General features: G+C 39.4%; 4 protein-coding genes across 4 annotated transcripts in view; 1 reads left to right on the forward strand and 3 right to left on the reverse strand.

Annotated features, from left to right (window-relative positions):
- Positions 1-7847: 7847 nt before the first annotated feature.
- Positions 7848-11330, reverse strand: LOC117481963 (T-cell-specific guanine nucleotide triphosphate-binding protein 2-like). The gene is made up of 4 exons (XM_034129907.1): positions 11300-11330; positions 10387-10956; positions 9523-9699; positions 7848-8011 (listed from the first exon to the last, which is right to left on the reverse strand). Exons 2-4 carry the CDS (start codon positions 10940-10942, stop codon positions 7848-7850), a joined length of 897 nt encoding a protein of 298 aa, XP_033985798.1. The 5' UTR covers positions 10943-10956; positions 11300-11330.
- A 9323-nt stretch (positions 11331-20653) lies between these two features.
- LOC117481674 (extracellular signal-regulated kinase 7-like) lies at positions 20654-25222 on the forward strand. Its single transcript, XM_034129467.1, has 3 exons — positions 20654-20680; positions 23484-23754; positions 23996-25222. Exons 2-3 carry the CDS (start codon positions 23493-23495, stop codon positions 24196-24198), a joined length of 465 nt encoding a protein of 154 aa, XP_033985358.1. The 5' UTR covers positions 20654-20680; positions 23484-23492; the 3' UTR covers positions 24199-25222.
- Positions 25223-38584: 13362 nt separating this feature from the next.
- Positions 38585-49948, reverse strand: LOC117481964 (arachidonate 15-lipoxygenase B-like). Its single transcript, XM_034129910.1, has 12 exons — positions 49805-49948; positions 49214-49412; positions 46570-46672; positions 45807-45907; positions 44751-44917; positions 44438-44581; positions 41958-42161; positions 41779-41863; positions 41528-41699; positions 40890-41011; positions 40670-40770; positions 38585-38785 (listed from the first exon to the last, which is right to left on the reverse strand). The coding sequence occupies exons 1-12, from the start codon at positions 49946-49948 to the stop codon at positions 38585-38587; spliced, it is 1743 nt and encodes a 580-aa protein (XP_033985801.1).
- A 19434-nt stretch (positions 49949-69382) lies between these two features.
- LOC117481677 (vascular cell adhesion protein 1-like) overlaps positions 69383-72089 on the reverse strand; it is a 6381-nt gene continuing 3674 nt past the window's right edge. Inside the window, exons 4-5 of the mRNA XM_034129471.1 lie at positions 70473-70736; positions 69383-69776 (exon numbers count right to left, since the gene is read on the reverse strand). Of these exons, the coding sequence (XP_033985362.1) occupies positions 69652-69776; positions 70473-70736 (389 nt within the window). The 3' untranslated portion in view covers positions 69383-69651. The remainder of the gene's footprint in view (positions 69777-70472; positions 70737-72089) is intronic.

A 72089-nucleotide genomic window follows, 5' to 3' on the forward strand; every position in this document is an offset into this window, starting at 1 on the left:
AGAACTGGGGTAGTATCTATAGTAACGCAGTGTAGGCGGAGCCGTGACGTCATCTTCAATGAGAACCCCAGAAAAACAACACAGCCGTTAGCTGTTAGCACTTAGAGCTCACAGCTCCTCATATATGTTCAGAAACTAGACAAAAGTTAAACAAGTACAAACCACAGACTGCCTGTGTCATGGCGAATACAGTCGCTGCTTTATTTATGTCTGTATAGGCCCAGTGGCGGCCGGTCCATAGGGGCGCTAGGGGCGCCGCCCCACCTCTTCCCATATTGAAAAAAAAAAATAATAATAATAATTAAAATTAAAATAAAAAAAAAAAAATATGTTTAAAAAAAAATATATGTTTTTATTTTTATTTTTAATGAACAAGGTAAATATTATATAATTGGTATCAGTAAAATGTATAATCTACAATAAAATCTCGTTTAAAATTGTGTTACGATGTCTAAAGTTACTGATAAGTCACATGTTTCCTGCCTGGCCTTGCCCATGCACCTTCTCTCGTCTGGGCGCTAAGAGAGGAGCCTTCAACCAGTGCAGCAGCAGCCACCAGCAGCTGACTGTTGCTATCTGTAACGTGTAAACTATGCCGCGAAAATATAATTTCAGCCAATCAGCGTCGTCAAAGATGACGGTCACCGGGCGCCAATGTCAGCGCCCAGTGCAGTCTGTGAGTAGTTTGGACAGTGACTCGTATCCGGTTGACGCAGTAGTTGATGAGGATGGCTTCGTGTGCAGGTGGAGTCTCCGGACCTCGGTCCCCGCCTAATTCTGTTCAAGAGCTAATCTCCAATCCTTTCGAAAGGAGAAGTTTGGCAGATAAATTGTTGCTTAAAGACCTTGCACCGGACCAACCCGATTTGAATATATCGCAGCAATCTCGTGAAAAAGACAAAATGTATACACGAGGCTTCACAAGTAGCTGGTACACAAGAAAGGCTTGGCTAGCTGGATGCAAACAGGTAAATGCTGTCTTTTGTTTCCCATGCTTGGATATCACTTTATATGTAGAGAGGAGGTTTCCCATGGTTGTTAGAAGTTTATTAATAAGTGGGCATTTATCACAGAAGTGATTGTTCTGTCTCCACGTTTGTTGCATTGTCTGTGATGTATTTTCCAACGGTTATAGCTCCTGTTCTGTCCCAGCAACACTACACGGTTTGCAGCTCCACCACATTTTTGGTTTATCTTCGGTGTCGCTTAAAATCTGCTTCCCATCGGACTAAAACCTCCACGTAATCTGAAGACAGATACTTGAAGTTATTTAAACCTTTTGCAAACTTTATGTTCTTTCTTGCTCTAGCCTTGCCAGTTACATTGTACATAACACATATATTATCATTATGCTAACTGGTTGTTCGTGTTAGACGATGTAGCTTTTTCATTTCTGAGTTATTGCTATATGTAAATAAGCCTGTTTGTAAATAATCCTCAGAGAAACAAAGAAAAAACACAATTTATGACATTTTGTGCTGTGGTTATTTTTTTTAAATTGCATTTATTCACAGTTCAGTTTGAAATGCTGTAGTGACTTGTATTGAACCACTTAAATATTTATAATTAATGCTACTGAAAAGATGCTATTAATTTTATATCTCACATGCAGTTCACTGTAAAGCTACTTGGTGAAGGTGTTGGTTCATAAAACATGAACAGTTTTAAGAAAGAAAAAAACAGACCAGTTCTGAGAACACAAATTCCTGGTAAAGTAGTAGATGTTCAGGTTGATAAATAATATTTTCCACACTGAAGATTATGGAGGTATTGATCAGTCTTCTCATATTTTTAAGCCTCGATTTCTCCTTTCCCCCCCCCTCTAACATCACCAGAAGTCATCATTTAAGGGGTCATTTCTCGAAAAAAAATTCCGGGGGGAAACCCCCCGGACCCCCCGAGTAGGTCACTTACGGTACGTCAAGAGCCCCACCAAAAAAAAAGACCACCGGCCGCCACTGTATAGGCCGTTGTTGTGAGTGTGGACGGTCGGAGCATATACTGCGTTAGCTTAGCCAATCTCCATTTAGAAACACGCATTTTAAAAGGTTTTTCGCCTGCCGTCTGTCTGCAGACTTGTCAAAGCATTAATTCATGGTTTTTACTAACCGGTATCAGTATGTTGTTACTTCGGCATCATTTTGAAACGTGTATTACAATTAAATCACGGTCAAATATGTCCATCTTGTTGTAGTTGTAGCCCCCTTGCCAGCGATGCTCTCTGTAGTTTAGCATACTCAGCCCGACTCAGCCTCGTTGTCTCTGGCCCTAGACCCACGATTTTATGAGGCCAGAAAAACTGTGAATTAGGACCCGCCGGCCGGTACTAGGCCAAGTGGAAACGCAACCAAAGACGGGCCGCTGACGTCACAGCCCTCTTAAACCGTGCTCCGCGCTGTAGTGGAAATGCGCCATAAGGGTGTGTTGGTGTGACCGATCACCCTCTCAGATCTGAAACTAATTACATGCTTGGATGTTTATTCGGCCATTGACTGGCTGATTTTGGAGTGTACAGATGGAAAAGGAATGAAATTAGTAGCTTGTTCAATGCACTTTTTTCAAGGGACATTTTAATTTGCAGCGCCATTTTGAGCCCTTTTTTTTTTTAAATGAGAGGGGTGTGTTAGAAATTAAAATCAATGTTTTATAGCATAATTTAGTCTAAAACATACCGTCAGTTTAAAAGCTGTTTTATCCTGAAAAAAACGGAAGTTCTCGTAAAATCTCAATGCCAAGCTTTTATTCTGAAAATCTTTCATCTCCGGTTAGCATTTAGCATGTGGCTAATATTACGTTTTCTCAGGGTTGCCAACTCTCACGCATCTGGCGTGTGACACACGCTTTCACTCTCAACCTCACGCTCTCACGCTGCCCAAACTATTCTCACGCCAAAAACAAGAATACCGAAGACTAGAAACGGTTTTCAAAACTTTTGTCACGTAGTGATCGTCTTCTCAATAGAACATCTTTGATAATGTCTTCTGGCCAATCAGAATCACGATAACGGCGTGGTGTTGTTGCAGGAAGTCCCGACGGAGAATACTTTTGCGGTAGGACATCGCTATACATCGATACAACATTACGTGTTGATAGAAATCAACACGTAATGAAATAAGACCCCACGGTTTGATGATTGATAGGTGTGTGGGCTGTCTTTCATTTTGACACACAGAACAATGGGGGCTATCCACCCTTATCCACAATGTAAAGTAATTCACACAGCCTCGTCCCTCTTCTCTCTGTGAGGAGCAGCAGGTTCAGCTTTCAGAACAAAGTAACAAAAAACTAAAATGGCATTCATTTTTTTAAATATGTCGTGTGGTAATAGATTTATTTATTTTTCTTCTCAAGAGAGTACCAGAATGTGTATTTGATGTTAGTATTTAAAAAAATCTCCTGGGGGAGAATCCCCCCAGACCCCCCTGCAGGGGTTGGGTTTTCAGCATGTCAACTCTTTCACTTGTGGGGAAATTGCAGGATTGGCTCCAGGTCGCCCTTTTTATTTACTACAAGACAAATGTGCCTTTTTATTTCATACAGTTCAATTTGGATTGAGACAGGGAAATAATCTAAACCTCACGCGTGGCATTTCACTGTCGGGGGGAGCGTGTATGTAATTACATTGCAAATACTGACTTGAGCCCCACCACTGTATGGGTTAGCCCTACCATAGATTACCCAACAAAAATACTCTGGAGCCGCAACTGCCGACCCGTATTGCGCATGCGCAGATCTAAGATCCAGTAGAAATGATAAAAAAGTAAAAGTCTGCTGCTTATTGTTCTACTAGGCCAAAATAGAGTCAAAGAGTATATGAGAGTGAGAGTGTGTTAATTAATATATTTGGCAGTTTGGAGTAAGTCTGTAGATTTGTTTGTGTGTGTGTGTTTCATGTATAGGCCTCTCACGATAATTAATTTTGTGGATACATTTTCCCGGAAATTATTGCGATAAACGATAATATTGTCGGCACCGTTGTATCATATGACCATTTTAGACCACTGACATAATGATAATATATAATAATAATTAAAGTACATCCTTTCAAACTGCTAGTCACATCCTCATGTAAATGGCAATTTATCGAGGTCAGAAAAGTTATCGAGTTCATTTTTATTTATCGTACGATAAGTCAATTAATTGCTTATCGCGACAGGCACACAATAAAACAGTGGAAACAAACATGTTTGACTTTCATTAGTGAATGAAACTGTGTGCCCTTTATAATCTGTGTCCATTATTGTGTATTTGTATATATTGTATATATATCCTATATATATGCTAAGGTCTCGCTGCTGACACGATAGCAGTCATTTCATGCGCATATGTGTAATTAAACCGAATTAAACCCATGATATCAAAATCTCACTCCAGCCAGGTACCCAAAGTTGGCAACCCTGGTTTTCTAGATGTGAATGTAAAGTGAAAATGACACGGAGTGTTGCACACCAAAACCTACTGATCTTAACACTACACCAGTCGAGATATTATAATTGCTGAATATTAAATGAAGGTACAGTTTATTTTAATAAAGTTTTGTTGACAGAAGTAGGTAGATATGACGACTTCCGGTACTACAGTAAATGAGAACTGCCGTAAATGATAACTGCTAAAAAGCACTTCTGGTATTACTAAAGTGTCTATTTACAGCCGTTATAATGCATTAAATAAAAAGTCATGAAAGAGACAATGAGGAGAAGAGGTGTGTGGAGTTATGCAATGAATGTACAACGTCTGAATCCTCTGTTATGCGCGATAACGGACATTGAAGACCTCCCCCAGCAACGCGAACCGGCCCTTGAGGAGGAGCCAACGGAGGGGATATAACCAGCTGACGAGCGTTGTCTCCGGACTAGTCTTCACCTTCCCTTCACCCCGGCGAGGCAACAGCTGCTCTGTCTCTCCTCGTACCCTCTGCTTGTTGTATCACCGCGCCATTTAATTAAACTCAACTCATTTGAACCTTTCCGGAGACTCCATTAGTCTCTTGATTCTAAGCTTCTCTCCTGGACGCGAGAACAACGAATACTTCTAACAGTTGCAACGAAAGAGTGGTGCAAAAAAGCATGGTGTGAAGAAGAGAGAAAAAAGGGCAAGTGAGGTTTGGACTCCGCTGAATACACATTAACAGAGTTTTTAACCCCCAACAGTCTGGGTCACCTGTAAGAAGAAAAGTGTATTTCTGACAGCGCCACATTTCTGTCAAATCATGCACTTGGCGTTGACCTGCATGCCTAAAGAAGGGTGCACAAAGTGTGATGTGTTGACTTTATTAGAATATTGCTTGCAATATGATGATACACATCTGTTACACGACAATTTGTACTGCCTGAGAAAAATGCACCCAGTTTCAGATGTATTTTTGTGAGCAGTCAGTATTTTTATGGTTGGAAAGAAAAGATATCCTCCACCGAAAGATGTACAGAAGTGGAAAAAGCATTTTGTACACCAGTCTTGATGTTTGAGATAAGGTAATACAAATAATAATAAAAAATAATTAAAACATTGAGGAATGTTAAATGTTCCTGTAAATTGTACCGCTATTTATTTGCACAGCATTACGACAAATTGTTATATTAAAAATAGGGTTGCAATAAACCTTTGTCCCTTACAACTGATTGTGAGAATGATTTCTACATGCTAACAGTGTTTAGTTAAATATAAATGTGTCATGCTCCAAAGTTGTGCAATAATGTTGTTATTATTAGTCTATTCATTGCCCATTAACAGGAATTATTCTACAACCATTTAAAAGATTTTGAAATAATTGTATATTTTAATTTTACATTTTAAATGTATTGTTTTTCGGATCTTTTAAAGACCAAATGTTTACCGCTTGAACAATAAAAAAGGTTGATTTATTGATAATAAAACTCATTCTTACTTGATGTAAACTGATGTAATCTTTTCCACGTGAAAAACCCTGTGGAAATGAATCAAAAATGCTTTCAACATTAGTTCTTAAATCTTTATTAATAATAGTAATGCAGTTGTTATAAGAATAATGATGATAAACATTAAAGTGTACATTCCCTCTGAATGATGATGTGTTGTAATTCCTCACTGTCACCACTGAGGGGCAGCGACTCACTACATTACATTTAGCTGAAGCTTTTATCCAAAGCGACTTACAATAAGTGTAAAAACCAGTGGCGGCCGGTCCATAGGGGCGCTAGGGGCGCCGCCCCACCTCTTCCCATATTAAAAAATAAAAATAAAAAATATATTTTAAAAAACATATATTTTTTTTTTTTTTTTTAATTAACAAGGTAAATATTATATAATTGGTATCAGTAAAATGTATAATCTACAATAAAATATCATTTAAAATTGTGTTACGATGTCTAAAGTTACTGATAAGTCACATGTTTCCTGCCTGGCCTTGCCCGTGTACCTTCTCTCGTCTGGGCGCTAAGAGAGGAGCCCTCAACCAGTGCAGCAGCAGCCACTAGCAGCTGACTGTTGCTATATGTAACGTGTAAACTATGCCGCGAAAACATAATTTCAGCCAATCAGCGTCGTCAAATATGATGGTCACATGGCTCCTACGTGAGCGCCCGGTGCAGTCTGTGAGTTGTTTGGACTCGTATCCAAGGAGACAAAACAGGAAGCTGTCATACACTCTGGAAGCTACCATTTAGCAGCTAATGAAAACTCCGTTTTTGACATAAAAATGGAATTATGGATCATCAATCATTTTTCAAAGTGACAGACACATTGGATTCATTTATGGATTAACCTTCAGCTGCGTTTTTCTCGTTTTTTATCAGAATTGTTATTCTGCAAAAGGTGAGCATATCTCCATGTTTTGCTACCTAAAGCTACGTCGTGTGATGTCTGTATTTGCTTCCCCTGTCGCGAGTTCTAATCGCTCAGTGATGATACTTATATTTCTAGAATATGTGGAATCTCAGTTTGTAAGCTTGTTTGTGCATATCCGATAAGTATATCGATTGATTTATACCTAGAGTGCGTTAGCATTTTTTCGCTCAGGGCTCATTTAGACGCTTCTTGTGAGACTTGTGTTTTGTTTCGGTAAACATGGTTCATATCATCAGTTAGATGCGTTTCCTCTGAGTAGGACACATGAATAGTTTATTACATTTTAAGAAGCCCTGAGACACAGTTTCGTGAGAAAAAAAAACGGGGGAAAAAAGCCCCTTAACAGGTTAAATGGGAATTAAATCAGTGTTCCCAAAGCCCCAGTGTTCTGCAGTTTGTGTGGGCCAACTGTACTGTTGCACAGTTTATGCTGTAGAAACTATGTCCAGGACAAGGTGTTTGGAAGTTTTGGAAGATTCATAGCTAACCACACTGAAGTTATGGAGGTATTGATCAGTCTTCTCATATTTTTAAGCCTCAAATTGTCCTTCTCCCCCCCTCTAACATCACCAGAAGTCATGATTTAAGGGGTCTTTTCTCAAAAACATTTACCGGGGGGGACCCCGGACCCCTCTAGTATTGTTTGATCACCATTTCCACAGCCCCACCTAAAATATTTTCCACCAGCCGCCACTGGTAAAAACCATAAAGATTCAAACTCGGACCAACAAGAAAAGTGCAGATATATTCACTTCAAGCAAGCCATACCATTGTAAGTGCTGGTCACTAAGTTACAAGGCCTACATTTACTTTTTTTCAAAGTGCTTTTAAAAATAAAAGATCTACAGTCTGCTGATCATTCAGCCTGTACTGTATGATGCAATGTGCAGCTGAAAGTCTATGTTTTGCAGTTCATCTTTTATAAAAGAAAATTAAATGAATGAAATCTACTAAATAATAAAACATCTCTTTTGTACACTGAAGTTGTATGTGACATTGGAGGCATTGCCAATCCCTTTCCAATATCACACTGAGGTGTCCAAGTCCAGGGCCTTTCTGAATACCCTCTGAGCATCCTCAGCAAGCATGTTGAGGATAGTAGTGAGAGCTCTGTAGGTGCAGGCATAAGAGATGGCCGCTGCTGCTACAAATCCAAAAAATGGAATAAATCTGGACACTTCCTCTGCTGCTATTGAAGCAAGGTGAAACACAGACACCTTCAGCATGTTAAAGGTGGGGTAGGTAAGTTTGAGAAACCGGCTCAAGATCGCTAGAATTTGAAAATACACAACCGGAGAAAATCTGCCACTTCCTTATAGAGCCCCTCCTCCAACACACACGAACGCGCACATGACCAATGAGGGCACGAGATAAGTTTGTGCACAGATGGAAGGCTGACAGACAGGTAGGCCATCCAGTTATTTTAGCCGGGCTGGCTAAAATGATTGGTCGTACTTTTTACAGTATTACGGCTTCCACAGATGACATTTTTTTAATGGATTTTTTGTCAAAGCACTTAAGATATTCATTGCTATCGGGATGTTAAGAGCATTCCATGGAATATAACAAAAAGTGTATCTCGGGCCGGTTTCTCAAACTTACCTACCCCACCTTTAAGGACAACTTCACTGCTTATTTTCTCTAAAGCCAGAGGTGATTTCATCTCTGCTCTCAGATCATGCAAAGGCACACCTGCACTATCAGCAAGACTCTGCAGTGATTTGGGATCAAGACCAAAAGTATTTTTGTAGACTTTCAACCACATTATCAACCAGCATGGCTAGATCAACAGCTAAAGAGAGCCCAGGAAGCGGTGCAGCTGCTACGAGTGCAGATGCAGCAGCACGGAACTTTATTTTTGACTGGAGAGCCTCTTTCTTTTTGTTGATGATCTCAAGATTGACAATTGGCATGGCTAACAGCCAGTGGCGGCGCCAGGGTATGGCTGGGCTACAGCCATACCAAGAAATGGCTTAGCCCCACCTCAGCCCCACCATGAAAAATGATGTTAAAGTAAGCAAAATAAAGTCCGTCAACTCGCGCGGAGTAAATTGCACAGACAGCAGTTAGTAAGATTGATTTCAGTAGCCACTTGTCTGGAAATACCGAAGACTAGAAACCGTTTTGAAAACTTTTGTCACGTAGTGATCATCTTCTCAATAAAACATCTTTGATAATGTCTTCTGGCCAATCAGAATCACGATAACGGCGTGGTGTTGTTACAGGAAGTCCCGACGGAGAACACTTTTGCTGTAGTACATCTCTATACATCGATACAACATTACGTGTTGATTTAATAAGACCCCACGGTTTGATGATTGATAGGTGTGGGCTGTCTTTCATTTTGACACACAGAACAATGGGGGCTATCCACCCTTATCCACAATGTAAAGTAATTCACACAGCCTCTTTCCTCTTCTCTGTGAGGAGCAGCACTGCATTCATTTTTTTAAATGTGTAGTAATAGATGTATGTATTTTTCTTCTCAAGAGAGTACCAGAATGTGTATTTTGTGTTAGTATTTCAAAAAATCTCCTGGGGGAGAATCCCCCAGACCCCTCTGCAGGGGTTGGGTTTTCAGCATGTCAACTCTTTCACCTGTGGGGAAATTGCAGGATTGGCTCCAGGTCGCCCTTTTTGTTTACTACAAGACATTGCAAATACTGACTTGAGCCCCACCACTGTATGGGTTAGCCCTACCATAGATTCCCCAACTAAAATACTCTGGAGCCGCCACTGCTAACAGCAGAACATCTCTCTTGTGTGCAGGAAGCTCTCTCTCCAGGGTCTCCATTAACAGACGGAAGTCATACAGGTGGAGATCAAAGCTGGAGACCAGGAAGACTTGTGGAGACCGTATATCTTGATTTTCAAGACCTGCATCACAAAGAGAATAAACAAGTTAATTCCAGACAATGAAATTGGAACAGAGTAAAGGAAAGCCCCAGCAACCCTCTGCAGGTCAGACACAAAGACCGGCAGGTTGTTTCAGATCTGAGAGGATGATGGGTCACACCAACAGACCCTCAGTGAGCTCAGCCAGTATTCATATGACTCATTTTATGACCTGTTAACATTGATAGCTCTTCTTCTCAACTTATGCTGCACATGTGTAAAGTTATTGTTGTCCCCTTAAATTGAACCAGTGTCTACTTGTGACCCTTGTTGCGTAAGCCTTTACGTTTTACATAAATACAACTCTCTGTTCTCGCAGTACTCTCATATATCTGGAATGACATTCTGATAATTTTATAACCATTATTTTAATTCTCTGGGAATAGGATGTTTGCATGTTGAGGGGGAGACACACCGATGGCATGTCCCGCCTGCAAATCTGAAGGGCAAGAATGTGTGGATATAAACAGGAAATGATGTACTTTTATGTCTGTGACCATAGAAAGGTTGTTTTCATTTGAATATTCTTGTTTTTGCTTCAGTTAAGGCACATTTTCACTTTCTCCCGTTTCCAGTCTATTTTTCCTAAAGATACAGTATCTAGAAATGTAAACAACTACAATATTAAGCTTTTTTATGTTTTAGCTTTAGGTGAGAGCACATAATTACCTTTAATGCAGTCGTCTCTGATTTTTTTAAGGGTATCTTCAGCATTGAAATCTCTTTGACTTCTTGTTGCCTCACGCATGTTATTGTCAATCTTTGAGCGAACAAAGTAGAACTTCTTCCCCATCTTCTGAATCTCCAGAGCGAGTTTCACATCATTTTCTCTGAAGCGATCAGCTGAGATGATGATGAAGAAGTCAAATCTTTCAAAGCCAACAAGCTGCAGGTACTTGTCAGCTGGAAAATTGGGGGTGCCAATTCCAGGAAGATCCCACAGTGTAACATTGGGATATTGTGGATGGGGGTATGATTCGACCTTCATGGTGGTTTCTACACAACCAGTAGGGGCGGCATTCTCATCCATGTTGTCTATGCCTCTAAAGGCGTTAACGAAGGTGGATTTACCAGAGCCAGTCTCTCCTGTGACGGCGATGTGAAGTGGAATATTATCCTGCTCTTCCAAATAAGCATTGAGCTGTGCAGCGGCTGCCGCAGGCCCTTGATTTTGCAGAACTTCTTTAAATGTTTGTAATTGTTCATTAGGAAGTGGACCAGCCATAGCTTCCCTTTAATCTAAAAGGAAAAAAAGGAAAGTAATTTCACTATTGTAAATTGCTGAACTGAGCATTTATAATCAAACTCACAGAAACAATGAGTTTGATAATAATACAATTACAATATCCAAACTTTGCAAAAAAAGCACGTGTTTTCTAATAAACTGTGAAGTCTACAATGAAAGCTTAAGAACTGTCCTAAAACCCCAGAATAGCCATTGTAAACTCTTTATAGGCTACCTCCATACTAAAAAAAAAAGGAAAATCACGAAAGACATGCAAGGAGTGAGCAAAAGTCACACATATTGACTGAATATGAAACAGGTGCAACTTCAAAAAAAGATATTGATTATATCCCTTACCGTATGATGCACCTGCAACGTTGATACAAAGTTGAACTTCTTTGCTGCGCTGTTGTGTGGGTTCAGACTTTAAAGAGTTCCGCCCCTTAGAAACTCAAGGAAGTGGCCAATTAAACCTTTTCCTGCAGTGAGTGACAGAGAATCTAAACCAATCAGTGTTCATCATGTTTCCTTTCTTTTTCCATGTTCAGTTAAAGCAGCTGATTCACAAGAAATGCGTTGAGGAGGGGTCTGTTTACCGAGCACATTGTATTGTCATGAGATGTTAGTGACGTTAACAAAGGTTTCACTTTATGGAGACATGTATTACCTAGACATGTTGCTTGTTGGAAACAAATGCTGTCTAATAATATATCCTGCATTAAAGACACTGAACATATTTTAATCTATAATGAATATTCTTGTACTTTCTGTGAATGAGAAGAACAAACATATCATTTGTTCTATCAGAAAGTATTCTGTATTATGTTGAACATCTTAAAATGGAAAACTCAGCAAACTACAACTTCATAAAGACATTTTAATGTATTGTTGTTTTCTTTTGGACACTTCTAAGAATTACAGCAGTGTGGCACCACTTCTAAATAAGAAGGCATCAAGGGAGTGAGGGGGACAGGGTCGGGCTATATTTTGTGTTACGACATTTCAGTGACTTCATTAAACCAATGTGTGTGTGTGTGTGTGTGTGTGTGTGTGTGTGTGTGTGTGTGTGTGTGTGTGTGTGTGTGTGTGTGTGTGTGTGTGTGTGTGTGTGTGTGTGTGTGTGTGTGTGCGTGCGTGCGTGCGTGCGTGCGTGCGTGCGTGCGTGTGCGTGTGTGTGTGTATATATTTAAATGTATATATTTAATTTGACTCATAGCAAAATGCCAAATCATTATGAAGATCATAATAAGGAAGACTATAAAAAAAAACATTATGAATAAACCGGCAAAATGTGATCGCATTAAAAACTAACTGTATTTGACAATTTATTTTATCATTTATAAAGCATTTCATCCCAGTGGCCAGATGTCCTGGTGTTGTGAGGCAAAGGGAGTCTAAAACTAGGATGGTAGCTGTAGGTTTTGGTTGCCAAGGGTTATCTTTTCATGTTGTTTTTCAAGTTTGGTCTCTGCAAACGGTTACGAGGCTGTATTTACTGTAGGTTGGTCTTTTCAAATGATTACTAGATTAAATCGGTGTAACCTAGCAGCTGCTATCTTCAATAACAGGAAGCAGCAGCAATACTCATTTGTATCTCACTCAAGCGACATTCATACGGTTAATTCTATATTCAAAAGTTTCCTTCACTTTGAGCGCAGACAGAAATATATGGTTATAATGGGAGTGAATGAGACATTTTTCTTTTAATATTTGGTATTTTTGATCAGGACTGAAGTTGATTGAAAGATTTAACCCCAAAAAGTTTTTAAAAATATGAATCTGTTATAATAATTTTATAGCAGTTTTTGGAAGTGGACATTTTTGTCCCGAATGACTAATTAGGGTAGTCAATTTTAAATCTGACTCTGTGCAAAAACTAATAATGCAGCAAAATCAATTTTGCTGCTAACCTTTGACATATCACAGACTGTGATTAAAAAAGAGCCAGTCCCCAGATATGTATTATATGGAAAATAACTAATTTTCTCTGTTTTTATCATGAAAAACAACAGTGATGTCATGTTTTCAAAATGGCATTTAAAGGGTTAAAATCCTGAAAATGATGAAATATATATTTTTTTTTATTAGGGCTGAAGTTGCTTCTAAAACTAAACTAATAATAATATAATATAATAATAATTGAACCCAAAAAAGTGGTGAAACATTTGTTTAATATAATGTTTTTATCAAAGTGTTTTGCAGTGGACATTTTGTCCCGAATGACTAATTAGGGTAGTGCATTTGAATGATACCGGAGGGTTAAGTCCGGTAAGATTTGTATTTACGGATATTATGTGTTTAAATGAATTGTTTGAGCATGTATGCTGAAGTTGCACCTGCTTAATATTCGGTCAATATTTCTGAATATCTATATCTTTGCAGCCTAATATTATGTGATCTGAATTGTGCTGAACTAGCGTTATAATGTGATGTGTTTACTATGGCTATTCGAGGTATTATTACACCAGTTTTGAGTTTACACTGAGCCTACACACATTTCAAATGTGAATTAGAAGTGTTTTTAAATTAAATCTCCTAACTTTTAATATTATATAGTAATTTGATTGTCAAACTAATTGTTTTTTAAATGTTTGATTAGATGATAGCAAGGCAAGTTTATTTATAAAGCACCATTCAACACAAGGTAAATCACATTAAGAGCATTAAGAAATTGTGCAATGAGTGAATAAAACAAAACAAAACAAGCTAATGTAGAATAATACAGGTATACTGTATATACAATACATGAATACAAGTTATAAGTGCTGCAACCCCCCAATTAAATTAATGAAATTACTTTTATTTTATTGAGTGCTATGGATAATCAAGTTTTTAATGAACATATTGAACGAATTTAAAAAAGTGCTGCAAAAACATGGACCCACTGCAGCAGCTACAAAAATCCAGACTTATTTGGAAGAGCAAAAATATTCCACTTCACATCGCCATCACAGGAGAGTCTGGCTCTGGTAAATCCACCTTTGTTAACGCCTTTAGAGGCTTAGACAAGAAGGATAAGAGTGCTGCAGCCCCTACTGGTTGTGTAGAAACCACCATGGAAACAGTTTATAAATCTTTTTATTAGTTTTCTCACAGATAGCGAACAGACATTTTCAAGACATTACATGTAAAATACTGTGTTTTCCTAATATAGATGACAAACAAACACGAACCCCATTACCCCGCCTATTCACACAAACATACAAGGGGTGGGGGGGGACAAGGAAATAAAAACAAACATAAATAAAGGATGAATATTAAATAGTATTGCAAAGAAAAGGGAGGGGAGTGGGGGGTGCTCTGCTGAGAATTAAGTATTGGGTTCTTCGTCAATAGTAAGGATGTCAATGTGGTCCAGAAAAGGCTGCCAGGTTTTATGGAACGTCGTCAGGGAGCCCCTAAGGGAGAACCTAATCCTCTCAAGCCTGACGCAATACAGGATTTCATGAATCCATCTATTATGGGTGGGAGGGGAGAGGTGTGAATGCAATAACTCGTTGTGTGGTAATGGGTGCATTGGCCATCGAAGTAATTCCGAAAAGGGCAGTGAGGGGGCTAGGATCTACTGTCTCACCTAAAACCTCCCCAAGTGAATCAAATATTGCAGACCAGAACTCTGATAGTTTAGGGCACGACCAAAACATGTGCATGTAGTCAGCCGGAGATTGTTTACATCTATTACATGTGTCAGACCTGTCAGGATATATCCTGGCCAGTTTTGCGTTAGTGAAATGTACTCTGTGCAGAATCTTGCACTGCAGTAAGCTATGCCTTGCACATATAGAAGAGGCGTGTACCAGGTCTAATATACGTCCCTACTGATCATCTGACATGTTAATCCCGAGGTCCTGGTCCCATACAACTCTAAGGGAATTTAAGCAAGTAGGATTTATATTTAAAATGTTATCATATATAATGGAGGTGAGCTTCCTTGAATTGGTCTTAAGTGATAGGAAATAATCAATTATCGAATCAGGAGGCCGGCCTGGAAATTGGGGGTATTTATTTTCCACAAAGTGCCTGATCGGAAAGAATCGGAACAAATGAGAACTTGGAAGGTCAAATTTGTTGGCTAAATCTGCAAACGAAGAGAAAACACCACCAGCATAAAGGTCATTAATAGACCGCAGGCCTTTGTCTGACCAAGTCTGGAAGACAGGATCTGAGCACGACGGGAGGAAAAGGTGATTGCGATAGACCGGGGCTAGACCTGATGACGCTGTGATGATGCTTCCTAAACTGACCTCAAATCTTTAAAGTGTTACAATCTGATTATGAGGAACTTGTTTAATTGGAAAAGGCAATTGAGAACATACCACCGACCAAAGTGAGAGACCCGAAGAGGAAGCCTCCATCTGGGCCCATCGAGGGTGTTCGCCCTGTGCCAAATTAGTGTTCCAAAAAAGAAGCTTATTAATATTACATGCCCAATAATATTGGCGGAGATTAGGCAGCGCCAGGCCACCTTCAGACTTGGGGAGTTGAAGAACTACTCTTCTGATACGAGCCCTCTTGTTGCACCATAAAAAATAATTAATCTGCTGGTCAAGTGCTGAGAAAAAGGATTTATTTATAAATATTGGAATGTGTTGGAAGGAATATAAGAACCGAGGAAGCACCACCATTTTTATCAAATGAACACGTCCCATTAAAGAGAAAGGCAAGGAGGACCATCTAGCTAAGTCTGCTTTAAAGCGATCTACTAATGGGCTAAGGTTCTTGGCAAAAAGCTCTGTAAACGATTTAGTAATATGGATACCCAGGTATTTGAATCCCTCTGAGACCTTCTTAAAAGGAAAGAGAGCCTTGGGACGTTTTTCAGCAAGGGTGTTAACAGGGAAGTATTCGCTTTTCTGGAGCTTGAGTTTGTAGCCAGATAGCTTCTTAATTTGCTCTAAAATGCTTAGAATTATAGGAAGGGAGGACAATGGGCTGGAGATATACAGTAAAAGGTCATCTGCATACAAAGAGAGCTTATGCAAAAAAACAAATAATGACGGAGATAGAGGGCAACCCTGCCTATTTCCGCGAGAGAGCGAGAACAGACCAGACTTAAAGGAGAGGTGTCATGGCCATTTCCACTGATCATAATTCCATTGTTGAGGTATACTAAAATAGATTTATACTGTGCATTTTTCCAAACTCACATTGGTTTCTCATACAGCATCTCTGTAAACTACTTGTATTCACTGAATTTCACTCTGCCTTTAACGGCTCGTTGTAGCTCCCAAAGCTCCAGCCCCCACCCTCCCTGTGAGTAAAGAAGTATGGGCTTTGAAATGTACTTAAGTAAAAAGTACCCATAACTACCAGCTGTTTTAAAGAGTACCTGACCTCCCTTTATATTAATAGAACAATAATGTCATTGTTAGCTAATGAATGTTTCCATGCTGAACAATGGCAACATGATAACGTTTTCATTGGTCCCTCTTCTTTAGAGAAGACCAGGAAATTATGGATACACGGATCGTGTTCAAATCAATAGGCACGCAATGACTCTAAATAATAATGATCACGCCACCAAACACACATTCAAACTAAAGTAACGAACCTGTTTTGAAAATGTGAGAAGTAGAAAGTACAGGTAATTGTGTTCAAAATGTAAGAAGTCAAAGTAAAAAGTTGTCAAAAAAATAAGTAGTGGAGTAAAGTACTGATACCAGAAAAATGTACTTAAGTACAGTAACAAAGTATTTGTACTCCATTACTTCCCACCTCTGATTGTACTATACATAAATAGTGTAGCCTACTTACACTATACCTCACAGGATATATATTACTTTTAACTTCCAGCTACTGTACACAATTTTTGTTCAACTCTTGCTAAAGTGTGTCTCTTACTGACTCTATGTCTTTTGATTTTGTTATAGAGGAAACAGCAGCTAAAGGAAAAGTCTCTCGACCACCAATCTCTTCGCCTGCTTCAGCTCTTCCAACTGGATGGAAAATCTCTGCTGATGGTGCAGCTGGTGCCTCCAATCCCAAGGCCCCAATTGCCCCAAATTCTAGGGGTCATTTTGGCGGTATTATCAACAATGGTACAGGCGGTAATCCTGGAGGTACTGCTGGTGGTAATGGTAATATTGGCAGCAATGTTGGAAGCAATGTGGGCCAAAATGTTGCCGCTGGCGGTAATGTTGGCGGTAAAGTTGGAGGTAAGGTTGGAGGTAATAGTAATGTGACTATCAGTGGTAATGTTGGCAGCAATGTTGGCAGCAATGTGGACGGAAATGCTGGCGATATGTTTGACAGTATTTTTGACCGTATTTTTGGCGATGAAGTTGGCGGTAGTAGTAATGTGACTATCAGTGGTAATGCTGACAGTACTATTGGCAGTAATGTTCGCAGCAATGTAAGCATGAATTCTGACGGTGGTAAAGTTGGGGGAAATAGAAATATGATCATTGGCAACGGGGGCAGCATTGTCGGCAGTAATGTTGGCAGTAATGTTGGCAGTGGTGCTGGTGGTTTTGCTGGCGGTATTGTTGGTGGTAATAGTAATATAATTATCCTTGGAAATTCTGGCAGTACTGTTGGGAGTAATGTGGGCAGCAATGTCGGCCCCAAATATTGACAGTAGTGTCAGAATAGATCATAGATAATTACTGGTAATGTTGCCATGAATGGTGATGGCATTGTTGGCGTTACCAGTAATGTGATTATTATGGGTAATTCTAGCCGTAATGTCGGCAGCAAATAGTGACAGTTATGCAGTTATGTTGTATAAAATGAATCAGTCAGAACCACATTACCAACAGTTAACTATTACTACTTTTACTAGGAGGGCAGTCTGTAAATACTGGAAGATACTGTTCTCAAACTGATAAAGTAATTGCTTTGTCATCCATTGTTGTTTTGTATTAAGAGAGATATCATATTGACCATGATATACTGTATAAATTATGATTGAGCGATGTCGGCAGTAATACTGTCAGTATTGTGGTGCAGAAACGAGTCCTAAATCCCGGTTCCCTTGATATAATTGTAATCATGACATAACACTATTTGATTTAAGGTACAACCATAGACTGTATATATACAACCAAACAAGTCTCGCCTCGAACGCACTCAACTTGCTTTTTAAGGCATGGTCAAAATGACAAATTGCCAACTTTAATAACTTGAGTCACAATCCATGGTATGTGGTATGTCCCATGTTAGCCACTGTTTACTGTCTCCTGGAAACAGTCTGCGTTGTCATCAATTCAAGGAATTTAAATATAATGTATTGTTATTGAGCAACACAGGGCTGTATATTGCTATAGCAGCGGTTCTGCATTAGTATTTTTTCTTTAGCTTTAGTGCATTGAACTCTCAGAACTGCAAAGGAATTAGTTTATCCCTTGATGTAAAGAACACTGTATATTGTTTTTAAAAGTGTAAATATTATTTTTTGTATTATTACTGCCATCTCTATTAAAGGACCAGTTTAGCCAATCTTCAAACTTATTTTAAGAGTGCATCCTTGAAAACAATGGTTTGTTCATATACAGTAACTGTATCTGAGCAAACTGAGGATAACAGTGAGACGTGGTCGAAAGCTATATTTAAAGCTAGTAAGTGGACCTCAATTTGAGATTCTTTGTAAGAAATGTTTTTATTTCTTTGTTTTCTAGTTGTTACTAGCCATGCAGATACTTTTTGCATTAATGTCAAACTTGTCTTATTATATTCTCTTGTTTTAAAAGAAACCATTGACTGTAGTTATAAGGAAACAATAAAACATTTCTTTCTACATCCAATCTTAAGTGAGTGCATTTTTGTGTCTTTCTGCATTATTATGTATTTCCATGTATTGTTTGTTTGTAATCAAATTAGCAGTAAGTAAAAGGTTTATCAATTATACACGACAAGAGGTTCTTTGAACAGGATGTTTTTTTATCTTGGAATATTTGGGGAAATTATATTTAGGTTTGTGGGATAAGGTCCGTCTCCAAGTTTGGCAAATGTCTCATGTTTACTCGTAAAATGTTCACGACAAGCATCAATCTGGAAGAGAACACTCATTATTTCTTGCATTGTAAGATTATGAGATATAAGACTTTTTATTTTCTATATTTATTCATCCTTAAATCTAAATACTGCTCTATTGTTGTCTTTTCAGGAATTCAAATTTGTATTTTCTTTGACTTTTAAAGTGAAAGGAGCAGAGGTGGAACACATTCTCAAGTAAAAGTAGAAATACTACATTGTATAAATACTTTGTTACAAGTAACTTATTAAGTTATGACATCATAATATACTGAAAGGAGGCAGGTGAACAGATAGACATCAAAGGGGGCTTGAGCACCTGCCGTAGAATGTACTTTTTTAAAATTTACAAAACAATTAAATTGTCTAACATAAAGCAAAAAAAAAAAAAACCTGTGTCTAATACACATTATCTAAAGCTAATGTGTTGCTTTTATAATTGTGTGCCTAATTATGACATGATAGGTTAATTATATTGAACTACATACATTTTAATATTCCTTAAAACTGTCACAAAAGTAGATATTTCAGGAATACATTTTATAGTAATAGAAATCGCTGGTGTGCCCTTTTTTGAATTTGGTACGCACAGTCATTTGAGTACTTATTGTCCCATTTTAGAATCATATTTATTAAATCAAAGGATTATAATAATTCACCCATTAATGTGTTCATCACAGCTGTAAACAGTGGAGCTAATGTATTTATTTGATATAATGCTGCTGGATATCTTAACTTCATATCAAAGTTGATATATTAGATATATAATATGTTCTATTAAAGGTAGGGTAGGTAAGTTTGAGAAACCGGCTCGAGATCGCTAGAATTTGAAAATACACAACCGGAGAAAATCTGCCACTTCCTTACAGAGCCCCTCCTCCAACACACACGAACGCGCACATGACCAATGAGGGCACGAGATAAGTTTGTGCACAGATGGAAGGCTGACAGGCAGGTAGGCCATCCAGTTATTTTAGCCGGGCCGGCTAAAATGATTGGTCGTGCTTTTTACAGTACTACGGCTTCCACAGGTGAAATTTTTTTATGGATTTTTTGTCAAAGCACTTGAGATATTCATTGCTATCGGGATGTTAAGAGCATTCCATGGAATATAACAAAAAGTGTATCTCGAGCCGGTTTCTCAAACTTACCTACCCCACCTTTAACTTATAATGTGAATATGTAAATTACATGTCACTTGTTAGACGCTTTTATCCAAAGCGACTTACATACTCAATACTGTGGGCAATCTGGGGTGAAGTGTCTTGCCCAGGGACACACCAACATGCTGACTGCAGTGGGGTTTGAACCTGTGACCCCCTGATCTGGACACCAACGCTCAACCCACTGCACCACACGCCTCCTCAAAATACCTAATTTTGTTAAATAAATGTAGAGGAGTTGGCTATATTGGCTGCAAAAATGTAGTGGAGTAAAAGTATACAAGTAGCAATAAATGGAAATAGTTAAGTAAAGTAAAAGTACCCCAAAATCGTAGTTAAGTACTGTACTTGAGTAAATGTACATCAATACATTACACTACTGGAAATGAGCCAAATAAAATGCCTTGTGTTATATTTGATAGCTGGGGTAAGAACTCTACACTTCTGAGGAGAAATGTAAACAGTATTGTGTGTATTTATGTATTTGGATCTACACTTGACACTTCCAGCTTCTCTGATTCTCAGTCTGAACTTCCTGTTACTCAAACCGAAAGTAAAATATTTCGCGGCAGTGAGAGTACTAGTGAGCTCCTTTTTTCACACGGTAAGACATTTTGGGATTTACATTATTATTGCTCATTATTGCATTGTTCGGACTCTTGGTTTCCGGTGTGGTCTGTGGTGGTTAAGGTATTTCAGAATACAGATGAGTGGTTAAATTACAGCAGGAGTTTGTTAAACGGGATGTTGTAACACTTACTGTGTTACACAATGACGGCCTCTGAATGGATATTCATCGTGTTTGTTTTCAGATGTATCTAGGCTTTTTAAATCGTTTATCCTATTAAGTCATAAAGTTTTATATTATAAAGTTATAAAGTATTTCCGGTTATCGCTTTTTAAACCGTGCCCTTTACAGTATATATAGTTAATAAAGTGTACATAATGTACTTTTTCATATTTATAACATAATGCATTTTAAATGGTTTATCCTTTTGAGATATTGACAGTTAAGAACATTCATCATTTTTATAAAGTAAATCACTCAGCTGGTGAAAACTGTTGTAAAATGTACAAAAAATAACTCAGATGCATGTCGTCCGGCATTATAGGAAATGTAGTTTTTTTTCTTAACCCATACAGGGGACTACAAGTCAGGATTTGTACCAGACTCTGCTGCTTCAGTTTTGACTGTTAGAACTGTAAATCTTCTTTCTTGTTCATCATTAAATAGGTGATTGCAGAATAAAAAGACGTTTTAGCCCCCTCTCTTTCACATAGACATTTTTAAACCACATAGCCTATACGAACTTATTTAAATTAAATTAGGCAATAAAACAGAACAAACTTTACAAGTTAAGATAAATATACCGAGGCAGAAATGTCAATGAATCCCTTTTGTCGAGTCCCCCAATTTCATAATCAATATTACATGTATTCTGTCCTCAGTGTGTGTCTGAACACAAATCCACAGACTGCTAACAAGCTTCCAGGGAAGGTCAGAGGAGTAAAGTTGAACCCTCTTTACTGTTGTCTTCATTCTCGTGAAAGTACAATTTAGTAAAATAGCGATGCTTCTCAAAACAGAAATAGAGGAAAATACAAGGTAGCTGAACATGGATGTAAAAATGATAGCAGAAAACAATCTGCAGAATGCTGCACTACTCCTGAATGACCACCAGAGGGCACAACATCAGATATATATTTACATTATAATAGAGAGGCGAAGTCCCTCCCCTTCCGGTGGGACTCATGGGACCTTATTTCGGAAAAAGTTTGTATTGAAGTCAATGGAGAGAGAAAGATTATCTTTCGATCCCGTTTGAATTGTGCCACGAATTACACATATGATGTTTGTCAATCTTAAATAATAATTTCCATGTCAAAAAAGTCACAGTTTGTCGTAAAACTGTTGAAATATAAGACTATGAAAAATACGAAACTAGAAAGACTACAAATCCCAGAATCCCGGTCCCGCATGCTGGCTCTTACGGAACCGACTAACTCCCCTTTTGTTCTCTCAACATGCCCAGACTTGGAGTGATTTTCACCTCTTTTAATACTTTTCGCCTCATTCTGAAAGAAAGAAGTGAAATGTGCCAACGTGACGGCCGTCTTGGTGTGTGGTGCGAGACAGGAGATGTAGTTCATTGAGCGGTTTCACACAAAAAAAAGTGTTACTTCACAGTTTCACGACACATTTACATTTTTTTGACTTGTAAAATTATCTTTTAAATTGACAAACATCATATGTGTAATTCGTGGCACAATTCAAACGGGATCGAAAGATAATCTTTCTCTCTCCATTGACTTCAATGCATAACTTTTCCGAAATAAGGTCCCATGGAGCTCAACCGGAAGGGGAGGGACTTCGCCTCTCTATAGAACAGGCCAACCTTGCTGGAGTGCCCTTAAAGGTCCCATGTCATGGCCATTTCTACTGATCATAATTCCATTGTTGAGGTCTACTAGCAAAGATTTATATTGTGTAATTTTCCAAACTCACATTGGTTTCTCATACAGCATCTCTGTAAAGTATGTGTATTCACTCTCTGTCCTAAACGCCTTGTTGGAGCTCCTGCCCCCCCCCCTCCCTGTGAGCCCACTGTGCTCTGATTGGTCAGCTCGTTCTGATGAGTCAACCACCGTTACAGCGGAACATCAGTGATTATGTGTTACAATGGCGTTTGTTAGCAACCAGAAAATGCCACCAGTAAGGACAAACAGATGGGAATGCTGCGTGGGGTCTGGGTGCCGTGTTGGCGGGACGTTGCGGGGCTCGCTGCTGCGAGGAGTGGACAGTGTGAGCTGGGTTCATTTCCTGCTTGCTGCGTGGGGTGTGAGACAGCGAGACATCGCGAATGGACGCGGGAAGGGGGGGGGGGGGGGGGTGATGAGGGGGCTACAGGCTCCACTAGCAATAGTATAGAATACACTTAGTAATATGAAAATCATGGCTTTTGTGTACTTGTAATTGTCGATGACTATCTAATATGTTCCCTTTGTGAATGTTTACCCAACTTAATACACATTCTGCAACCAAAAAGTTCATTATTAAACCTGATTTATATCAGTATTTGTTGGTTGTTTATATTTTAAGTTGCAGTCATAGTCCAGAACATAAGCCCCAGTAAAATTAAGACGTGTGGGAGTGGTGTAATATTCTCATGGTGTAGGTCAGACACTCACAGAGAGAGGAATACCAGACATTATCTGCACTTCCAAGCTCCCTTTGTCTTGCATTTGCTGCTACACACTAATACAGAGAAACAGAAAATAAATTGCACCATACAGACCTATACCTAATTGCACAGAAATGTACAGATTTATTACAGAAGTTGAAGTAGAAATTATTTATTCTTTGAATACTAATCTGCAAAATGATTCCCTTCTTTCTACTTTCACAGTGAGCAGACATGGTGGATGTGCTGCTGCTTGGGACTCTGGAAGACTTGGGCAAAGATGACTTTCGGGATTTTAAGTGGTACCTCAATCAAAAGAACTTGGATGGCTGCAAACCAATTGCTGTTTGCAAACTGGAGGACGCAAGCAGGACGAAAACTGTGACAGAGATGACCAGCAGCTACGGTGAAGAAATGGCCATGAAGGTGGCTGTTGAGATTCTGAAGAAGATGAAGAACATGAAGGCTGCAGCGGAGTTGACGAAGAAATATGCAGGTGCAGTGGATGTGTCTTAAATGCACTTATAATATAAGCAAAATAAGTGACTTCACGGTTTTCTGGTACTGGATTTGTGTATTTTGTAAATTGTAATTTGTGTATTTATATACTTTTATCTTTCTCTTTGGCTCTTTACTTATGCTCTAACAATGTTAATTCCCCCTCTGTGGGACAAATAAAGGTATTCTGATTCAGATTCTTAAATATGATTCTGTGCATCTGTATGTTTTATCTGCAGAGATGATCAGAGCTGCATCCTCCTCCTCCTCCTCCTCCTCTGCTGCTGCTGCTTCACCTCCAGCTGCTTCACCTCCAGCTGCTTCACCTCCAGCTGCTTCACCTCCAGCTGCCAACACGATGTCGGCTCAAAACGAGAGTGTGATCGTCGCTCCGACAGTCACAGGCTCATCTCACACGTTCAACATAACCATCAATAAATGAGCACAATAAGACAGCACAATAAGAAATACGGGAATACATATATATATATATTTTGATATTGAGTGACTTTTACTATAGTCCATGAAACCATTACATGTTCCTGGTCAAATTGACATCTTTACCCGTTAGAGTCCTCCAACAGTGAAAGCCAATTTTCTTTAAGTCTCAATATTTAACATTAATGAGCAGTACACACATGATTAATTACACAATTACAATACATGCTTTGATATATAACCCTGTGTTATAGTTTTAAGCAGATATAAGGAACTTTTTGATGTCTAATAATGCTCACCCTATGAACACACATTTTCTAATAATACAACAGTTTTTTATGGTGACTGAGAGATACACACGGGCCAAAAAAAGTCCATTAGGAGACAAGCGCTGAAGTTTAAAAAAAAATAAGAAAACACAAATGTGCCAAAATTAAGAAACATCTTCACCAACTTGAAGAAACATGCGCAGGGTTTACTAAAAGTGTTGCACAAATTAAACTCTGCAAAGCTGCAAGAAGCTCAAAACACAACAGAAATGGGGACACTAAAAAGTGACGCACACAGCTGGGACCGGAGCGCTTGTTGACATTCTGGGATTATAAAGGGGACACACTTGAAAACTCACCTAAAATGTATGTTTTTTCAGCTTATTTAAACAATGTGATCGCATGATTCTTTCTGATATTATGGCAGATCTGCTGTAAGCTAGCTAGCTAACGTAGCTAACCTAGTCATTTTCAAATATACTAACAAAACACTAACAATTATGAAACAACGTCAACAAGCGCAACAAGTGTCCCCTGCTTTCTATTGTGCTTTGAGATTGAGTTAGAAAGCAATAATTCAATGTCAACATAATGCTTTTCATTCCTTTGTTTGTTGTTGTAAAGACCAGAGCAAATCCAAGACTCATGATGACCAAAGATGTGACAATGACATGACACAATATCTGACATTTGAGACAAAGTATCCATTTAAAAATATGCTATAACAAACTTTATTCCAAATAAACAACAACAACAACACATGCAGTGTTTTCATTTCTTGGTTTGCAATACAGTTGAGAGAGGGCTCAGAATAATAGATGTGTAAAGTTATAAACAGTTCAATTTAAAGACGACTTTTATACACAGCAGTGAGGCAATAAGAGTGAATACATTGTTAAAGCTCAACAATGTGTTTTGATTAAAACATCTTAAGAATTATAATTTTAAAGTGGTAGTTTTACTATATTTCTACATATTTAAAGTGTTGATACTAAAATGTAAGCAGCTTCATCCTAACTGCAGGTGCTTGTTATCTCCTCCTGTCGTCAGCAGGTGGCGCTGTGGTCTCACATTAATGTGCTGCTGTCTAAAAAACAGCAGCACATTTTTTCTACATCCAATCTTAAGTGAGTGCATTTTTGTGTCTTTCTGCATTATTATGTATTTTCATGTATTGTTTGTTTGTAATTAAATTAGCAGTAAGAAAAAGGTTTATCAATTATACACGACAAGAGGTTCTTTGAACAGGATGTTTTTTTATCTTGGATTATTTGGGAACATTATATTTTGGTTTGTGGGATAAGGTCCGTCTCCAAGTTTGGCAAATGTCTCATGTTTACTCGTAAAATGTTCACTCCAAGCATCAATCTGGAAGAGAACACTCCTTATTTCTTGCATGCTTATCCATGTCATAGTTAATAAATTAAGTTTAAGGGAACATAATTGTAAGATTATGAGATATAAGACTATTTATTTTCTATATTTACTCATCCTTAAATTAAAATACTGCTCTATTGTTGTTTTTTCAGGAATTACAATTTGTATTTTCTTTTACTTTTAAAGTGAAAGGAGCAGAGGTGGAACACATTCTCAGATTTCTCACTTAAGTAAAAGTAGAAATACTACATTGTATAAATACTTTGTTACAAGTAGCTTATTAAGTATTGGCATCATAATATACTGAAAGGAGGCAGGTGAACAGATAGACATCAAAGGGGGCTTGAGCACCTGCCGTAGAATGTACTTTTTTTAAATGTACAAAATAATTAAATTGTCTAACATAAAGCAAAAAAATACATAATACATACAACAATAATACATTATCTAAAGCTAATGTGTTGCTTTTATAATTGTGTGCCTAATTATGACATGACATGTTAATTATATTGAACCACACACATTTTAATATCCCTTAAAACTGTCAGAAAAGTAGATATTCCAGGAATACATTTTTATAGTAACAAAAGTCACTGGTGTGCCTTTTATTGAATTTGGTACGCACAATAATTTGAGTACTTATTGTCCCATTTTAGAATCTTATTTATTAAATCAATGGATTATAATAATTCACCCATTAATGTGTTCATCACAGCTGTAAACAGTGGAGCTAATGTATTTACTTGATATACTGCTGCTGGATATCTTAACTTCGTATCAAAGTTTATATATTATATATTGTAGAGCCGATGAAAGGGAGTCAGAGGCGGTGTGTTCAATATGGAACTCCACACTTTATTATCCATTAGACAGAAGACAAGGTAAGTAACATCTGCTTGTTGCTAATCAAGCTAGCATGAATGACACCAACCCCGGTACCCTCACTAACGGGTCCGGGTTGCAACACAATCATCTCAACGGTGAATTATGTCCCATAACGTGTCACCACACAAGCCCCCCCAGAAATCACCCATAAACAAAGTCAGCGTGGCGGGGAGGAACGACAGGTCGACCCCCACGACTCCTGAGCACGGAGCATTCCTGAGCATTCAGTGACAGGGATCAAGGCCGGGGGCCGCCCCCATTGCGGAGGTTGTGCTAGCACCACAGGCTGGCCCAAATCCAAGTGGGCCGCCTTCACCCGGTCCACCGAGACGTGCTCGGCCTTACCACCCAGGTCGACCACTAGGTGTTTGTCCCCGTGTTCCAAAACCCGGAAAGGTCCATCGTAAGGAGGCCGTAGAGGACCCCTGTGCGCATTGTGTCGGATGAAGACGTGCTCTGCCGAGCGGAGATCCGCGGGAACCCGGGACACCTGCGTACCATGTTGAGCAGTGGGAATCGGAGCAAAAGTCTCAGCGGCGTCCTGCAGGCAAACCCGGTGCGCCGACGCCGACCAGGGAGCCGACGCGTCAGGGAGGAAATCCCCTGGAACCCTCAGCGGCTGACCGTAGACCATCTCAGCCGTGGAACACTGCAGATCTTCCTTAGGCGCGGTCCGCAGGCCCAGCATTACCCAAGGCAGCTTGTCGACCCAATTGCCGTCCTTCAGGCCGGCTCTGAGTGCTGCTTTCATGGAGCGATGGAAATGTTCACAGAGGCCGTTAGCCTGAGGGTGATAAGCGGTTGTCCTGTGAAGCTTAACCCCCAAACCACACGCCACGGCGTTCCAAAGCTCAGACGTGAACTGCGAACCCCAGTCAGAGGAAATGTCCGACGGGGTGCCAAACGTTGGCACGAGAGGAACCGCCTCCGGCCAACGAGTCGCCCTGTCCATGTGAGGATCTGCAGTACTTCCTCCTTCTTTTCCCCTTCTGTGTTTGTTTTGTCTGTTTGTCTGTTTGTCTGTCTTCCTGGCTGGGTGTGGCTGACCTACATTCTGATTCCCGCCAACTCACCTCCGCTGCTGTTGTTCATCTCACTGATTGCCACTACTCACCTGCACCTGCTTAAAACCCTGGTTCCCATCCTCAGACTTCGCCAGTTCTTCCTTTATTCTTCAGTGGTAAACTATCGTCCAGGCCTACTAGTATTTTTCCTAGTGATTTTTTGATGCTCCTTGTGAAAGGATATTCTTTCCTAATCCTGCTTATTTTTCCTGTTCCAGATCCACATATACCTGCCGCTCTGCCTGCCACGTCCAGCCTCCCCTCCTGGTCAGTCCAGCTCCACGACTCCCTTCTATGTGCTCTTCGTCAACTCCTTGCCAGTGTCGTGGGCAAAATAAAGCCCTTTTTGACACTTCACCACTGTCTCAGTTTTAGTGCTTGCATAGCGGGTTCTCATCTCCAGTCACTTCTCGGGAAGCCTAACAGTCCACCATGGTGAGGAGGTAGGAAAAACCCTGAGAGCAGGGCAATGGACCCACTAGGTTGATGTTGACGTGGTCAAACCTTCTCTCCGGCACCAGGAAACGTTCCAAAGGGGCTTTCGTGTGGCGGTGCACCTTAGCGCGCTGACAAGCCACACACTCACCAGCCCAAGTCCTTACGTCCTTTTTTAGCCCCCGCCAGACGAACTTCGCGGCCACCAAGCGCACCGAAGGCTTACCGCCGGGGTGAGACAGGTTGTGCACCGCCTCAAAAACGGAGCGTCTCCAACTGGCGGGAACAACTGGCCGCGGCAGGCCTGTGGAGACGTCGCACAGGAGAGTAACGCCCGCGTCACCGAAAACCACGTCTTCCAAGCGCAGCCCCAAGCTATCCTCCTTCAGGGCCTGTAGGCCGGGGTCCGTGACCTGGTCCGTCGCCATGCGGGTATAGTCCAGGCCCAACTGAACTGCCCCGATGACGACCCTGGAGAGGCAATCAGCGACCAGGTTCGATTTGCCAGCCACGTGCTTAATGTCTGTGGTGAACTCTGAGATGTAAGACAGCTGCCGCTGCTGACGTGCAGACCAAGGCTCCGCCACTTTTGACATGGCAAACGTGAGCGGCTTGTGGTCGACAAAAGCCGTAAATTCACGGCCTTTCAGCAAAAAACGGAAGTGCCGCACGGCCAGCCAGAGTCCAAGGAGCTCTCGGTCAAAGGCGCTGTACCTGCGTTCCCTGGGCGTCAGCTGACGGCTGAAAAAGGCGAGTGGCTGCCAAGCGCCCTCCACCCACTGCTCGTGCACCGCACCAACGGCGTAGTCCGATGCGTCTGTGGTAATGGAGATGGGAGCCGTGGACGATGGGTGCGCCAACAGGGCCGCCTGAGCCAACGCGGTCTTGACCTCCGTAAAAGCAACCTCAGCTTCCGCCGTCCAGTCGATCGCCTGGATGGGGGCCTTACCCTTCAAAGCCTCATACAGCAGCCGCATAATGTGGGCGGCCCGGGCGATGAAACGGTGGTAGAAAGTCGCTATTTCGCCCACCTGTTTTTGTTCGTGGACGGGACGGCCATTTTTGAGCTTTTTCTGGTGCCTGAGAGGAGATTCGACCATGTCTGGTCGGCCTCGTGTGGACCCTCTCGCTGTTATCACCACCTCGACGGCGGTTTCGGACGTCACACGCGGCTGCTTCGGCCCGTGGGTGACGCGCTTCTGGACCCCGTCTCGCCTCTTCCCTCGCCTCAGCAGTTCCGGACGTCGCCCATGCCTTCATCGGCCCGTGGGTGGCGCGCTACGGGACCCTGCCTGGCCTCACCTCTAACCGCGGCTCACGGTTCGCCTCGACGGCGCCCCGTCTGGCCTCTCCCCTGTCCACGTCTCCCTCCTCCCGGGGACACGGCTCCTTCCTCCCGAGGACTTCGTGCCCGCCGCCGCTGTGCCTTCGCCTGCGGCCGGGCAGCGCTCCTCCCTGCTGGGGACCTCCGGGTGTTTCACGCCTGTCCCCACGACGCGACCCTCTCCTGCGGCTCCCTGACGACGGCCCGTTCCATGGCCCGCCCTCCTCGGCCCCTGTGGTGCTTCCTCCCGGACGCGGGGATTGTGTCCATGGTTGAATTCTGGGGGGGCTTGTGTAGTGACCACTATTTAACTAGGGTACATAATTCACGCATGGAACTACAGGTTGGGGGTATTGTTTCCGCCCGGACATATATGTTGACGGTACCTCCGGGGTACCTACAGTGTGTGTGTCCCTTTCACTTTCTCTTGTCTCCTGTGCCTTCGACCCGACAGCATGTCGATTTCTGCTCCCCAATAAAGAGAGATTTGCACCTCCGATGCACCGCCTCCGTCTCCCTTCTCTCGGCACTACAATGTTGTATTAATTTATAATGTGAATATGTAAAGTAACTCATTTTGTTAAATACATGTAGAGGAGTTAAAAGTACAATAGTGTACAGTGGAGTAAAAGTATACAAGTAGCAATAAATGGAAATAGTTAAGTAAAGTAAAAGTACCCCAAAATCGTAGTTAAGTACTGCACATGAGTACATGTACTTCAATACATTACACTACTGGAAATGAGCCAAATAAAATGCCTCGTGTTATATTTGATAGCTGGGGTAAGAACTCTACACTTCTGAGGAGAAATGTAAACAGTATTGTGTGTATTTATGTATTTGGATCTATATATGGGTGATTTCAGGAGAATGACACTTCCAGTTTCTCTGATTCTCAGTATAAACTTCCTGTTACTCAAACCGAAAGTAAAATATTTCGCGGCAGTGAGAGTAGGCTACTAGGGAGCTCCTTTTTTCACACGGTAAGACATTTTGGGAATTACATTTATTATTGCTCATTATTGCATTGTTCGGACTCTTGGTTTCCAGTGTGGTCTGTGGTGGTTAAGGTATTTCAGAATACAGATGAGTGGTTATGTTACAGTAGGAGATTGTTAAACGGGATGTTGTAACATTTAGGCTACTGTGTTACACAATGACGGCCTGTCTTCTCTCTGAATGGATATTCATCGTGTTTGTTTTCAGATTGATCTAGGCTTTTTAAATCGTTTATCCTATTCAGTCAGTTATAAAGTATTTCCTTTTATCGCTTTTTAAACCGTACCCTTTATAACTATTTATAGTTAATAAAGTGTACATAATGTAGTACTTATTCATATTAAAACAATGCATTTTAAATGGGTTATCCTTCGAGATATTGACAGTTAAGAACATTCATAATTTTTATAAAGTAAATCACTCAGCTGGTGAAAATGGTTGTAAAATGTACAAAAAATAACCCAGATGCATGTCGTCCGGCATTTTGGGAAATGTAGTTGTTTTATTTAAAAAACATTTGGCTTAACCCATACAGGGGACTAAAAGTCAGGATTTTTACCAGACTCTGCTGCTTCAGTTTTGACTGTTAGAACTGTAAATCATCTTTATTTGTCATTATTTAATACAGGATTGCAGAATAAAATGACGTTTTAGCCCCCTCTCTTTCACATAGACATTTTTAAACCACATAGCCTATACGAACATATTTCAATTAAAATAGGCCATAAAATGTACAAACAAACTTTACAAGTTAAGATAAATATACAGACGCACAAATGTCAATTTATCACTTTTGTCGAGTCCCCCAACGTCATAATCAATATTACATGTATTCTGTCCTCAGTGTGTGTCTGAACACAAATCGACAGACAGCTAACAAGCTTCCAGGGAAGGTCAGAGGAGGAAAGTTGAACCCTCTTTACTGTTGTCTTCATTCTCGTGAAAGTACAATTTTGTAAAAAAGTGATGCTTCTCAAACAGAAATAGAGGAAAATACAAGGTAGCTGAACATGGATGTAAAAATGATAGCAGAAAACAATCTGCAGAATGCTGCACTACGCCTGAATGACCACCAGAGGGCACAACAAAGACAGCTATATATTTACATTATAATAGAACATGACAACCTTGCTGGAGTGCCCTTAAGACCCCTTTCCTTATGAACCAAAATATGTCGATTGTCGATGGCTATCTAATATGATCCCTTTGTGAATGTTTACCTAACTTAATACACATTCTGCAACCAAAAAGTTCATTATTAATGCTCAAACCTGATTTATATCAGTATTTGTTGGTTGTTTATATTTTAAATTGCAGTCATAGTCCAGAACATAAGCTCCGGTAAAACTAAGACGTGTGGGAGTGGTGTAATATTATCATGGTGTAGGTCAGGGTACACTTTATTATCCTGTATAGGGGAATAAGGTGGTCAAAGTGCAAAGGTACACAAACATAAAAGCCATAAAAGCACATTTAGATTACAAATGTACTGTTTAGAGCCACCTTTCACCCTCCTAACACACCCGTAAATGCACACACTCACACAGAGAGCAATACCAGACATTATCACTTTGCTCACAGTCACACACACACACACACACACACACGCACACGCGCACACACACACACACACACACACACACACACGCACGCGCGCGCGCGCACACGCGCACACAAACACGATGCACTTCCAAGCTTTTGCTGCTACACACTAATACAGAGAAACAGAAAAATTAATTGCACCATACAAGGATTACAAATCAACATTATAGTCAACTAATGAAATAAATTACAGAACTCGTATTTCACATAGCCTTGATGAATATACTAGCAATCCTGTGTTTTGGTGTTCCCACCATTTATTTGCTGCTTATTACATCTAGCTTTTCTTATTTCTCTTTGCAGAATCAAATACCTAATTGCACAGGTATTTACAGATTTATTACAGAAGTTGAAGTAGAAATGATTTATTCTTTGAATACTAATCTGCAAAATGATTCCCTTCTTTCTACTTTCACAGTGAGCAGACATGGTGGGTAAGCTGCTGCTTGGGACTCTGGAAGACTTGGTCAGAGATGACTTTGGGAAATTTAAGTGGTACCTCTGTCAAGAGAACTTGGATGGCGTCAAACCAATTGCTGTGAGCAAACTGGAGGACACAAGCAGGATAGAAACTGTGTCACAGATGATCAGTACCTACGGTGAAGAAATGGCTGTGAAGGTGGCTGTTAAGATTCTGAAGCAGATAAGCAACATGAACGCTGCAGAGAAGTTGACAAAGAAATATGCAGGTGCAGTGGATGTGTCTTAAATGCACTTACTGTATAATATAAGAAAAATCAGTGACTTCACGGTTTTTTAAATACTGTTACTGGTACTGGATTTGTGTATTTTGTAAATTGTAATTTGTGTATTTTTATACTTTTATCTTACTCCCTGGCTCTTTACTTATGCTCTAACAATGTTAATTCCCCCTCTGTGGGACAATTAAAGGTATTCTGATTCTGATTTTTAAACATGATTCTCTGCATCTGTATGTTTTATCTGCAGAGATTAACGGAGTTGCACCTTCCTCCTCCTCCTCCTCAGCCTCCTCCTCCTCTGCTGCTTCACCTCCAGCTGATTCACCTCCAGCTGCCAACAAGATGTCGGCTCAGAACGGGAGTGTGATCGTCGCTCCGACAGTCGCAGGCTCACTTCACACATTGAACTTAACCATCAATAAATGAGCACAATAAGAAATACGGGAATACATATTATATTTAGTTGATACTGAGTGACTTCTACTATGAAAGCATTACATGTACCTATTAGACTCCTCCAACAGTGTCTCCATATTTAACATTAATAAGCGGTACACACATGATTAATTACACAATTACAATACATTATTTAGTGGGAATGCTGATACAGCATTCCAACAATATGTTATTCAAATTCTTTATTTAGTGGGAATGCTGATACAGCATTCCCACTATCTGTTATGCTACGCACAAAATTCTTTATTATTCCGCCGGGTTATTTTGCACCTCTTCTTCTCCCACATTCCACATCGCAGAAACTCCGTTCAAACATCAAAACGTTCAGCTTGGTCGGGAATCGATGGCTATTACTTTTCTTATTCATAACTTTCATAATTCCAGAGATACATCCCATAATTCATCCCATTTTTAACATGGAAGTCAATGGAGAAACTCTTCAGACTTGAACAATCTTCATGCAACTTCAACTGCTAACTGCTCCTTCATACTTTCACTCAGAAACTTCATTCCAACTTTAAAATGTTACACATATTTCTGACATTATTCGTGTAACACAACTTTTAAATCTGATTCGTACTTTTAGAGATATTAAACATTGTTCAGACCTTGATAAAGAGGCCTTCTTCAGATTTTAGAGTGCGTGATGTCACAGCTAGAGTGGAAGACAGATTTAATTTTGCCTTCATATTTTCTTTTAAACCTGCCATAATTCCCAAACCCTACATTCCTGAGACATAATTTTTAATGAGAAACGTAGGAAAAGATCTCGCAGCAAAATAATTAAACAAAATGCCTCTTGAGGGCATGAAGTGACAAAAACCTTCAACATGTCTCCATTAAACCCCATTGAAAGTTCAGCCTCATCTTTCCCCACCACAGCAGCCGCACACCTTTAGTTAATCTGCCAAAAAGGCCACATTATGAACCCGAAAGTACACAAAAAGTACACTTCAGATGCTCAAGTTCCTTGACATGCTTCACGCTTTGAAATTTCACCGATATCTGTTACGGTTCTTCAACAAAACGTTCACATGTAAGAGGTTTATCTCTCATTCAGAACAATGAAAATGCTCTCCTCTCACTGATTACTGCACATCACCATGGAAACCTTTGATCTCTGGACACTCGTTAGCTCAAATATAAACACCTGTGTCATGGAACACGATGATGTCATAACTCCGACCAACTGACATGCTCAGAGCAGCAGACTTCAGATAATGGTTAACACAGCTCTACATCAAATCAGATGTTACGTAATGTGGTGTTGCTATGGCAATGCATCCCTCGCCATAAAACAGCAGCAGACTTCAGATAATGGTTAACGGTCCAGCCCTCAACAGCTCTACGTCAATTATGGGGTGTCATCATATGCCGTTTCCATGGAAACGCATCCCTCTCCATAGAACACGATCGTCCCCCAAACTTCGCTTGTATATCACCGGTCCATGCCTCAACAGCTCTACGCCAAATCTGAGATCTCACCATAGGCTGTTGCCATGGAAACGCATCCCTCGCCAGAAAACACGATGTTGTCGTAACGCCTATGAAAAGGGTCAAAACAGCACACAACTTCGGATAATGGTTAACGGTCCAGCCTTCAACAGCTCTACGTCAATTCTGGGGTGTCATCATATGCCGTTTCCATGGAAACGCATCCCTCGCCATAAAAGACGATGTCGCTATAACTCCTATGAAAATGTTCAAAAAGTGCTCTAACTTCACATGTGTGCTAACAGTCCAGCCGTGAAGACATCTACGGGACAGTTTTGAGATTTCTTCAAATGTCGTTGCCATGGCAACACAATGCTCACCATGAAACACGGTTTTCTCATAACTTCAGTGAAAATGCTCCAAACTGCCCAAAACAGGTTTGGTAACGATGCAGCCATCAACGCATCTAAACGTATTATGGGATGTCATCAAATGCCGTTGGCATGGCGACAGATCATTCACCATCAAGTTAGTTCAAAAGTTTGCACTTCAAATATTCTGCTGCTTTTCCAAGCCTTTTTACTTTCTTTTCTTCTCTCATCACACATTCAAGCCCCCAGTGTCATTTCAATCGAAATTCTTCACTTTCTTCTTACACATTACATTTCAGCATAGCAATTCAGCGTCAGTGATTTTAATTTTAATTTAATAATAAAGGCCGGACCTGTAATATCAACATGTCAACATAACTATCCACTGTCCAGAAATAGTTAAATACAATTAATAACTAATAACATTTCCTTAATCCTATTTAATCTGTAGCTTTGACTTGCATAAAGAGTCACTTAAAGAAGTAGGGTAATTTGCTCAATAGGGTAACTAAAAGGACTATCAGAAGGAATTAATAATCATTACAAAAAAAAAGTATATTCACATATTTAATATCATTATTAATCATATACATAAGTATAAGTAATTCAACCAAGTTGCCTCTCTCGGAGAACCAAAAATCCACCACATAACTTTTATATTCAGATGACCCACACCATGTTTTATTACATTTTCCATATCACATAGTTTAAACAAACAATTTGGAATGGTCCCATTTCGTCCATGAAAGATGGATATCATAAGAAACTCTTCACTAACTGTTTTTTTTATAAATACAGATATGTTACACAGCATGTAGTGAATATGGCAAAACAAAATTCCCTCTACAAATATTTATTTTTTCATTATTATCATAAGTAATAAGGAATAGTTTATTTAAGTCTTACAATTGTAATGCAAAATAATATTTTTCCAGGAGCTATTTATTTTGTTAAGATACCCTGTGTATTGATTAATGAGCTAATAAGAAGAAATAACATATCGATTATGATTTAACCCTTAGATGCACGAGTGACTGGACCCTACACTCTTCCATAAGTGGGTCTAAAAGGACCCGTATTAGAATAATATGTGTTTTTATGCCATTTTTGTCATTTTGGTTAAGAAAAATCTCTTGTATAATATTTAGTATTATATTTTGGTTCACACTAGAAATATTTTATATTTAATTTTTCACTATCTATAATTTTAGAAATTTCTTTTACATTTTGAAAAAAAACGTTTTCCCATAGGATTCCATAGAAAATGCATGCGGGTCAGGTTTGACCCACTTATGGAAGCTTGGGGTACTAATACAAAAACTACAATTTCTTAAAATGTAAATTAAAAATGTGAATGGCATGATATCCAAAACATGTTTTTTGAGGAATAGCTGGAATATGAAATTATACATTTTTTTTCGCTTTTTATAGTCAAAATCAGCAAATTTGCCGAGCTCCGCTACGGGAGCGATGACAAGTGAGGCAGGGACGTGCTCTGCCTCTCGTAAGCCCACAGTAACTTGCTGGAGCACGGGCACTAATTTAGCGCGGCCACTTATTTTGTGAGCGCGCTCAAGCCATTTACTGTGAGGTGAGGTGAGGCACAGATGAGATCTGCCTCACCTCAGAATGCGTCACCCCACAGAAACTGTCTGGAAAGCGGGCCCTAAGCGCATGCCTGTCACCATCTCACTGTAGGTCACCAATGTAATGTTTGTAGATCCCTTTATTACATTTATCCTCGCCATCCATAGTCTCTAAATAACTTATTTCACGTATATATGATATGTAGGCTCGCTGGTCTCAACGGCAATGAAAATGCACCAGGGGAGACAGCCATAACCTCTGCCGCACTGAAGGGGGCGCACGTGAGCCCACAGGTTCTTGTTGCTACTGTTATTCTACGCAGAGACGGTAGACGTAACAACAAACTAGACTTTTGAAACTACAGGAAGATAAGGAGGACTTTTACAAACAGTAATAGAGATTGTTGTCCAGAAGGATAGCATGGACTTCATCTTCAAGTCAAGGTAAGACCACATTTTTAATGAAAATGGGATCTTACTAAGAAAGAACAATCCAATATTTAGATTTTGGGTATCCTTTTGTTGAACGGTCTGTTTAAAATTAATCACAGCATCAGACTAAAAAAGCTTTTGAAAATAACCGAATATTTCGATTAAGGTCAAAATATAATATTTGTAAATCTGACTCAGTGAGTCTGTGCCTCACCAGCCATGAACCTCACCGCACGTCACTGTATCAAACATAAAACAACATTTGGCTATATACAGTGGCGACTGGTCATTAGGGGCACAGCCCCACCTAGTGTCAGCAGAAAGTATTACAAATAATGATTACAAAAATGCAAAAAAATAAATAAAAAAATATATAAAATATATTTTAAGATCATGTTTAATCATCTGATTCGTCTGTACATTGCTGTTTTAGTCTGTGTTCTTCTAATTAGTGTGTCTACAGTCACAGTGTGTGCCTATTGAGCTGTTTAGAGCCATGTGGGACAAAACCTGATTATGCCCCTCCCTCTCGCTGTGAAGTCAACGGTGACTGTAAAAACTACACTGCGCATGCTCAGAGTATTTTGTAATGAAATGTGTGTGGCAAAAAAATAATGACCAGAGGGGCATGGAGCTACCATCCCCACCATACGTCATCTCAAATCATTCAGAGCTGATTGGCTGTAAGTACGTGTGCCGCGAAAAGTGTGGTGTGTGAAGAGGAGACGAGAGAGCTGCAGTGACGCGTCCTAAAACCAGGAAGTAAGCTGCGCATGGCTTCCCTCGACAAAAAAGCAATGAGATTTCTCCAGAGGATTTTAGAAAATAGCTGGAAATAAGATCTGTGGGAAACGTACCTGTTAGATAAATGCACGTTTTGATCAGCCGGATAACATCCACATGTCTACCCTACTTTTATAATTTTTTTATCATAAATCTATGGATTAGATTTATGATAGACTTTTGAAACTACAAGAACATAAGGAGGACTTTTACAAAAAAGTTATAGACATTTTTGTCCAGAAGGATAGGCAAATGGACTTCATCTTCAAGTCAAGGTAAGACCGCAATTTGATTGAAAATGGGATCTTACTAAGAGAGAACAATTCAATATTTAAATGATAAAATTACATTTTTTGGGTATCCTTTTGTTGAACTGTCTGTTTAAAATTAATCGAAGCATCAGACAAAAAAAGCTTTTGAAAATAATATTATATTTTGGTTTAGGTCAAAATATAATATTTGTAAACCTGAAGAGTCAGTGCCAGTGCCTCACCAGCCATGAACCTCACTGCACGTCACTGCAGAAGCTTATATATAGACATCTACGTTTTTTGTGCCCCACCACTTTTGTACATATAAAAACGCCACTGGCTATATATATAATATATATATAATGCTAATAATATTAATTGATTTGATACAGCATCTGAACATCTTGAGGTGATATGTAATTTATTTCACAGAACTTTTTTTGGCACTTACGGTGTCAGAGACCGAGTTGCTGAGTAGCCACAAGGTGGCCATTGTGTTAGCTGTCACACCCTTGTTAGGCAATGTCTGCAGCAGTGTTTCCTCACTTGTTGTCCCCTTTGTGGTTGGTGGAGGAAGTTGCATTGTGGAGGGACTGTTGGGCATCCAGCCACCATAGTCATACTGCAACAAATTAATATTTGTGTGCCATTACATTTAGAACAAAACATGTGCAGACATTAACCTGTTTAGCCCTGAGCCTGTTTTTCAGGTCTCAGGCTCGAAAATGACATTCCCAGAACAAATGACCATATCTTCTCTTCTAAAATGGTTAAATTAATAATCCTTTTTCTCAAAGTAATGATAAACCTGTGAGTTGGATGTAGAAAATTCAGAACAATATAGATGTTTTTTATTTTAAAGAAAATTCAGATTGAACATAGTAAAAAACTGTAAATTATAGTGTCCGTCCAAAAATTATTTTTTACTTATAGTGAAAACTACCCTTGGATGATGGTAAGGTAAACTCCACCTCTGAGGTGATTTGGGTGGAAATGGGGGTTTTACCGTTTCTCTGGAACCCATTGGTCGATTTTGGTGATTGACATCTCTTTCTGACCGTTAGAGCCAATAGAATCGAAGGGGAATCTCCCCTCTCACACACATGGTACAAAGAAAAGGTGGGGGCTTCGCGCATGCAGTTTTGCATCAGAGCGAACCTATACTCTAGCTCTGACATCTGGAAACGGAAAAGCAGGTTTATTGCTCATGGATTATCAGAAATCATTTCAAAGGGACACAGACACATTGGATTAACCTATGGATTAACTTCAGCAGCGTTTTTATCGTTTTAATGCCATTGAAGACCACTTTTGACCAGACTACGACACAGGTAAACCATGTTAGCGTTTTTAGCTACCTAGCGCCACATGTTTTGATGTCTGTTTTTGTTTATAAAGTCGCGAGTTCGTATCATTGAGTGATAATGTATGTACCCATCGATTCTGTGTCACCTCACGATGTGAAACGATGTGTTGGATGTGCAGAAAAGATAAATAATAAGGTTTTGTGATTGAATTTCGGTGCAGTAATCTGTTAGCATTTTTCGCTCATTGCTAATTCAGAGGCTCAGCGTTAGCATTGTGGGTTTTAAAAAAAAAAGGATCAGTTAGATGAGTTTCTTCCCGTTACATGGATATAAAACATTCATAGTTTATTAAATGAACATGCCCTCAGACACTGTTTCCTGCAAGATGTTGCGGGAGTGCCCCGGTACCGGGGTCTCTCGGGCTTAACAGGTTAATGGTCTAGAGAGGATGAGGAGAGGAGAGGACCAAGTTTTCTGTAGTGCCTCCTTGAAGTTCAATGTTTTTCTTAAGATTCACTATTAAGAAAGAAAAAAAGAAGAAGACAGAGCCACATGCAGGATAGGAGAGGTGGCAGAGTGAAGAAGCCAGGGAGCAGTTACCCAGGAGGTGAACTGGCTCCAGCTAGCAGTCCGCACTCCTCATTTTCTTTTGGTCTGATCGGGACGTGAACCTGTGACCCTTCGGTTCCCAGGCCAAGTCCCTAGAGACTGAGCCAATGCTGCTCTTATTATATGGTATATAATAGTATATTATATAGTATATTACATAGTATATTATATATCCCTCAGCCCCGTGTCCTGGATTTTTAGTGTCAGCTCTTTCTGCTACTACATCCACAAACTCACAGTACCTGCCCGTTTTGCAATAAAACCTTTTTCAAGTAAAACACCTCCATTCTGTTCTCATTGTTTTGCACTGTGGGTTCAATCCAGTTTGCTCTTGTGAGTTTAACAACAATTTCACAGTTTGTTGATTTTGGCTTAAAGCCTCAATGTGCCTATGTAAAGCCTTGCTGACTTGCTAACATAGCTTTCAAATATTATTTATTTTAAAGACTTGCTTACAATCCTCTGAGTCTAATGTAATTTGTTTTAACAGAATTCATCCATCGTTCTCCAGGACAGAAAAATACTAATAAAACCTTATTTACGCATTCCACACACATACATAATAATTGTGGTATATTAGGAGGCTTCACCTGTCCAGTGTTCACGGCTGAGTGCTGTCCTGAGCAGGTGAAGATCACCATGGTGACAAACTTCACCAACTCTTCCACGGTGGTGAAGCTCTGTGGGATCCCTGAGAACCAGAGGGAATTACATGCTTTACTAAGACGGCTTTTTTTAAATAATCATATTACAATGGTACATAAATGTGCACAGTTATTATCTAAAACATTTAGCTTTTCTTTAGCCCACCTGTTGATGATTGGGAAAGAAATCCATATTTAAAGATTTCGGAAATCCAATCCTGCAGTTGTTCGTCCTTCCAAACCTGGGCATCACTCCCGTAGTTGAAGCTGAGCATTCCCTGCACAAACCTGAAATGTAAAACACATTTCTAGCTGGTGTATTATACACACTGCACTAGTATGACACTCTGTAGAGACATCTTTCAATGGCCCATTCCTTTAGAAGAGTCAGGTCTGTGCTTTTGAACATTTTGGTGAAATATTTGAAAAAGAGGATCCTAACTTTGAGGAACATGCCAATTTAGCTTTTTTGCTGAGTTAGCCCAGCTTAACCTGGCTTCCATGATGCATACCACCAATGGGTGTCACTTTGTTATGAAAATAGTAGGACTAGTGCTCTTTAATGGGGCAATAACTGCATTAAAACAGATCTATAGCCTTTGTGCGTGCCAGCAGATTTATCTTTTCTTCATTGACATAATTGGTTTTATGTGATTCAGTTGTTTGTTTGGTTCCAACAAACCTAACCCTAAGCATCATTTGACTGTTTCTCGCATGGCAACCACATTTGCCTACAATATACATTATTTGCATTCCTAGCACATGATTATTATTACAGAATAGAAACTGCCTACACTATTATACCTTTGGATGATATCCCAGAGCTTGAGTCCATCATCCCTGTAGTAGAAGTTGGGCACAGCCTCCAGGCCACACTCAGTGATGTCCTCTGGTATGCAGAGGGAGCTGTAGGTCAATGAGGACAGTGATCGCTTCAGGATGGTCTTCAAAACCTTTCCACCAGAAGATACAAACTAGGGAACAGTCAATATTTCGGGATATAGTTAGAGACAAATACTGTACATGATATTAAAAAAATTGGTCTTTCCGTAGCTGTGAGAAAGCTCCTTTCTCAGATATGAGTGTTTTTCGAGCTAGGAAGTTGATATGCAGAGTGTAACGAGTGTGAGGTTCGAGCAGCTGGAAAGAGAGAACTCTGTTAGTGACACTATTACATTCTAACAAAGTTGAAACAATACAGCTACAGTGAATCAAGTATTCTTCTTCCAGGTACCTTATGCAGTAGATGTGTCCTTGACACATTGCGCATCAGTGACACTGTGAAGACTTCAGCCAGCAGATGTGTGCGCAGCAGGTGAAAATTCAGTTGATGCACGTTGAAATCTGCACTTCTCACAAAAACCTTGGCCATCAACCAGTCGTACTCAGAATCAGTAGGCAGGAAGATGGGGTTGACTCCTGCTGGAGTCTGCTTCAGCTGCAGGAGAAGGAAGGGTGATGTGGTTCGTTCAATCCATTGATACATTTTCTGTAATCTTTGTTTCTTTGGCTATATATAACTTTTCTCTACTTTTCAGTCAATCTGTTAAACGCTGAAATATGGAAGTTAGAGCAGAGGGACTGCCTTCTCAGACTGTGACTTGATTCACTGCTTAGGTAATCAATACTCCTATAGAGAGGCGAAGTCCCTCCCCTTCCAGTGGGACTCATGGGACCTTATTTCGGAAAAAGTCAATGGAGAGAGAAAGATTATCTTTCGATCCCGTTTGAATTGTGCCACAAATTACACATATGATGTTTGTCAATCTTAAATAATAATTTCCATGTCAAAAAAGTCACAGTTTGTCGTAAAACTGTTGAAATATAAGACTATGAAAAATACGCAACTAGAAAGACTACAAATCCCAGAATCCCGGTCCCGCATGCTGGCTCTTACGGAACCGACTAACTCCCCTTGTGTGTATGTACAGCTCTCAACATGCCCAGACTTGTAGTGATTTTCACCTCTTTTAATACTTTTCGCCTCATTCTGAAAGAAAGAGGTGAAATGTGCCAACGTGACGGCCGTCTTGGTGTGTGGTGCGAGACGGGAGATGTAGTTCATTGAGCGGTTTCACACAAAAAAAGTGTTACTTCACAGTTTTACGACACATTTTTATTTTTTTAACTTGTAAAATTATCTTTTAAATTGACAAACATCATGTGTGTAATTCGTGGCACAATTCAAACGGGATCGAAAGATAATCTTTCTCTCTCCATTGACTTCAATACATCATTTTTCCGAAATAAGATCCCATGGAGCTCAACCGGAAGGGGAGGGCCTTCGCCTCTCAATCTTTAGCAAGTAGTTTCATGGCAACTTTTTGCTATGTTGCTCAGGAGGAAGAGCGCCGTCCACCAATTGTCGGGTCAATGGTTTCAATAGTGTCCTAGGAAAAGAAGCTGATCCCTGAATTGTTCCCGATAGAATGGCCAATTGGGGTGTATATTAGTCTCCCCTAATTCCCAGAGACTGGAAAAGTGCTATATATATACAGAGTTGTAATAATATTACTTTTGTCGGTAACGGAGTAGTTACTTTTATAATTCAGTAATCACACTACAGTTACTAACATTGCCCCGACACGCGTTACTTCGTTACTTTTATAAAATCAGTCTTAATCACACTGACAGACAAGAGGGGTTTCCGCCGCAGGTTTATATGTACGTAATCTGCGCGATTTGCACGTCCACATCTCCACTTGCAGTGCTGCATAAACATGGCAGAGTCAGCGATAACTTTCGAGGGGTGGAGGTATGCCCATTATTTTGAGTTCGTCCGAAGAATAGACAGGAATGTGACGGTGAGGTGCAAACTGTGTCCAGCCCAGAAGCTGTTATACACTGCTGGAAACACCACGTCAAACCTCAACAAACACCTGCAAAGAACACATGCTAAGGTGAAGCTAATAGCTAAGGACCGGACCCCCGAACCCAGAGTGAGGATGTTGTGAGTCGCCGCCGCCGACTCCGAAGCGGCACAAATTAGAATTTGGAGGACCGGTAACCAAAGCAGAGATGGACAGGCTTGTAGCATCCTTCATAGTAGAGGTAATGTTGCCCATTTGCACAGTGGAATCACCATCGCATCGTTCAGAGATATACTGCGCAAAATACAGATAGCAGGAGACAGAGGACAGCCATAGTCAGAGCTATCTGGATCAGTCTTATGCGACAATGGAAACTGAACTAAAGAGAACATTTGAAACTTTAGCAGTCTGCGTGATCTGCCTGTAGGGAGGGGCGGGCCGGCCCTGCGAGTAAAGTAACGAGTAAAGTAACCAGTAAAGTAACGAGTTACTTTATGTAGAGAGTAACGAAGTAGTGTAATATATTACTTTTTTTTTAAAGTAATATGTAATATGTAATATATTACTTTTTTTTAGTAACGACCCCATCTCTGTATATATAGATGTACTGCATTTATATAGAACCTTTAAGGGGACATTTTTCATTTTCGTTGAAGCCCATGTCAGACCAAAGGATTACATTTAGAGCAGCAGCCCCACGTTCCTTTGTCTTTTATACATCAATGCTTTTGTGTCTTGTAAAAAAAAAGTTGATCCAACTCAACTATTCCTGCCTGGCTCTGGCTCAGGCAGGAATAAATAAACGTATAGGCCGACTTCTTCTGCAGTTTGAATGATAGTTGAATCAATGATAGTTAATCAATGCATAAATATTTTATGTTACCTACTTGAGTGCAAATCTCACCTGAATAGCAAGTGGCATCAGCTTGTCATCAGGTGTTTTGTGGAGCAGGACGAGGGGAGCCGCAATATACTGCTGCTTCCTACTGATGATGTTTGCTTTCAGTCCATCCAGAAGCTTGTAGTCACACAGGAATATGTTGCCTTTCTGTTTTAGAGAGGATGAGAAACTAATGTATTAGATTAATTAGAATCACATCAACACAGTATAGATATTACACATATTAAATGAACATGTTATTGTGACAGACAATTCTTAATTCACCATGTCATTAGGCAAAACAAGTTTCTACTACTGAGAGTATCAAGACAATCACCTTCATTTCCTCTGCTAAGCTACACGGACCACTGGGGAAGACCATCTCATCAGTGACAGGAAAGTTGTTGGGCAGAGCTGAACAACGTCGGATCAACATGGGGTTGACACCATTTAGGTACTGGTAGCCAAAGAAAGCATCCTCTTTCCAATGTTTCTGGACACAGTCTAGACAAAAAAGTGGCAGTTTCACTTTATTGAGTTTCATACTAGAAATGTTAACTCTTCTTCTGTTAACACCTTTACTGTACCCTGCGTGGGAAACTTTAAAATAGGAAACCATGTGTCACACAGAATGCAGACACACACATATTATTGGACACTGTTTGTATTTGTCTGGGTCTTGATTGTGTGATCACAGTTTCTAGTTCTTCCTACCCAAATGGAAAAAGCATAATATCAGTGTCTCATTTGCTTCTGTAAAATATATGATCAGTGTTCAATGTAAGAAAATAATCCTCTCAACTGATCGCAAAACAAGGCCATTATACCAGAGGCCATTTTGAAAGAGAGAGCTTGAGGTTGACTCCTGCCCACCTTTACATTTACTTTAGTAAAATAGCTACATGTTATGCATGATTGTGCCTTGTCCTCCATGCTACTCTCTTTTGTGGGGTCGCTAAAACTTGAGAGGCTAAAACTTGCTTTTTGCTGTGACACGTTCCATACATAGTCCGTGATGTGGTTAGAGTTCATGATGTTTTATAAAAACACAAAACAAACAATATCCAAGTCTGGACCATACGCTCAACAGAAAGTGTCGGCGCAATTTACCCTCTACTCTTTGTCACACACAAAACCAGGATCCCACAGGTGTGGTTGATTACCAATTAACTACACACCAATGTGATACATTTCGCAAGTGTTAACCAATAAGAATTAAACGTCATGTAAAAGGAAATGAAGATAATAATATAAATAATAAGCAATGGCAAAACAAGCATTTTGGCTCCTACAATAATAAAATGTTATATATTAGTTAGTACTATTGTTAATATTATTATTGTTATCATGCATACAGGGTCAAGTATACCATTGAACTGCTATAATAGTACACCTGATAAGTGGTTCTTGGTGTGTAATATTCCCTTGATATCATCAATATCAGTCCAGTTCTCTTCGGAACAAGCAATTCCCTTCAGGAGCAGCTCAGTCAGCCTAGAACAAAGAAAAGCATACAATATTATTATTTATTTATTATCTGCAGGCAGGCAGGCAGGTAGGCAGGTAGGCAGGTAGGCAGGTAGGTAGGTAGGTAGGTAGGTAGGTAGGTAGGTAGGTAGGTAGGTAGGTAGGTAGGTAGGTAGGTAAAACAGGGAGACTGTAAATCCACACAGTATTGGTGAAAGGAAACACAACTGAATCATCTAGGTAGGTAGGTAGGTAGGTAGGTAGGTAGGTAGGTAGGTAGGTAGGTAGGTAGGTAGGTAGGTAGGTAGGTAGGTAGGTAGGTAGGTAAAACAGGGAGACTGTAAATCCACACAGTATTGGTGAAAGGAAACACAACTGAATCATCTAGGTAGGTAGGTAGGTAGGTAGGTAGGTAGGTAGGTAGGTAGGTAGGTAGGTAGGTAGGTAGGTAGGTAGGTAGGTAGGTAGGTAGGTAGGTAGGTAGGTAGGTAGGTAGGTAGATAAACAGGGAGACTGTAAATCCACACAGTATTGGTGAAAGGACACACAACTGAATCATCTAGTTCCCTGCTCCACAAAGCAAAAAAGGCAACATCATTACAAGAATGTCTGTAATGTTTTACTCTGACAATAAGCAATGCTTATTTGACATGAATCTAGAGTACACATATGTGTTTTGAAGACGTCACCCAGTGATGAGATTCAAGTAAAACTCGAAGGACTTGGTCCAGGAAAAGTTGACCTCCAAGGGCAGAGAATGAAGCGTTCCTGCCTTCATGCAATGGGGTATTCCTTCTCCACATGAATGCCAGCTGTGAACAATTGAAAATAGCAAAGTGGTGAGGCCATTATCATCTTGTAAAACTATTACTTTAATGCTTAACCAGGGGGAAACTGCACCTACAAGTAGGCCATTTTATTTGTAATCATAAACCCTGGTGCAACTATAGGCTACTATATAAGTATAGAGTACTTTTCCCACAATAGTTCATCAGAACTACGATATATTTGCGTTTACACCAAAAAGCCCCAGGAACTAAAGTAGTTCAAATTAGTTCATCTGACCCTGGTCCCCCAATGTTCTGTAATTTGCTTCACTAACTCATGGCACTAATCGTGTGTTTCAGGCGAGGTGTTTCTCTCTGGACTAGAAACTAGTTTTCCCCTCCGGGATAAAACGATAATATAACGTTAGCAATTAGCATGCTAGCTGGACATAATGCTACCTACATTGTAGTTGCTATAATTTCAAGTCATTTGCAACATTCATTCTACATGTTAATGGTAAAAGCTTAAACAGTTGATTACCTGCATGCCACAAAGACTGATGTTCTAATATGTTTGCACATTTAAGTAGAAATGTAATTGAAATTCTATTTATTTTTCCTTTTTTTTATTGATTGTTATAATTGTACTCAGCCATGTTATGTTAGATGTCAATCCACTTACACTGTAACTACTCTGGCCTTGAAAGAAGGTTACACATCTAACTGATGTCCACTAATCCCTATAAAACAAAGTTCAAGCATACATTAAGCACAAAACAATAAATAAGGGCACTTTGATATTTATTTTGGTTCAAACCCCACTGCAGTCAGCATGTCGTTGTGTCCCTGGGCAAGACACTTCACCCCAAATTGCCTACACCTGGGACAGTTAATTTTGTATTATTGTGATTATATATATATATGCCACTGTTATTAATACTGACACTTCACTTTGCACTAAGGTGTGTCTGTCGCTGACCCTACCTATTGTTATTATATATATATATATATATATATATATATATATATATATATATATGTATGTTTTGATACTACTGACACTTTATTTGATATTGAAAATGTTGACTTCTATTTACATGCATACGACACACCTGGGACAGCGTGATGCTGTTATTGTCTGATATTGTCTTGAGTGTGCAATAAAAGAGAACCTATGGCGATTAAACGGAGCCTGTATCTTACATTTTTCATTACATTGTAACTAAGCTTGCTTATTTCTCCTCTGACACTTTATCTTTACAGTGACCTGTGTAGCATGATACATCACATGTAAGTGATTATTCTGATACCATCATGTTTCATCGGTTATAAACTGGCAAAGCTTTATTTATTGTGGCTTTCAAAAAGATAATTTCATTGTATTTCAAAATGGCGTCCAACACAAGCACTATTTATTTATAGAAAGAGAAATGGTTAAGTTTGTTATTACCAGTGTTGTGAGTTCAATATTTTTAATTAATTATAGTAAGGGAACATCTTAGGAGTTAGTGTAGTGAGTTTCAGAGAAGTGTAATAATTATTTGACCTAAAACTAAATGTTTTTATAAACATGACATGGGGATTTGCTAACTTTTGATTTCCCCCATTTTACACGACACATACTGTATGGGCCAAAACTAACACGTAGGGTTCATGGCAGACGGATGCAGTTGCTCTCAGGAGGATATATAATAAAGGTGTGTTAGCTGCTGAGCCTATTTAGTGTGCATACGACACACCTGGCACAGTTTATTCATTTCACACGTAGCGTAGCGCGTGCATGTCGTCGTCCAATCCTTTTGTCAATCCTTCTTAACCGCCTTCGCTTCCGAATCAGCATTGCTATTGCATTTGACTGGTCGACGATCTGTATTTGTGTTTGGTTAAATAACTCAGACGAAGCTCATGTCTGAGGTCGGAAGGTAAACAGACGCCTCATTTACAGCAAGTGGGCGCGGGAGGTTTTTCTTCTTCTTTTTCTCTCAGTTTTTTGGCGGATTGCAACTTTAAGGTGCATACCGCCACCTACTGTACTCGCCGTGAAGTTGTTTGCGGCCTGCCAGTAAACCCAAAGCAGAAGAAGAAGAAGTGACGTCAGCGGTTCATTTGCCTAATCCACCCCCAGGAACTCATTTTGGTGTGAACGCGATCTAGCTCTCGTGAACTAAAGTTCTCATGAACTATTGTGGGAAAAGTACTTGGTGTGAACGCGCCTATTGTCACATTGTGATTCATATGTCATTACATATAAGGAATATATTTCCCCAAAAGTGGAGGAGATTCTGATACATGTTATCTTAGGATTTAATACAATTAAAATGTGAATACGCTCTGAGCTCTTACTGATAGTGTTTCTCTCGCCAAGCCGGGTCTACCTGATGGCTTGTTGCCATAACAGACATTTTTATAGGCGGCGTAACCGGAGCTTAAAAAAAGAATCAAAAAAAGTTTTAACATACAGAATTTTTTCTGGACTCCTTATAGACCAGCTTGAAGAATTTGTTATAACTTCATATCTTCTGGAAAGTGCACATTGTACTGGAGGTCAAACAAACCTTTCACAAACCTTTTTCCTCATCGAAGTAGTGTACATCACTGGTAGTGATGGAGCGGAAAATGGGAAACGTGTAGGTGCCTCCCTCAGGGGATTTGACTACCACCTTGACAGGGAACCAATCATCTTGTATTTCTGTTGGCTTTTTGTCTAGCTCTATCTGATGCAGCTCTCCAATGGAGACAGGGCAGGAAACAGTGAAAGAAGACACCTGGTATAATGACAGAAATTGTTTGGAAACATTGATACAAGAGATAAAGTGTATTTGATAACCAATAAGCTTTGACATCCAAATGATTATCACCAAATGACTGAATGTATAAGGGTTGAGAAAATAATAAAATGTACGCAATACAGAAGATATGTTCACTGTCTTTGCTTCTTCTTCCCAGAGAGCAACTAGATGTCAAGGCTGCAGAGTGTTCCCTGTATGAACACTTACCTGTGCTATCTTGTATTTCAATCTTATTCATGTTGCTTAATAAACACCTTATTATTTGAGTTTCTGTAAATTAGTACTAGTGTGTGTGTTATCTCTTGTTCAGTTTGAGGAAGCATGTTAAAGCCTTCGTTTGAATATAGAAAGGCGTATTTAAGACTTACAGCTCCTGGGATGAAGGAGGAATCTACTTCAAGCCAGGTGCGTTTGCTCTCCCCATCTTTCCCCACCAGCCTAATGTAGACCTTGTGTGAAGTGCCGGAATCATCACGGCAGGCAGTGGATACTGTCACTTTATAGTCCACCATTTTCGCTCTGGAAAGCAGAAGAATCCTGGTTGTGAGAGAACTATAATAACCATTCAGTACTAATACGAGTAACTGTGATTACATCAACCTCAAATCATAAAGCATCTCTCTTGCCTTTTAATGAGAGCGGGAAGTTTCTCTAAAGAAAGGCTCTTTCGATAAAAGTCATCCCCACTGATTCTGCTATTTATACAAACAGTTTTGTGGGAGTGTCCAGCAAGAAGTAGTAGAATAAAGTTATGGTGACGTAAAGTCAGACATGTAGGGCATTGACCCGAAGGTTGTTCAAATGAGTTCCTGATAATCATTGAGAAATATGTTTGCATATTAAAACAGGTAAAACAATATGAACTATGAAACCATTAGTTAGTCCTGAAGGCCTTTTCCATTCTTCTATCTATCTTCAACCCCTTATCCTGGGTCAGGTTGCGGAGGAAGCGGTTCCAGCAGAGGGCCCCAAACTTCCCATCCCCTGGCCACATTAATCTGTCTGCCCCTCTATACCTGCCTGTCTGAACAGGCAGGAACAGATATGAGGAGCTGTGAGCTCTGTGTGCTAACTGCTAACAGCTAACGGCTGATGTTTTCTGGTTGAACGTCAGTGACGGCAGGCTGAGATCCTCACCGCTGATTGGCTTCCGCGAGAACGCGTTACGTGAATTTGACGCTCGAGTTGAAAAAATTGAACTCTCGCGTTTGACGCGGCCCCCTTCAATCGCCTCAATCGCGTGATCCGCGCCGCGTCCACCGCTTCATGTGCGCCGTCAGAGCGAATTTGCGTCTGTCCGCGTCTCTGCATTGACTTTACATGTAATCGCGCCACCCCCAAACATCGCATCGCGTCCGGTGTGAATGCAGCATTATCATAAATGGTAGTAACTCATTAAAGGTGGGGTAGGTCAGTTTGAGAAACCGGCTCGAGATACACTTTTTGTTATATTCCATGGAATGCTCTTAACATCCCGATAGCAATGAATATCTTAAGTGCTTTGACAAAAAATCCATAAAAAAATGTCATCTGTGGAAGCCGTAATACTGTAAAAAGCACGACCAATCATTTTAGCCGGCCCGGCTAAAATAACTGGATGACCTACCTGCCTGTCAGCCTTCCATCTGTGCACAAACTTATCTCGTGCCCTCATTGGTCATGTGTGCGTTCGTGTGTGTTGGAGGAGGGGCTCTGTAAGGAAGTGGCAGATTTTTTCCGGCTGTGTATTTTCAAATTCTAGCACTCGAGCTGGTTTCTCCAAAATTACCTACCCCACCTTTAATAAATGGGAATGTGTTTTACACTTTACAATAAGGCTCCCTTTTGGCAACTATAAATGTTAGTAACTCGTAAATAAATGGTCATAAAGAGATGTCAAGAAACATCAAGATGGAAGGGGGGAATCAACTCAGTGAACAACAGATACCAAGGATGCTGGCTGATGAAGAAGACGAAGTAAGCTAGGTATAAGGCTTAGTCATCTTGCCTAATAGTGAGCCTGTGTTGATGTATGAAAACTATGTTAGAACTGGTTTATAAATGGTTCTTAATGATTAATAAAGTGTTTACAACCTAATTCATAACCTAATTATAAACCCTTTATGAATCCTTTATAAGGGTAGTCTTATTGTAAAGTGGTACCAAAATATCAGTGTAGGTGACTGTGTTCAAGTAAATTCTGACTTAATAAAAGATGTGAGTTCATTTTGTACTGGCTTAAATACTTTTCACATGAAACGTGTTGAACATTATCTTATAATGAAGCAATATGTTCAAAACCTTTTCTGGACAGTCATGGTTATTTTGTCTGAGTTTAACATCCCTTTAGTGAGCTGAGCTGAACAGTTACTGCAACTGAGAAACCACAGGAAAATAAGCAAATAATATTTATTTAATGCAACGGTATGTGATCTGATAAAAAATAAATCTGTGTTTTCTCTCTACCCATGAATTCAAAACAAAAACAAATATTAACAAATAATAATAATAATAATAATAATAATAATAACAAAAAATACTGCTCAATACTTTTACAATTTCAAATAATGTTGACTTTTCAAGAGCAACATGGCCAAAAGGGCACTATGTACATTACTACAACAATAGTCAGATATTGATTTCTTATTTTATGCGTTAACATATAAATAAATGACATTTATATTTTTTATAATTTACTATAGGTTTAATCTGCTTTTCAGCTACAGATGCTCTCTTTATTCTTTATGTGAAATTCACTTTGCATTGAATCCCAGGTAACAGTAAGTTCACCTAAGTGAAACTGAATATGGCTTTAAGTGGGCATTTTCACATGCTTCAGGGTCAGGCAATAGTGAATTAACTGACACTTCTTTTTAACAGGGAATTCATAGCTGTCATCTAAACACCAGCTATGGTGGCTGCTATTTAGTTTGAATGATAGAATGCTTTAATCAATACACTAACATAAATCTTAACCATTGACTATACCTGAGTGCTAATCTCACCTGAGTAGCAAGTGGCAACAGCTCGCCATCAGGTGTTTTGTGGAGCAGGACGAGGGGAGCCGTCATGTACTGCTGCTTCCCTTTGATGGTGTTTGGTTTCAGTCCTTCCAGAAGCTTGTAGTCACACAGGAATATGTTGCCTCTCTGTTTTAGAGAGGATAATAGAGGATGATATTACACAATGTAATGTAGACATTGTTTAAAGTCCCAGAAGTCAATATTGGCGGTGAATACTGTCACTTTATAATCAACCATTTTCACACTGGAGAGAGGAATAATCCTGTAAGGGAAAAAATAATAAAGAAGTTGCTCAGCACTAGTTTGGGTTGACTGTGACTAGATAAACCTGAATGCAAAAAATAACAATATTAACCAAAAGACAAACCTGAGGGCAAAAAAAGTTGGATTAATACTGGTAATACAATGAAAATGGCATTGGCAAAATATATAATATGACAAATACTACTATTTTTGTCAATTCTCACTTATTTATAAGGCTAATCTTTGCTAAAAGAAAAAGATCATAGAACATCTCTTTTACCTGTTAGACCAAGAATCCTTTGGTGAATGGCTCATGTCTACTGATTCCTCCTTTTTATACGTTGATGGGAGTTTCATAAGCGGTGGTGGAATGTTGGATACTTATTCATTTATTATTACCTGTAAGGAAAAGTGCTTCCTCATTACGATCTCTATTTTATAATGGCTTACATACAAGGATGTAAGCCTACATTTTTCTCTTGGTTTGATCTTTGTCCATGGTGGGGGCGGGGGCATCTCATTTTACTTTCAAGAGCCAAAACAAGCCAACTTCCTGGTAGAAATATGTTGTGTCCTCACCTGCTGTACACTTTGCCCTACATCAAAGTGACACACAAACACACACACACACAATATATATATATACAGTAAATATTCTAAAATGTTTTATATATATATATATATATATATATATATATATATATATATATATACTTTCAAGCTTTTTATCTCTAGCTTCTCACGTTCCTCTCTGCCTTCTGCTGTTTGTCAACCACAACGATACGTTTATTTTATCTTTGACCATGTATTGTTGGATACTTTCTACCTGTATGGGGAAAGTCCTGTTAAAGTGCTTCCTCATTACGATCTCTATTTTATAATGACTTCACGTATCTTGTGTTTTCACAAGATGTTATATTTAACTTTAAAGGTGGGGTAGGTAAGTTTGAGAAACCGGCTCGAGATCGCTAGAATTTGAAAATACACAACCGGAGAAAATCTGCCACTTCCTTACAGAGCCCCTCCTCCAACACACACGAACGCGCACATGACCAATGAGGCCACGAGATAAGTTTGTGCACAGATGGAAGGCTGACAGGCAGGTAGGCCATCCAGTTATTTTAGCCGGGCCGGCTCAGATGATTGGTCGTGCTTTTTACAGTACTACGGCTTCCACAGATTACATTTTTTTATGGATTTTTTGTCAAAGCACTTAAGATATTCATTGCTATCGGGATGTTAAGAGCATTCCATGGAATATAACAAAAAGTGTATCTCGAGCCGGTTTCTCAAACTTACCTACCCTACCTTTAAGTGAGTGCATTTTTGTGTCTTTCTGCATTATTATGTATTTTCATGTATTGTTTGTTTGTGATTAAATTAGCAGTAAGAAAAAGGTTTATCAATTATACACGACAAGAGGTTCTTTGAACAGGATGTTTTTTTATCTTGGAATATTTGGGGAAATTATATTTAGGTTTGTCGGATAAGGTCCGTCTCCGAGTTTGGGAAATGTCTCATGTTTACTCGTGAAATGTTCACGACAAGCATTAATCTGGAAGAGAACACTCCTTATTTCTTGCATGCTTATCCATGTCATAGTTAATAAATTAGGTTTAAGGGAACATCATTGTAAGATTATGAGATATAAGACTATTTATTTTCTAAATTTACTCAACCTTAAATACTGCTCTATTGTTGTTTTTTCAGGCATTCAAATTTGTATTTTCTTTGACTTTTAGAGTCAGATTTCTCACTTACTGTAAGTAAAAGTAGAAATACTACATTGTATAAATACTTTGTTACAAGTAACTTATTAAGTATTGGTATCATAATATCTAAATCACAACTCCAGAGCTTGATAAAAAGGGCTGGAAAAATAATTGGCATGCTTCCACCATCGACTCTTCAGGAGATATTTGAGGAGATGGTGAGAAGGCAAGGCCGTAAAATCACATGCGACCCCAAACACATCCTGTATAGAGAGTTTGAGTTGCTGCCCTCGTGAGGGCAGAAGGTATAGATTACCAAACTGTAAATTGAACAGGTATACGTTTTCCTTTATTCCACTGTCAATCAAGCTGCTGAACAGTCAGAAACAATTGTGATTATGCTGTGTTAGGAGTTGTTGGGAGGTGCAATGTTTACAGTGTAGTTTGTGCAATTGAGAAGGTTAAATAGGGAAAGTGCAATATGTGTAAATAGGTATGGATACAATAGGAATATGTGCAATTTGACGGACACTATGCATAGGTGCAATAGGGAAAGTGCAATATTTGATGTGTGTATGAATGCAGTAGGGAAGGTGCAATATTTGATTTATGTATAAATACAATAGGGAAAGTGCAATATTTGATTATGTATGAATGCAATAGGGAAAGTGCAATATTTGATTTATGTATGTGCAATAGGGAAAGTTCTGTACCTGTATGTTTCTTGTTTGTTTATTTGCCATGTAATATGTGATCTCTGTTCTGTATCTATGACTGATTGTCCTAAATGTTTTATGTTTATTATCTCGATGCCCAAGACAAATTTCTCCTGAGGGAGACAATAAAGCTCAACAGTATCTATCTATTTAATCTAATATACTGAAAGGAGGCAGTTGAACAGATATACATCAAAGGGGGCTTGAGCACCTGCCCTTTTGCCCACCTATAAGAGAAGTGCCCTTTTTAGAATGTAATTTTTTTTTATTTACAAATCAATTAAATTGTCTAACATAAAGCAAAAACAAACAAAAACCTGTGTCTAATACATATATATTATATATTATATAATTATATATATTAATATGTTGTATTAACTTATAATGTGAATATGTAAAGTAACTCATTTTGTTAAATAAATGTCAAGGAGTACAATAGTGTACAGTGGAGTAAAAGTAGCAATAAATGGAATTACCCCAAAATCGTTAAGTACTGTAGCCTACTTGAGTAAATGTACTTCAATACATTACACTACTGGAAATGAGCCAAATAAAATGCCTCGAGTTATATTTGATAGCTGGGGTAAGAACTCTACACTTCTGAGTAGAAATGTAAACAGTATTGTGTGTATTTATGTATTTGGATCTATATATGGGTGATTTCAGGAGAATGACACTTCCAGTTGTATGAACTTCCTGTTACTCAAACCGAAAGTAAAATATTTCGCGGCAGTGAGAGTACTAGTGAACTCCATTTTACATACGGTAAGACCTTTTGGGAATTACATTATTATTGCTCGTTATTGCATTGTTCGGACTCTTGGTTTCCGGTGTGGTGTGTGGTGGTTAAGGTATTTCAGAATAGAGATTAGTGGTTAATTTACAGCAGGAGATTGTTAAACGGGATGTTGTAACACTTACTGTGTTACACAATGACGGCCTGTCTTCTCTCTGAATGGATATTCATCGTGTTTGTTTTCAGATTGATCTAGGCTTTTTAAATCGTTTATCCTATTCAGTCAGTTATAAAGTATTTCCTTTTATCGCTTTTTAAACCGTGCCCTTTATATAAAGTTAATAAAGTGTACATAATGTACTTTTTCATATTAAAACAATGCATTTTAAATGGGTTATCCTTCGAGATATTGACAGTTAAGAACGTTCATCATTTTTATAAAGTAAATCACTCAGCTGGTGAAAACTGTTGTAAAATGTACAAAACATAACCCAGATGCATGTCGTCCGGGATTTTGGGAAATGTAGTTGTTTTTTTTACATTTGGCTTAACCCATACAGGGGACTACAAGTCAGGATTTATACCAGACTCTGCTGCTTCAGTTTTGACTGTTAGAACTGGAAATCATCTTTATTTGTCATTATTTGATACATGATTGCAGAATAAAATGACGTTTTAGCCCCCTCTCTTTCACATAGACATTTTTAAACCACATAGCCTATACGAACTTATTTAAATTAAAATAGGCCATAAAATAGAACAAACTTTACAAGTTAAGATACATATACCGACGCACAAATGTCAATTTATCACTTTTGTCGAGTCCCCCAACTTCATAATAAATATTACATTTATTTTGTCCTCAGTGTGTGTCTGAACACAAATCCACAGACAGCTAACAAGCTTCCAGGGAAGGTCAGAGGAGTAAAGTTGAACCCTCTTTACTGTTGTCTTCATTCTCGTGAAAGAGAGCGATGCTTCTCAAACAGAAATAGAGGAAAATACAAGGTAGCTGAACATGGATGTAAAAATGATAGCAGAAAACAAACTGTAGAATGCTGCACCACTTCTGAATGACCACCAGAGGGCACAACAAAGACAGATATATATTTACATAATAGAACATGACAACCTTGCTGGAGTGCCCTTAAGACCCCTTTCCTTATGAACCAAAATCAGTTAACAATAACTTAGTAATATGAAATCTTGGCTTTTCTGTACTTGTAATTGTCGAGGACTATTTAATATGTTCCCTTTGTGAATGTTTACCTAACTTAATACACATTCTGCAACCAAACAGTTCATTATTAATGCTCAAACCTGATTTATATCAGTATTTGTTGGTTGTTTACATTTTAGGTTGCAGTCATAGTCAAGAGCATAAGCTCCGGTAGAACTAAGACGTGGTGTAATATTCTCATGGTGAAGAATATTAGAACACCTCCTAACACACACACACACACGCACACACACACACACACACACACACACACACACACACACACACACACACACACACACACACATTCATACATATGCGCACACAAACACACACACACATATGCGCAAAATACACAAACAAATTGCACCATACAAGGATTACAAATCAACATTATAGTCGACTTGTGAAATAAATTACAGAACACGTATTTCACATAGCCTTGATGCAAATACTAGCAATCCTGTGTTTTGATACTGTCCCGCCATTTATTTGCTGCTTATTACATCTAGCTTTTCTTATTTCTCTTTGCAGAATCAAATACCTAATTGCACAGGTATTTACAGATTTATTACAGAAGTTGAAGTAGAAATTATTTATTCTTCGAATACTAATCTGCAAAATGATTCCCTTCTTTCTCCTTTCACAGTGAGCAGACATGGTGGATAAGCTGCTGCTTCGGACTCTGAAAGACTTGGGCAAAGAGGCTTTTCAGGAATTTAAGTGGCACCTCAAGCGAGAGAACTTCGTTGGCGTTGAACCAATTGCTGAGAGCGACCTGGAGTATGCAGACCGGGGGCAAACTGTGACACAGATGACCAGAAGCTACGGTGCAACAACGGCCGTGGAGGTGGCTGTTAAGATTCTGAAGGAGATTAGCAACAGGAAGGCTGCAGCGGAGTTGACGAAGAAATATGCAGGTGCAGTGGATGTGTCTTAAATGCACTTATAATATCAGCAAAATCAGTGACTTCATGGTTTTCTGGTACTGGATTTGTGTATTTTGTAAGTTGTAATTTGTGTAATACTCTTTGGCTCTTTACTTATGCTCTAACAATGTTAGTTCCCCCTCTGTGGGACAAAGGTATTCTGATTTTTAAACATGATTCTCTGCATCTGTATGTTTTATCTGCAGAGATGGTCAGAGCTGCATCCTCCTCCTCCTCCTCCTCTGCTGCTGCTGCTTCACCTCCAGCTGCTTCACCTCCAGCTGCTTCACCTCCAGCTGCCAACACGATGTCGGCTGAGAACGGGAGTGTGATCGTCGCTCCGACAGTCTCAGGCTCAATTCACACATTGAACCTAACCATCAATAAATGAGCACAATAAGACAGCACAATAAGAATTAGGGAATACAAATTACATTTTTGTTGATACTGAGTGACTTCTACGATAGTCCATGAAACCATTACATGTTCCTGGTCAAATTGACATGTTTACCCGTTAGAGTCCTCCAACAGTGCAAGCCAATTTTCTTTAAGTCTCAATATTTAACATTAATGAGCAGTACACACATAATTAATTACACAATTACAATACATGATTTGATATTTAACCCTGTGTTATAGTTTTAAGCAGATATAAGGAACTTTTTGATGTCTAATAATGCACACCCTATGAAGACACATTTTATAATAGTACAACTGTTTTTATGGTGGCTGAGAGGTGCACACACGGGCCAAAAAATGTCCATTAGGAGACACGTGCTGAAGTTTAAAAAACATTATGAAAACACATGTGCCAAAACGAAGAAACATCTTCACCAACTTGAAGAAACATGCGCAGGGTTTACTCAAAGTGTTGCATGAATCAAACGCTGCAAGAAGCTCAAAACACAACAGAAATGGGGACACTAAAAACTGACGCACACAGCTGGGACCGGAGCGCTTGTTGATGTTCGGGGATTATAAAGTGAGCCCACTGTCGCTCTTGTTGGAAACTCACCTAAAATGTAATTTTTTAAGGCTTATTTTAACAATGTGATCGCATGATTCTTTCTGATATTATGGCAGATCTGCTGTAAGCTATCTAGCTAACGTAGCTAACCTAGTCATTTTACAAAAACACTTACAATTATGAAACAACGTCAACAAGCGCAACAAGTGTCCCCTGGTTTCTGTTGTGCTTTGAGTTTGAGTTATAAAGCAATAATTCAATGTCAACATAATGCTTTTCATTCCTTTGTTGTTGTAAAGACCAGAGCAAATCCAAGACTCATGATGACCAAAGATGTGACAATGACATGACACAATATCTGACAGAATGTACATTTGAGACCAAGCATCCATTTAAAAATATGCTATAACAAACTTTATTCCAAATACACAACAACAAAACATGCAGTGTTTCCATTTCTTGGTTTGCAATACAGTAGAGAGAGGGCTCAGAGTAATAGATGTGTAAAGTTATAAACAGTTCAATTTAAAGACGACTTTTATACACAGCAGGAAGGCAATAAGAGTGAATACATTCAGTTGTTAAAGCTCAACAATGTGTTTTGATTAACTGAAAATCTTAAGAATTATAATTTTTAAATGGCAGTTTTTCCATATTTGTACACATTTAAAGTGTTGATACTGAAATGTAAGCAGCTTCATCATAACTGCAGGTGCTTGTAATCTCCTCCTGTCGTCAGCAGGTGGAGCTGTGGTCTCACATTAATGTGACTTCAGGTTCCTGTGCTGCTGTGTCAAAACTTGAGTTTGATTTCAGATAGTTTTTTGTGAAATGTATACAGGTTTCTTTACAAACAGTTGAGATCAAATTACATATCTGAACCTGATTCAATTTTTTTTTTTTAAGACAATCATAACTTTCTAACTTTTGCTGGGATCTGCCTGCTCCAATAGTTACATGCTCATCAATAATGTTGTCAGTTCAGTTTATTAGATCAGCCGTGTCTTGCGCCCACCTCAACGTCCAAATACAGCCCCATCTCTCCCAGACCCACCTGGTGACGTACTTGCTAGAAGATTATTCTGGACACCTCCTCGAACACCCTTTACGTAAACCAATCAACACGCCAGGAGCCGGGATTCGATCTGGGAGGTGGCGAGATCCAAGCGAAGGGCACTGAAAAAGCTCTCTGCCAGAGTTGGGAACCACCTTCCTCCAGATCCTTCCCAATCCAAACAAAAGCCTTTCACAGCCCACCGCCAAGGATGAAATATACACGCCGAATGTCAGCCATCATTGGGGCAGAGGTCCCAGAAGTTCCTGTCCATAACCCCCTCTGGGAACCCTTTTTGGCCCCCATTGTTAACCTCTAAATCAGAATCATTGCTGTGGCAGAGGTGAACCCCTGAATCTCTCACTGCAGCCATCCTCTGGACTCACACCATGGGCGTCGCAGCCATTATATGAGGGTGGGACAAGTCCCCCCCACTTTTTCAAATGATTAGTTTAGACCCCCCCACTTTTACTATGCGGAAAGTCCGTGAATCGGTCTATCCACTCGCCGCACTTTGTAGAGCGCTGTGTCAGTGCTTCACTATCAAATGAAATCCATTCCACTTGCTTATTGAGAGAATGCCCAAATCAATGAAACTCCGTACCATGTTTTCACTGCTACTTTGTACCAAGGCAGATTCTCACATAGCGCGCGCATGTTCAAGGAGTGTTGTCATAGTTGGACAGCTCAGATCTGTTGTATGAAGCGATGCCGGTAGCGGAGGTAAGGCACACACACCAAATGTTCAGGAAATGGTTAATACAGCGAAAATCAAAGCTGACGATCTCTTGGTTTGATATGTTTTCTCCCCCAGACAACATGGACATAAGAACATTTTTTTCAAAGAAGAGGAAAGTAAGTCATCAGCTGGTAGCAGTTAATCAGTTAACAGTGATGGCGGCGTCTCACTTCTGGAGAGGAGTTTCGTCTTTATGTCATGATAGAGAGATACAAATACTGAATAGTTTAGATGAGAAAAGGCATCGAAATGCCAGGTTACTAGTATTTATCATGTAAACAGGGAACATGAATAATCCGATCTCTCTCATGTAAACACCATATCCCCAATATGATCATAACCTGGATAATACTCATAAACGGCTTACTGATGTCCATGTAGAGACGCAGTCAGTGTGTTTTACTGGAGCCTCAGTTCGATAAGAGATTCTTTTCTGAGTTCTTTAACTTAGGTACTCTCTCTCAAAATGGTAATGTGCATTATGTTTTAATTATACTTCTTATCATTCAGAAGCTTTTTGTGTGTGTTTATGTTTTACTGAGTGCTTATAGGCTATTTCCATCCCAGTATTCAGTTAACTATTTATTTTCTGTGCACATTACATAGACTAGCTAATATTCTACCTACTGCTTGGGACTTTGAGTCTTCAAAATGTCCCAGACTGGGACTTACTTTAGAGTCAGTTGTATTTACATTCAGTATGACTTGTTATGATTCAATGTGAAAGAGTATACTGCTCAATAAATAATTATCACTTCACCACCTCTCTTGACATCTAGGCACTTGAGAGTGAGTCAGAGGCAGAATACAGGGACAGTGGAGAGAGGTCCATTGCTGAGGTGAGTGATGAAAGGGAAATGACAGTTGAGAGTAAATTGTGATGTGGACTCTCATCCCAGGATTTTAAGGAAATCAGTGGGGATATTGAACAGGAAACATTTCAGTCAAGGGGCATCATATGACCAATATAGACAGAAGAGCAACATTTATTTGAACATTTAAGTCAATGATACCATTCCTAGGTGAACTTAACATCCGTATGGAGTCAGATCAGTCTCAATATTAATAAATGCTCACAGAAGGATTCACAAATGTATTTTGCGATTTATATATAAATGACTCTCCACAACAATATCTCTCAATGCACTCACAAATATTTATTGTTGTATATAAATGTACAAAAAATGGGCATTTAAACTGCTTTTTATTAATTCAAAGACAGCTCTGAATTAATAATCAAATATGTTTCCTTTCTTTACTACTGGATGAAATTACAAAATGTACCCATCATTTTCCTCATGCTAGTATAGCCACATAAAAGTATCAAACCACCTGTTAAAATGCACCAGAATACAGGAAATCTATATATTTTTTTCGCCCCCACACCCCCCGTTAAAAATGTCCCCCCCACATTCAGGATGCTTCCTACGCCCATGACTCACACAGACAAGATGGTCACAGGAAGCCACACTCGACTCACAAGGGTCAACCTACTGTAGTCTTTAAGGGTCAGGAAAGGAGGGAGGGATGGAGAAAACACCACACTGGCATCAGAAACAAGGTACTGGTGCCTTGGGAATGATGCTAAATTATGGTAAAACCCCCCTAAAACAGGTGCAAGGGTCTTTTGAAGTGTCAATGATCAATGTGTGTCCTATAGGATGTAATCCATCACATTGGTTAAAAGACTGCTCCTGCACTGAAAAAATTGATACTTTGGATCAACTTAAAAAATGTTCGCTAATTGGCAGTGACGTGCAGTCAGTGGAGGCAGGGGAGGCAGAGCCTCACCTGTCATACTCCAATGTAACGGAAAAACAACTAAAGAAAAACGAAATAGTAATAATAATAAAATGTCTCCACTGATCTGTGTTGTAAGTGTGATTTATGTATGATTCTAATCGCTTTTTATAGTCAAAATCAGCAAATTTGCCGAGCTCCGCTACGGGAGCGATGACAAGTGAGGCAGGCACGTGCTCTGCCTCTCATAAACCCACAGTAACTTGCTGGAGCACGGGCACTAATGCAGCGCGGGCACTTATTTTGTGAGCGCGCTCAAGCCATTTACTGTGAGGTGAGGTGAGGCACAGATGAGATCTGCCTCACCTCAGAATGCGTCACCCCACAGAAACTGGCTGGAAAGCGGGCCCTAAGCGCATGCCTGTTACCATCTCACTGTAGGTCACCAATGTAATGTTTGTAGATCCCTTTATTACATTTATCCTCGCCATCCATAGTCTCTAAATAACTTATTTCACGTATATATGATATTTAGGCTCGCTGGTCTCAACGGCAATGAAAATGCACCAGGGGAGGCAGCCATAACCTCTGCCGCACTAAAGGGGGCGCACGTGAGCCCACAGGTTCTTGTTGCTACTGTAATTCTACGCAGAGACGGTAGACGTAACAACAAACTAGACTTTTGAAACTACAGGAAGATAAGGAGGACTTTTACAAAAAAGTAATAGAGATTGTTGTCCAGAAGGATAGCATGGACTTCATCTTCAAGTCAAGGTAAGACCACATTTGTAATGAAAATGGGATCTTACTAAGAAAGAACAATCCAATATTTAGATTTTGGGTATCCTTTTGTTGAACAGTCTGTTTAAAATGAATCGAAGCATCAGACTAAAAAAGCTTTTGAAAATAACCGAATATTTCGATTAAGGTCAAAATATAATATTTGTAAATCTGACTCAGTGCCTCACCAGCCATGAACCTCACCGCACGTCACTGCTAATTGGTTACATCTCGTTTTTTTCGTTTATTCCAAATACATTTTTTGACCTCAAAAAATGAAGCCGAGTTAAGTAAAAAATATTGCTTCCGTCTAAGATATGTATTTACATTCACACAAAGTAATAAGATGATTCATTCTGAAGACCGCACAACATTTATTACTTTGTTATAACTTAATTTTTCATTTTGGACTAACCTCATATTTATTATTAGATCTAAGTTTTTAAGTTTGCTAAAACCAATACAAATAAATACTTCATTTAGTTGCAGGCAATATTTTTTATTATAGCTTAATATATTTTCTTTTATTACAAAGCAAAAACTTTATCTAATGTACATCAATACAATACTGTGTTTTGTTTACTGTAAACTAATTTTATTTTGACTTAAACTTATAACACTTTGTTTAGCTCAGTTCACATAAAGACAGGAATATTCTCTTTAAAACACCTTAACATGTATTGGGATGTGTTTAAAATATGCATCACCTATTCTGTTTTATAATAAAATACAATATTCTTTTAATAAAAAAAAAAATACATAAATAAATAAAATTCATAGAGCAAATTATGCAACCAATTTGCACTTATGTAAAAAATAAATAAAAGTATAAAGTAAATCAAGATCACTTTGAAAAAAAAACATTTACAAAACTCTCCTGTAGCCTTAACCATATACATCAAAAATATGCATGAACATGTTAAACTAGCTTGCATATCTCTCCTTTAACATTTAAATATGTAATGCAATAGCATTTAACTGTAAAACTTTCTGACGGCATTTAAACCTGGCTGCCTTTTAATAAAAGACTTGAATGTATGCATGACAACTTTTTTCAACACTAGAGTGGTGCAGTGACGCGTTCTAAAACCCGGAAGTAAGCTGCGCATGGGTACCTTCTGGTTCCCTCGACAAAAAAGCAATGCAACTACTACTACTTTTATAATTTTCTAATCATAAATCTAGATTTATGATTTGGAAATTATAAAAGTAGGGTAGACTTACAAGCTCACGACAGGCCGTGGTATATGCTCATTATATCACAGCTAAGGGGCGTGGTTCGGCCCGACGCGAAGCGGAGCATATACCACGGCCTGTCGTGAGCTATTGCTTTTATAAAACGGTTACCAAGTGTGGCAATATGAAAGAAAAATACACACTCTAATTTAAATAGTTTTTATTAGTAAATAATGATGTTCAAAATAAAATAGTCCCTCCGTTGCCTTCTGCACAAAACAGCGAGGTGGTTGCTATGCAACAACACTAACAGCTAGCGAACATATTAGACAGAGAGCATTGATCCATTATTTGGCTATTTATTTACATTAATGTGTATGTTGCCGTTTATTGTGCACCCACTGAAAAACTGTCCAGCATCAGTAGAATGGCTTACGTGGTGACTTGTATAGGTTGAGGTTGTTCTAGGCCATGAAATAAATTCATTTTTTGTGTTTTTTTGTCATAAATAATAAGATAATTCAAATAATGAAACAGGCATTTAAAGGGTCCTGAAATCCTGAAAATGATTGAATGTTTGTTAGTTTTGAGTACGTTAGAAGTTGTTTAAAGTGCTATATTTGAAAAATATATTGTAGGGCCATACCTATATAAAACATGTCTGTGAGTTTTTTTTTTTCAAAATACCAAACAGATCACCCATTGTAGCCATGCCTCATACTGCTCAAACCCCTCTTTTGAAGCCCTGTTAGAAAAACGCAGATTTTAGGTCCTTAGCTTGAAAAAATAAAGAAGAGGAGGCGGAGCAAATGCCTGATCAGAATTCTACCGGAGATAAAAAGTTAAATTCTGCTGTAAAACGCCATCCTGTTTAAACCACGTCAAGGATTATTTCTGAAATAGTATGGAGCTCAAAGGCTTTTTCTCTTGCAGGTTTACCACAAGGGGAGTTCTTTTTTTATTTCCTGCTTTTTAAACACATGTGCTCTACAGTAGGCTACAGGTTAGCTCTGAGTGTTAGCGAGGCTTGCTAATGTAAACAAAGACGTCCAAAACACGTCAGGTGTCAGTACCATGGCCCTTTCTCATGTCATCAAATGTCCCTCCTCGACTCCTCGACTCCTCGGTCCTCCGGTAGTGACCCGGAAATGAATTTTAGCGCGCCATGTTGAAGGACATCTCATTTCTCGAAATGCACATCGAGGACCGAGCATCGAGCGTCGAGGAGGCTCTCTGGAGGAGCTATAACCGAGGATACACTGATGGGTCCTCCACGGTCCTCCACGGCTCCTTCGTGGATGCATTTCCGGCAACAGTGATGTTTCAAAGAGTCGAGACGCACGGCCGGACTTCTCTCAGCCAATGACAGCTCTGCATGCATGCCCTGGATATTATTTTATTAACTGCTTTCATCGCGACGCGATGTTTACAGTGAGAACAGCTGTGAGGTCCGTGCAGAAAGCAGAGCAGTGTGTATAATATATATCATATCACTCAGTATAACAGGCCTACTCTCTTTATTTGCTTTAGTTTAGTAGATATCTACAAACAAATTCGATATTTTTCTAAAACCATTTAGTGCTTCACATAATAAAATACACAACGGCTGTAGCCTGATTATATGCTTTAGGAGCTGTAGGTGCGTGTGTGTGGTGTAGGTGTGTGTGGTGCAGTGTGTGCGTAGATGTAGAGATGGGCGAGTCCTGATTCATCCGGATCATTAACCCGGATCCTAGAAATGAGCTGGTCGTGACGAGTCTCCCCTCTCCATTAACCCGAGTCCTTGAGTCCCACACTTGGTGTGACGTACAAATTAAAACTATAAATTGCGTCACTCACTACTCTCTTTATAACATGTAAAACCACATTACAACGTACCCCAGTCCATCTGCTTACCCTTTAGCAAGTATACAGGATAGCTGCCTGCCAGAAGTGATCGTTTGGCTCAGGGGAGGGGACGCGGATCAGTGAAACTTCCTGCAGACTCGTGGGGACTCAGAGGAGCCGACGGCTCCTAACCGTAATAGCATAGCAGATCCAGCGATCCATACTCGTCATGTCCACGAGCATAGCCCCTCCTCCAACACCCGGCTCCCGCGCTATATTATGCACGAGTCAACACAGCAGACTCGCAGACTCGCAGATTCGCAGATTCGCAAATCCTGACACAGCAGAGCAGACTCGTGCGGACTCGGAGCCGTAACCATATAGCAGCAGATCCAGAGATCCAGCAGACTCGTCCTCATGCACGAGTCAACAGCAGACTCAGATTTGCCAAATCGCAAAATAACCCTTTTTTTGTGATCAACATTTTTTATTAAAGCAAAATACACTGTGTAGCGGAGGTTAATATAACGTCAGTTTAATAGATAGATAGATAGATAGTACTTTATTGATCCCAAATTGGGAAATTGTTGTTGTTACAGCAGCATAAAAGGCATTTTACAATAAAACAAAACAAAATACAAAATATACAAGAATAGAAAGAAAAAGAAAATAAAATATAAAATATACATGTCGAAATAGAAAATATACATGCAGATATTATATATATATAAACAAATATATATATATATATTCAAAATATATGGAATAATAATATGCTCGTGAAATGCAACAACTTTTCGGTTTCACCGATAGGATTTCTACGGTCTTGGTGATGCTGACTCATATGACTCAAATGACTCGTATGATCCGGATCTCTTCAATGACTGACTCAGAAGACCCTGAGTCCGTAAAAGGATCCGGATTTGCCATCTCTACGTAGATGCAGCGGACAGACAGGTCTCAGTTGGTTTGGTGTCCTCTGCTTACTTGTAATACTTGTAAATAAAACTTTTGGCCCATCATTTATTTCCCTCATTGTAGCGACCAGAGAGGGGGGGGGGATATATCCAGTCTCTGATAGTGTTAAGTTATTATGAGAGTGCTCTGTTTGATTCTGAAATTGTATATATTTATATAAATATATACATATATGTGTGTGTGTGTGTGTGTGTGTCTGTGTGTATGTCCGCATCTGTAGCCTGTTATTGTCTCATTATACCGCACTGTGAATGAATTAAAAGTAAATATATAAGTCGTCATGAACACATCTGTCCATCAGACAGAGGGCTGCTGTGCCTCCTGTCATCATTAATGGACGTCTCTTTAAAATGACCGCTCAGAGGAGAGGAGTTCTCATTTCTCTAACCGCCTGCTGCTTCCCCTCCTCTCTCCTCGGTTCCCCTCCTCGGCTCCTCCGCTCGCATCTCCTGTGGGCGGGACTAAGTCTCGAGGATAGGAGTCGAGGAGGGGAGTCGAGGAGGGACATTTGAAGACATGAGAACGGGCCCCTGTAAAATGTCCTCTTGGGTTACCGTACAGCCAATGCGTGACGTCATTGGTAAGCGTAACGGACCCCGAACACATATGGTAGGCCGAACACATATGGTACCTACACAGGCATTGTTTCTGATAGCAACTTTCTGTGGGTCCGCCGACGTCACCACGGATGGACACGTCAGTTCGGATGGAAATCTGTATCCGCTCGTTGTACCCCCGTTTTTAAAAGATTTGGGTACGGAGGAAAAGAGAGGGTTTTATTTTCTGACGCTGCGTGAGTTCCCTGACGCACCGGGGACACATATTTATGTATAAAAGACATCACAAAGTGCATTTTGCATGATAGGTCCCCTTTAAGTGATTCATGAAAAAAAAAAAGAAGAAAGAAATATTGATGTATGATGATTTAACGGACGTCTCTTTAAAATGACCGCTCAGAGGAGAGGATTTCTCATTTCTCTAACCGCCTGCTGCTTCCCCTCCTCTCTCCTCGGCTCCTCCGCTCGCATCTCCTGTGGGCGGGACTAAGACACGAGGATAGGAGTCGAGGAGGGGAGTCGAGGAGGGGAGTCGAGGAGGGGAGTCGAGGAGGGGAATTAGTGAAATGAGAAAGGCTCACAGTCAGCACGATAGATTCAAACACACACACAGAGACGAGACAAGAAGAGAGAAACATGTGAGTAATTTCAAATGGCGTGCTCAAAAAAGAGAAAGGTAGACAGCGAAAACAGAGCTTTTAATGATATTTTCTCTCACTGGACCTCTTTGAAATGCAATATCCCTGCATTATAGCAACAACAACAATAATAATAATAATAATAATAGCAATAATAATTGGGAGAGGGGGCGCGGCTGTTCTTATGTTCTCTCTCGTTTTATAATTGTGTGCCTAATTATGACATGATATGTTAATTATATTGAACTACATAAAATATTCCAGGATTACATTTTTATAGTAACAAAAATCGCTGCTGTGCCCTTTTTAGAATTTGGTACGCACAATCATTTGAGTACTTATTGTCCCATTTTATATTCATATTTATTAAATCAGTGTTTTTGCTGCCCTATAGGCAAGATTTTTAGCTAGCGCCCCCCCGCCCCCCCAGCCAGAAAATCATACAGTAGAAAAGATAATACTAATACACTACAAAAACAGAAACTTATTGACATGTTGGTTATATACATAAAGAAGGCTTCAAATGTATCTATTATTGTATGAACATGTTTTAATTGGGGGGTGGACGTCCCCTTCTCTAGGGGGGTCCGGAGGTATGCGCCCCCGGGAAGAAATGTTTGAACATTTTACAGTAAAATGCTTCAATCTGGTGCACTTTGAGCAGAATTACTAGAGACTATATCTAGGGGGAACAACTCGAAAACACCCATATGAAAAAGATCGGTTTACATTTTAATAATCAAATAAGTATGTGAACATAACCAATAACCTACCATAGCCAATACAAATGAATGTAACGTATTTTATTTTTGTTGTTCATTCATATCTTTTTTTACCTAGTTAACATTTATTTATTTATGCATTTTTTTTTTATCTCTGCAGTTTTAAACGATATTCTCTGGCTGTGAGCTGCGGACGCCTGATAAGCCAACACCCCCCACTTTAATCTCTTAGAGCGCCCATCGTACAGGGCAAATGAAAAGTGTAACCGGGGTGAAAAGGGTGTTAAATTTACTTTATGAATTTTGTTACATGAAGGCCGAAAATTAGGATGAAAAAAGTTTTTTCCCCCCCCCAGATCGCCCTTCATGTATGTCGCCCATTTAGACGAGGAACATTCAAAATTGAACTTAAAACCTTTTTTTGTTTTAACATTTTTACAATTTTGTCATGGTCTCCAGCAGACTTATTCAGCAGTGTGTCTATAACGGCACGTCCTCACGCCGCCGTGTGGACATGCCTTTTCTGATGAATACAGCCACCCCCAAAATGACAGCCAGAAGAACAACTGCTACCACCACACCTACGATGAGTATGAGGTTGTCGGCTGTGGAGAGAAGGGTAGAGAAAAAAAGGAACATAGAATATAAAAGGTCAGGCCAAATACTCTCCACTGCTGTGAGAAAGTAACACTGAGAGCGACTTTGTGGTTACTTTACAGCGACAATTATAACCCTGAAGACTTTACTTAAAACTCAACTTGAACAACCACGTTAAAGCCAGCTGACTGAGGGGAATGTGTACTTATCTTTTCAGCCTTTTGTCAGCTTTTGGGCTGCTATTTTTTTAGTATTATATATATTTTTATTATTATTTTAATTATTTTATTTATTTTGTGTAAATTTTGTTATCCACAATAAAGGACTATACACATTATTAATAGTATTATTATATTATATTATGATAATGAATCTTATTAATTTTTTATAAAAGTAATATTATCCTCATTATTAATATTATTATGTTCTTTCTTTTCTTTTCTTTTTTATTGCTGTTTATAACATTAATTAAAGGTTAATTTATATATTGAACATGCATCAGTTTACATGAAAAGTAAAATATATACATATTGACAGTGAACGATTGTTATCTGGCAAATATACACTATGAAGGGCAATTTACATTAAGTGTGCAAGAAATAGCATTTTACATTAAATATAAATATGGTTTTGTCATTTCCTCTCACTGTCATGTCCTGTGCATCTTTTGCCTGTACTAAATTAAAAAAGCCGTTTGAACTCACCTTGGACCTTCACGTCAAACTGAACAGTGATTGATCCTTTTTCATTGCTGACGTAACAGGTGTACAACCCTTCATCTTCAGGAGTTATAGAGTTGATGAAGAAGACGCTGCCACTGGAGGGGGAAGTGATTCTTGACGGGGACGAGGGCGTCCATGTATACGATGGTGGGGGGTTTCCCACAGACGAGCAGTTCAGCGTCAGAGGGTTTCCTTCTGTGAGGATGATCGGATCCGGAGGTACGGATGCCTCTAGCTGAGGCTTATCTGTGAGTGGATTGAGGAGGAAGACAACACGTCAACCAATATGAGAATATAAACACATTAACGAGAAGTGCAGGAATCCTTAAACCCAAAAATAAGTTGGCATTTCTGGTTCCCTTAGTATTAAGGCAAGCAAAGGAAAGTGTATTTGTATAGCACTTTTCAGCACGCGACAATTCAAAGTGCTTTACAAAATAAATTAAAAGACATTTTAAGAATAAATACAGTAAAAACACATTATATAATGGCATTTTACAACAGGCATTAAAAAGCAAAGATAATAAAATAAACACAACATGTATGCAATACATGTTTAAATGGCATACTGCAGTGCGAATATGAACAGCTCAAATAAAAGCAGCGGCAAAAATATATGTTTTCAGTCTCGATTTGAAAATATTAAGAGTTTCTGCAGACGTGCATGATTCTGGAAGTTTGTTCCAGATTGTCGGAGCATAATAGCTAAACGCTGCCTCTCCATGTTTTGTTCTTACTCTCGGAACCGAGAGCAGACCCGTCCCAGAAGACCTGAGGCACCTTGATGGCTCATAATTATACAGGAGATCGTTAATATACTTTGGTCCTAAACCATTTAGTGATTTAAAAACTAGCAATAGTACTTTAAAATCAATTCTTTGGCCGACTGGAAGCCAGTGTAAAGACTTCAGAACCGGACTGATGTGATCCACTCTTGTAATGTTAGTGAGGACTCGAGCAGCAGCGTTCTGAATCAGCTGCAGCTTTCTGATGGATTTTTTTGTCACCCCTGTGAATACAATTAAATTAAAGTCTCTTTTGCATGTGATCCATTTCAATTATAATTGTATTTGTAGGAGCCATATGCAAGGTCTCTATTCTGCTGCAACTTTTACCCACATTTTTATCGCAATTTCACAGCAGTCACAATCACCATCTCACTTCAACTGCTGGTACTATATTGTTGCCCTTGTTTATAATAAATTGTCAAGTGAACGGAAGGAGGGGGAGCCGTTTTGTTTAATCACAGGAAGTGTGAACTTCCTGTGTTTAACCCCTCTGACTTTTTTTTACTTCCTAGAGCCGCTATACTATTGATATGAGCTGCTCTAAGTTAAAGATCATGAACACTTCTTCCATCACTGCAGAAGAGGCCAACCTTATAACGAATGGTGTTAAAGGGGTCACATTCTGCTCATTTTAAGGTTCATATTTGTATTCTGTTCCTCTCCTGTGACATGTCTCAATGCTTTAATATTCAAAAAGCTCTTTATTTTTCTCATACTGCCTGTGCTGCAGCACCTCTTTTCACCCTCTGTCTGAAACCAGAGTCCACTCTGCTCTGATTGGTTAGCTGGCCGGCTCTGTTGTGGTTGGTCA

The sequence above is a fragment of the Trematomus bernacchii genome, unplaced genomic scaffold, assembly GCF_902827165.1.
Source record: "Trematomus bernacchii unplaced genomic scaffold, fTreBer1.1, whole genome shotgun sequence".
NCBI lineage: Eukaryota > Metazoa > Chordata > Actinopteri > Perciformes > Nototheniidae > Trematomus > Trematomus bernacchii.

Excerpts from the sequence above, each read along its gene's own strand:
- LOC117481963 (XM_034129907.1), bottom strand. The coding sequence starts at position 10,942 with ATGGCTGGTCCACTTCCTAATGAACAATTACAAACATTTAAAGAAGTT. Across the intron at positions 9,700-10,386 it reads CAGAGACGACTGCATTAAAG|GTCTTGAAAATCAAGATATA; the intron begins GTAATTATGTGC and ends TTTGTGATGCAG. Across the intron at positions 8,012-9,522 it reads TTTTAGTTGGGGAATCTATG|CAGCAGAGGAAGTGTCCAGA; the intron begins GTAGGGCTAACC and ends TTGCTTCAATAG.
- LOC117481674 (XM_034129467.1), top strand. The coding sequence starts at position 23,493 with ATGGTGGATGTGCTGCTGCTTGGGACTCTGGAAGACTTGGGCAAAGAT. Across the intron at positions 23,755-23,995 it reads GTTGACGAAGAAATATGCAG|AGATGATCAGAGCTGCATCC; the intron begins GTGCAGTGGATG and ends TTTTATCTGCAG.
- LOC117481964 (XM_034129910.1), bottom strand. The coding sequence starts at position 49,948 with ATGGTGGACTATAAAGTGACAGTATCCACTGCCTGCCGTGATGATTCC. Across the intron at positions 41,012-41,527 it reads CTCTGGGATATCATCCAAAG|GTTTGTGCAGGGAATGCTCA; the intron begins GTATAATAGTGT and ends TTTACATTTCAG. Across the intron at positions 38,786-40,669 it reads CAGCCGTGAACACTGGACAG|TATGACTATGGTGGCTGGAT; the intron begins GTGAAGCCTCCT and ends AATTTGTTGCAG.